This window comes from Nicotiana tabacum, chromosome 5 (assembly GCF_000715075.1).
Source record: "Nicotiana tabacum cultivar K326 chromosome 5, ASM71507v2, whole genome shotgun sequence".
NCBI lineage: Eukaryota > Viridiplantae > Streptophyta > Magnoliopsida > Solanales > Solanaceae > Nicotiana > Nicotiana tabacum.
The window spans coordinates 1,163,495-1,235,583 of record NC_134084.1 but is presented as its reverse complement, the minus strand read 5'-3'; the positions used below and the strand labels follow the sequence as shown (position 1 = coordinate 1,235,583).

The window sequence follows — 72,089 nt, the reverse complement described above, 5'->3', positions numbered from 1 at the left end:
ATGAATTCGTTAGATATAAAGCACGACTTGTGGCACAAGGGTTTTCCCAAAGGCCTGGAATTGATTATATGGAGACATATTCTCCTGTAGTGGATGCTATCACCTTCAGGTATCTCATAAATATGGCAGTACAAGAAAAACTTGATATGCATCTAATGGATGTTGTTACAACCTATTTGTATGGATCATTAGACAACGAAATTTTTATGAAAGTACCTGAGGGATTTAAAGTGCCAGAAGCATATAAAAATTTTCGAGAAACTTGTTCAATAAAGCTTCAGAAATCTTTATACGGATTGAAACAATCAGGACGTATGTGGTACAATCGCCTGAGTGAATACCTGTTGAAAGAAGGGTACAAGAATGATCCAATTTGTCCCTGTGTCTTTATAAAAAGGTCTGGATCTGAATTTGTTATAATCGCCGTGTATGTTGATGATTTAAATATCATTGGAACTCCTGGGGAGCTTCCAAAAACAGTAGACTGTTTGAAGAAAGAATTTGAAATGAAAGATCTTGGAAAGACAAAATTTTGTCTTGGTCTACAAATTGAGTATATGAAAGATGGAATATTTGTCCATCAATCGACATACACCGAAAAGATTTTAAAGCGATTCTATATGGATAAAGCACATCCATTGAGTACCGCGATGGTTGTGTGATCACTTGATATAAAGAAAGATCCATTCCGACCTCATGAAAATGATGAAGAGCTTTTTGGTGCCGAAGTACCATATCTTAGTGCAATTGGGGCATTAATATATCTTGCCAATAATTCCCGACCAGATATAGCTTTCTCAGTAAACTTATTAGCAAGATTTAGTACTTCACCAACACAAAGACACTGGAATGGTATTAAACATATATTCAGATACCTCCAAGGGACCATTGATATGGGTTTATTTTATTCAAATGAATTCAAGCCATCATTGATTGGTTATGCAGATGCAGGATATTTGTTTGATCCACACAAAGGTCGATCTCAGACAGGCTTTTTATTTACAAGTGGAGGTACAGCCATATCATGGCGTTCGACAAAACAAACTATGGTTGCTACTTCTTCAAATCATGCAAAGATAATAGCCATTCACGAAGCAAGTCGAGAATGCGTTTGGTTAAGATCTATAACTCAACACATTCAGCAAACATGTGGTCTTTCTTCGAAAGAGAATATTCCAACAATATTGTATGAAGACAATGTTGCATGCATAGCTCAATTGAAAGGAGGATATATCAAAGGAGATAGAACAAAACACATTTTACCGAAATTCTTTTTCACTCATGATCTTCAGAAGAATGGTGAAATAGATGTACAACAAGTTCGTTCAAGTGATAATTTGGCTGATCTGTTCACTAAGGCATTACCAACCTTAATATTTGAAAAGCTGATATATAAGATTGGAATGCGTCGTCTTCGAGACATTAATTAATTTTTCATCAGGGGGAGTAACTACACGCTGCACTCTTTTCCTTAACCAAGGTTTTGTCCCACTGGATTTTCCTGGTAAGGTTTTTAATGAGGCAGCAAGCAATGCATATTATAAATAACTATGTACATCCCAATATTTTTTTTGTAAGTTTTTAATGAGGCACATTATCTTACATGGACATCCAAGGGGGAGTGTTATGAATAGTTTGTACATTGGATACTACTTTGGATACTACATTGGATACTACATTGGATGCTACATTGGATGCCCATGTTGTGAATAACTTAAAGATTAAATTTCATATTTTATGTCAATCATCTTTACTTTTTATGCCTATAAAAGGCCATGTAATTGCAATGAAAAATTACACCTAAGTGAAAGAAGAAAACACTTCTCCATTCTCTCTATCTCTTCTTGTTTACATTTTACTGCATTGCTTTTATTTTATAACATAGAGGAAATTAAATTCCTACATTGTGTTGAGGTCCTACGGAAATACTTCCTTTAATTTACAAGTCTATATGCACTTGATGGCACTAATATCTTTATCGAGTACTCTAAGAACAATGACATGCACTTTAAATCCCAAATATTCTTTTAATTATTACAAAATCCAGATTTTTAGAATTCATCAAAAAAAAAAAAAAACTGAGACTCCTACTCCATATTAGTTATAAATAATGGACAAGCAAGCACACCTAAAGTATGTATTTGAATTCGAATATCAATTTATAATTGTTATAGTTAAATTATTTGTTTAGAATAACGGCAAAGTTGTTTTATATGATTTATAACCTATAGGTCACCAATTCGAGGTAGAGGCGAACTTAGGAAGGTCTCGGGTGTATTTTGCATTCAACTAAAATCTGGTTTGTATATAGGGTACAACTACTGTCACTACTTTGTAAAAATATATACATATATACGTTGAATTTTTACTGAACTTTTTGGGTGCTGGTGACCTCTCCATTTACAATATAGGTCTGCCTCTGATTCAAGCCATGGAACCAACTACTAACGCTTGCATCAGTAGGCTACCTGCATCATATTCCTATTAGGTGCATCTCTTTCCGGATCCTGCATGACTACGGAATACCTCATGCACCGAACTGCCCTTTTTATAATTAAATTATTTGATTGGTGTTAGTATAGAGTGCATATAAATATTTTTCATGACGATAATATTAATTAGTAATGGAATAGAAATAATCTGAATAATGAGCATAACATGGAAGTATACTTTGTGGCACCCATTAGACATTACTATAGAAAGCTCAAAATGAAGACAAAGTGCATATGTAATCAAATAGTGATATTTTGAATAGTAGCATATATAGCCGCTCAAACCTTCACTTATTCTATCTTTTACTACTGCCAACTACACACTATGGCAATGTACATATAATGAGAAAATGGACCAATTTATTGTCTAAAGGGAGTGAGATATGTATCTGTTTTAGTCAACTAGGAAATCAATTTTGCTTTTGCCATGTTCTGCTCCATTTTCAAGTGTACTTCAAAAACCAAAAGTTTAAAACAAAAATCAAGATTACATTTATTAAAAACGAGAAAAGGGTAACTTCCTCTGTCAAAATTAGAGTTATATATACATCAATAACATCACATGCATAAACAATCATGTTACCCTATGTTTTTCTCCCTCAATCCCAAATTATCTGTTGTTTTATGTTTTTGACATTCAACTTATATAAATTTTGAATTATAGAATGTATTTTTTATCATATTGATATGAAAAAGATTACAACTAATAATACTTTTCGTTAGTTTTTGAATATTTAAATTTTATCTAATTCAATTTAGATTTAAAGATTAGTTAAATTGATTCACGAAAAGGTACCCTTTTTGGGATGGGGGAGTATTAAATATAGCTTCAAAGATTAGTCAAGTTAAAAAGTTATGTGTTCATATCTACTATTTATTAAAGAAGTGAATTTTTAAATATAAATTTATACTCCACATTAAATGTATTGAATTCAGATAAACCAGCTAACCTAAAACAACATTTATCCATGTAGTCAAACCGTGTATAATGATGTCTATATATACCAAGTACCAACTATTCTTGAAAAAACAATCACTTATTGTAACAAACCCGATCGATCGTTTTGGAAATTAACATCTCGTTCGGTGGCTTAAGACCTCGAGCATCTTCGTATAATGTGTTATGAATTGCGTGTGTGGTTGACTTTGGGTTTCGGACAATTTTGGATCAATTTTGAAGAACAATTCTTGTTTTGGAAGCTTAAGTGAAAAGAGTTGACCGGAGATTTGACTTTTGTGTAGACTACTTCGGAATTGTATTTCGATGATTCCAATAGCTATGTATGGTGATTTCGGACTTAGATGTGCGTTCGGATTTGAATTTGGATGTCCGTAGGTTTATTTGAACCATTTTGGAAAAAATCGGAAAGTTGAAGTTTTGAAATATTCATAAGTTTGACCAAGAGCTGACTTTGATGATATCAGGTTCAGATTTCAATTCCGAAAATTGGAATAGATTTGTTATATCATTTATGACTTGTGTGCAAAATTTAAAGTCAATCGGAATTGATTTGATAGGTTTCGGCACGAGTTTTAGAAGTTGGAAAATTTAAAAATTCATAAGTTCGATTGGGGTGCGATTCGTGGTTTTTATGTTATGTTTCAGGATTTGAGGCCTTGAGTAGGTCTGTATTATGTTTTGGGACTTATTGGTATGTTCGTACGGGATCCCGGGGGGCTTGGGTGAGTTTCGGATCGCTTTAGGTTGTGTTGCGTTGCATTTGTTTTTTATGTTTCGACATCGTTTCTTCAAGATTAAATGGTACCACATTAAGCATATGAACCTAAAATTTAGTTTTTAATAATGGATTAGATCTGTATTGTAATTATGGATCCATAACAAAAAGAATTGTCAAATTTGAACATCTTATGAGAGAGTTATGCCCATTCCGTGTCGGGAAAGATTGTTGGTTTCTGGTGTAGTATCCAGGGCTCACAATGGTGAACATTTTATCATAATTGCGACTTTTGCACTGTTCAAGTTCAGAATTGCGATATTTTCCAGCCATGTTCTTGTTCGCAATTGCGAATCATGGATCGCAAATGCGACATCTGCAGCTTGTTTTCAGTTGTGTAATTCAGGTTTTGCTTTATTTTTGATATTTTAAACCCTAGGTCCGAGGGTGGGAGATGTTGAGAGAGAAATTTCATCTACAATCACTGGGTAAGTGCCCTTGTTCAATTTCTATGCATACTTCATGATTATATTTAAGTTTTAACATCAAAATAGAGAGAATCAAAGTGAAAATTTTAAAAAATTGTAAAATCTTTCAAAAATGAAAAATGAAGATTCGAAGGGCGATTGATATCGAAAATTGATAATTTTGGTATGGTTGGATTCGTATCGGAATGAGTGTTCGGATTTTGTGAATTTTTATCGGGTTCCGAGGTGAGGGCCTGGAGTTGACTTTTGGGTCGACTTTTTAGTGTAAAATTAAAAGTCGACGTTTTATTATCCAGAATTGTTTCCTATAGATTTTAGTTATTTTGGCTAGATTTGAGCCTTCCGAAGGCCGTTTCACACGAGAATGTCATTTTAGAGTGTCGGCCTAACTTCGTAATGGTAAGTATCTTGCCTAACCTTGTGTGGGGAAAACTACCCCTTAGGTTTGAGATGATTGTGCTGTTTGCATTATGTGAAAGCCGTGAACGCGAGGTGACGAGTGGGTACACAGCCTAGATGTGGTAATTGACCGGTTTCGGGCGTCTATATACTTCCCGTGCCTTTACTTGATATTTTGCATTCTTATGCTTTAGTTAGAGATGTTGCCTTCCTTATTATATTGGTACCTCTTAATTGTTAAGTTCCTTCTATGACTCTGTGCTTATCTACTACCTATCCTAATTGTTGCGATTGTACATCTTAGTTATCACGTGTCTTACTTGTCCTGTCATTTTTGTAAGTTTGCCGTATTCCTTTGACTTTTACATGATTCTTTTATTGTCGTGTACTCTTACCCTTGATTGTACAAATTCCTGTAAATTGAGTTATTGAATTGTTGTTGTTGATTTAAATTATTGTGGATCAGATTACACACCGCAACAGGTTGAATAAGGGAGAATTTAAATTGATACGATGTGATCGGGTTGCACACGCAACAGATGAAATATGGGTAGATTGATATGGTGAACTAAAGGCAAATTATGAAATTGACTCTGATTATATGGTGAGATTGGGTTGCGCACCATAATATATATTTACTTATTATTATTATTATTGATAATTATATGGTGGAATAAATATGGATAGTGTTGTACTGTGGGATCGGGTTGCGTGCCGCAACAGTTTATGTATTTTGTATTCCTTATTGTATTGTGTTTGCTTCGGTTCTTTCGTACGAGACTCTGAGAATTTGGTAGTTCTGGTTTTAATTGATTTTTTAGGATTGAGTTGTTTTTCATTAATTTTCTGCCTCGCCATCATTTCTTGTTTTCATTTCCTATTACTATTATTTTGGTGAATTTTATTTTAAAGATGAATTTATTACGTTGAGTCATTTTCTCATATCCTGTTGAGTTGTTAGTAACATAATGGTTTTAAATAAAATAATTAATAACATGTTTACCTTATGTGACTCTTAAGTTTGCACTCGTCATTTCATTCGGTACCTTACTATTTTAATAGTCGTTATGTTTCAGTTTAAGCGATTTCTCAACTTAATCTCCTTACCCTATTTGATGTTTCTACTTTACTTAATAAGAAATTGCTATTGTATTTTAATTTATTAAATTCTATATTTAAATCAGTAGCTTATCTGATGCCTTTTTTTTATTTGAAAATGTTATTCTCTTGACCCAAATATTTTCCAAATAGGCTCATTTTATCATTGATTTCCATTTTGGTTCAGAAACTGTAATTTTACTTTATTATATATGAACAGATCCCTTGAATATTATTTATAGCATTTGACACGGATACTATGTACCTGGTAGCATGTGGATTTTGTCATGCTAGGTGATATGAAAGAAATGTGGCCACGAGGTTCCATATGTGTTTAGAAGTTGTGATTTATGATCTGAGATTACGAGAAGTGGGATTATTGAAATTTGTGTATTAGGAATGATTTGATTGGTTGAGTTGTCATTGTTTTCCCTACTTGAATACATTCATACTTCATCTGTACACCGACTATGTTGTTTCTTAATTACTTGGTTCTTTCTCGTTGCTATTCGTGTTCCCATCATCTTCACTGTTGATTGTAATTTTAATTCTTTTTGTTATTGGTCTCACATTGATATTCCTTCCTTGTTAGCTTTTTGTCATATCTTGCACAGGTCTACATGTCCGGTAGGTATCTTGACTCAGCCTTGTCACTACTATACCGAGGTTAGGCTTGATACTTACTAGGTACCACTGTGATGTACTCATGCTACGTTTCTGCATATTCTTTTGCAGAACCAGGTACTTCTGATCGAGTTGGTTTTGAGCCTTATGTTGTAAGGTGATCAGGTCTAACCCTACACCATTACAGAGTGGCAAGAGTGGTCGGAGCAGCTTTTACCCGAGAAGGTCGGGATCGAATCCACAGGGAGCTACAACAATGTTTGGAGTTGGATTTCTATCTAATCTAGTAGTGCATAGTGCTCTTGATTACACTTCCAATCATATTTGATTATTTTTACTTCTAATTTTAGGCTAATGATATGCGAACTTAAGCTAAGTATGAATGCTTGTAAGGTTTTCTAGATGGTTAAAGAGGCACTAGGGAAGTGACTTTCCACTAGGTGAATACTTAACGGGGTCTAAAACCTAAGGCAAAGTTTTTATGTTTGGGATCGCGATATAGCCAATGCACGACACTACTCACTCTATACCTCTCGGTAGCTTGAGTAACTTTGCCCTAATTGACTTTTTCAAGAACAATTGGGTGTCAAAATTATGCAAGCAATATAGGCTCAAGTCAGGTACTACTATCTCTAGGTTTAACCCTTTAATTGGGGCTATCAATCTCTTAAATACGCCCCAATTCCTTGTTGACCTGATTTTCCTAGACTCAAACTCTCTTTCTCAAGAAGAGCCCAAGTCAAAAAGGCACAAATTAGTGTTTGCAACCACTAATTCAACATGAAAAATACAAATCAGGCCAAATATCAACCACCCATAAACATCTAAGCCTTAAAACAAGAGACCCATCAAATACTCACACTAGGGTTGAGCCACAACCCTAACTAATGGATTTAGCTACTAATAATAATAAGAAATCAGATATTTAGATGAAGTGTAACCCATAAAATATAATTACAAGCTAAGATTTGAAGATTCAATGTTAAACTAGCTACACAATTGCTCAAAATAGCTAAAAGCATCGTTCATGTGCTCAGCTACAGATAAGATACCTTAAAAATCTGAAAAAGAAGTATTTATACAAGGCCAAATTTTTTGGACAAAAATACCCCTGACGGAGGTACCGCGGCCGTGGTGAAGTTTTTTTGCTTCACATCTAAATCTCAAAATCTTGCCACCGCGGTACGCAGTAAATGGACCGCGGCCGCGGTGGCTTCACCACGGACCGCAACAAATGGACCGCGGACCGCGGTGTCTTGAATCATCCAAACTTCACATTTTCTTAAACCCTTCTCCGTGGACCGCAACAAATGGAATGCGGCCGCGATGAGGCTACTGCGACCGCGAAGAATCAACCGCGGACCGCATTGCTTGAACTTCCAAAATAGCATCCACTTTGATCTTTGCCACTGCGGACTGCAACAAATGCATTCCGGTCGCGGTGGGTCCATTGCTGCCATGGTGAATTTACTGTTGTCGCGGTGCTTTGACTTGTTCTTTGCACTTGTACAGGTTTCATAATTACTTGTAACAATTTTAATCCAAAACTCAAGCAAAAAGGAGTATAAAATATACTAGAATCCCTAGTTATCAACTCCCCCAAACTTAAGCTCTTGCTTGTCCTCAAGCAAACAAAGTAAGTCCCACCTCCTTAAGAATAAAACCAAGAAAATTCAGCTGACCTAAAGTGACCTCATCTAGCATCAATTGGGACTAACAATTGCCCTCAATTCAAATGAATCATTAACAACATTCAACCTTTTAAGCACCATAGTTTTAGTGCGACACAAAAGCATCAAGAGTTGACTCAACTCATCAAAGAAAATCTTTCTACTACTTTGATCATTGTGGAACCCAAACTTATACTCCTCACTCTTCCATAAGCAAAATCTCACTTTTTTATTGTAGCACTCAGAATGAGGATTGTGGAAAACACACTCATCTCTCTCAAAGAAAGGTCACAAGTCCGGCTCTAAGTACCATAAGCTTGCCCCTTATGTGAGTTACCACTAGTGTAAGCTTCACTCAACTCAAGATATTATAGGGCTTTTGTGGGGATACAATGAAGGATTTTGGTTTAGGGTAGGAAATATTTGGTCTAAGAAGGTTTCATCTTCCCTTAAGCACTTCATTTGCTTCATTTTGGCACACATTCTCTTGACTTTTTTGAGTCATTTACTTCTTTCTTAGGGGTTAGAGAGACACACTGTCACTCTTTCTTGTTCATTTCAAATCTTTTTCTCCTTTCTAAACTTTCCACACCTTTCATCTCTTTACTTTTATTGAATCCCTTCATTTCTTCTACATTGTGCATTCTTTTTGACTTTTTAATTTTCTTTGTTTTTCTTTCTGCCTTTCTTTTTTCTTCATTTTTGTACCTTTTACCAATTTGTTGTGTTCCTCGTATCTCCCCCCAAACTTATGTTTTTGCCTTGTGCTAAGGAAAGATCGGGTGCCAAGAGAGGGTCTTTTTAGAATGGGTAAAGGCTTGTATCATGGTCTTTGAAAGAAAAAGGGCTATGGCTCAAGGGGGTTGACCAGGGATATTATCATTGGTAGGATATGGATGTTTTCAAGATATCATTCGGATCAAGGAGATCCTATAATCACTTCTCAAGTCAAACTACACTTATAATTTTGCCTAGACAAACATTCAGGGAAAGTTCTAGACTCAATGGCATGTGACTTGGACTTTCAATTCAAATTCTCACCACACAACCTATAGGATTGCTAAAGAGACAGATTCGGGGCCGCACAATAACCTTATCTAAGATTTGAGCAACGCAAATGGTCCGGAAAAATCACTTGATGATTATTAGCCAACACAAGAGTCTCAAGGTCACAACTGACACCATCATATACACACTAATTTGTTTTTGACCATAAGATCAAAGGCAAATGTGTTAGGCCCAAGAGAAGCTTTGCTTGAGGCACCATTACTCACTAGATACTATTAACAAAAAAAAAACAAAAAGAAAACAGACTCAAACCCTTAAGAAGGTTGTCATGCCATCCATTATAGGGAAGAGCCACCCGATTCACACAAATTTCACCTTTGGAAAGAAATGTGGCATGAAGAAAACTAAAGGCTTATTGAACGCAAAACCCAAAATAAGAAGCTACGACCTGAAAAGAAGCTACTAAAATGAAGTAAGAAACTATGAAAGAAAATGCGGAAGGTAAATTAAATATGTATAATAGGGGGTTTAAACGAATATACATAAGAGGGAATGAATATATACATCAAAAAGTAACTTTATATACAAACCAAGGTTGAAAAATACGAAAAGCAAAATAAACTGGTAAAATTATGTACATACCAAAAGTGAAAAAGCATAACAAATGTTGATACCCAATTTTTTTCTATGTATTTTTTCATGAAAATACTTTCAAAATAGCATATATATGCATATATAAGTATGTACAAGTGTTTCAATAATTTTCCTAATTTCTAAAAGATTTTTAAACTGATTTATTGCTCATTTTAGCAGTACAAAAACCAATAATTATTCCTAAAATTATCATTTTTGTGAATAAATTACTTTATTATAATATTTATACCAAAATATAGCTAGTGTAATTTTTATACATTTTTGTACAAATTAATTTGGTATTTTAAAAGCTATATTGCATATAATTGCAATTTTAGCCTATTTTAAGATTAATAGCATTTTATAATTATGAAATTGGTTCCAATATTTTTAAATTAATATTTATATATCATTAATTGATTCAGTACCTTTACTTTATTTTCAGAAGTCATTTTCTATTTTTATAAAAAATAAAAAGGGAAAAGTGACTATTTAAAATCTGGCCCATTTTGTTTCAATTATAGCCAAAATTGGTTCCCCTAATTGATCCAATTTCAAACCCAATTTCGGACCAGCCCAATTCCATTTAACCCAACCGTTAACCCATTTAAAACTACCAGACCCAAACCCCTTTTAATCCAGGTCGTTGATCAATCTGATCAACGGCCACGATTTCCCCTTTCCTTTTTTAATCCGTCCACAACCCTAACCCTAACTCATTTCGTTCTATCATCCGCCTCTAAATACCCCCCCTCTCTCAAACTCTCTCGAAGATTCTTGAAACCCTAATCATCTCCTACTGTCTTCTACCTTCAGCTCACCTCCATGGCCTCTCAAGCCATGGATGGCTTAAACTAATCTCCCTCCGCTCTTAAACACTTGGTGTTCGAAGTTTTGAAGTTTGACCTCAATGATTTCTGTTCACATCCTTTCCGATTCAAGGTGTCACACCTCTTTTTTCACCTACACCCCGCAAAGGGGCGTAAAAGGGAGTTTTTTCAATTAAAGGACAATCGAAACGAGATTTTATTTAAAGATTCAGAGTCTCCATTTGGGAGATTTATGGTGTCCCAAGTCACCGGTTGAATCCCAAATCGAGGAAAAGATTGACTCTGTATTACAGTCCGCGAACCAGAAATCTGAGTAAGGAATTCTGTTAACCCGGGAGAAAGTGTTAGGCATTCCCGAGTTACGTGGTTCTAGCACGGTCGCTCAATTGTCATATTCAGCTTATTTATTTTGTTTTAATAAATTTTGAACCTATGTGCAAATTTTAACTGTTTACCGCTTTTATTATTATTATTATTATTTTTTAACGAGAATTGCAACGTCGTGAAAATACACCTCGAACCACGTCACATCAATGCAACTGTGGTTATTGACACATTTCAACTCTGTTGAGATTTAGATTTGGGTCAAATAAATGTGCACCCGAGTTTAAGAAAGTAAATTATTAAAGGCGCGCCTAAAACGACTAACGTATCATTATTTTTGGGTAGGGCCGTGAAATTTTGCTAAACGGCCCATCCCGAAGTCTAAGTAATTTTACCAACACGTATAGAGGGCCCCGGAGCTTGTGTATTTTTGTTTGTCGAGGCTCGTCTCATTCATTATTTTTAAAAGGAATTTGCAACGTCGTGGAAATGCATCTCGAACCACGTCACAATCAATGTACCTGTGATTAGCGACACATTTCGACTTCGTTGAGATTTGGATTTGGGTCACATAAATGTGCACCCGAGTTTAAGAGAGTAAATTATTTAAAGCACGCCGGAAGTGACTTGAACGTTATTATCTTTTGGGGAAGGCCGTGAAATTCGCTAAACAGCCCGTCCCTAAGTCTAAGTATTTTAAAAATAAATATTTATTGAGGGCCTTGCAATTTTGTATTTTTTTATTCGGCGAGGCTCATCTCATTTTTATTCAAGAATATCCTAAAGCGACTATGATTTTCTATTTATTGGTCTCTAAGACTAAAGATAAAATCCTAATCAATTAGCATTAAAACTTCGGGCTTCAAGTTCAAGTCCGGGTCCAAACAAAAGGAAACACCTTCTAGTTTGAACTCGCTACCTAACTTAAGATTTGCCGCCTGCCGTTGTAAATATTAACAAACCAGCTACCATTTCGATCCAGTTCAACTGTAGCTTTATCATATGAATTGGATTATTGGAGTTAACTATGTGGAATACAAAGCCATTTTTGAGCTCTTTTTACGATTTGTTGAAAAATGCATCAATGCTTAAAAACTGACATCAAGCTAACATTAATCACTAACATTTGAGAACTAATATTAGTTACTAACATTATTTACATTGCTATTTAAAATGATGTTATTTGCTCAAGTGAACTCGCAATTTCAGAATTAGACCTATTAAACCAACATGCTGATTTCCATAAACTATTTGAACCTGTTTTGTGACATAAACTATTTGAAACTATTTCATGACTACTGAAAAAAAAGAATTAAATACAGTATATTTCATAACTAGTAATCACCAACTCAAATTAATTATAATTGATATTCCATGTTTGTAGAAATAGGTTCGATCAGTCCAGTTTATGCATTTCAAAGTCATTCCAATACATACTATGAAATATCAAGTGAACTACTGCTTATACATCAAATTAAACACAAAGAAACAGTTATTTTCATAAATCCATTCCAACAACTCTTTACTTTCTTTCCTTTAAATTTGAGAGCTGTAGAACATGTACCTGGATAACAGAAATACAAGAAGATGAAGGAGCAGTCAGCAACAGTAATAACACAGCAACGCAGTGACAAAACAATCCAGTGACAGATTAAAAAGGAAGGAACCAGCAGAGTTCCAGCAACACCCAATGAAAACAGTAGCCAATAACCAATAACAAACTCAGGAAGAACCAATTGAAACCCCAGAAATACCAAACAGCAACACCAATGAAACAGCAACAGTACTAGTTCTGATATTCAGCAGTAAAAGAAAAGACTCACTTTTCAGTTTCTTAGCTTTCCGAACACTGAACCTTTTAGGATTAAAAACCAGCCTGTTTTTTTACTCTCAAATTACTGAACTTTTAAATGTTAAAAATCCAGCCTAGACTCTCTAAAAAAACTGAAAGAGAACTCGATCTTCTTTCTAAAAACCATCCCCTATTTATAACCCAAAATAGGTATGGGTAACATATTTTAATCAATCCTTTTTAAGCTTTTCATACCATTATGTTTTGTTCCCCACACTTGCATGCCTTGTTCCCCACACTTGCATGCCTTATTCCCCATTAGCAAATGTCTTGTTCCTCACTAGCAAATGTCTTGTTCTTCACTAGCAAATGTCTTGTTCCCAACTAGCAAATGTCTTATCCCCCAATATGTATTAAATAATGCCTTATTTTAATATTATTAGTGCTTAGTGGACAGAGCATTCAAATTAATCATTTTTAAAACTTTAAATCCTAAAATACCCCTGAAACTATTGAAATTACCATTCTACCCCATCAGCTATATCCAATCCTCCTAATCAATTAACCAAACTATAGCAGCTATAACCAATCTTAATTGAGAAATCCTAACAATTGACTAATTAAACACATGAAACTAACTCCCAATCAACAACATTAGGACAATTCAACAAGGCCAGATTCATATCAGAACAAACTTAACAGAACAATCAAGTATATCCAAATCACTAAACACAATCATCAATTGAACTCAAAACAGTAGGAAAGTCGTCAAAATGCATACACACATAATTTCAACGAATATGCAGTAGGATACTTCATGCGAAAACTTTATTAAAATGAACCCACATTAAAACGAAACCACAAATAGATCCGTGAATAACATAGATTCGAGGTAAGAGATATGACCTTTACTACTGCACTTTCTTGCTCCGTTACGCACAATGAAAACGAAACTCCAAAGAAAAAACAAAAAATCCGTGAACGAGCTACGACTGACCTTTATGCTAACGATCTGACGCCGAACAATGTTGAACTTCCGATGAAACACAGCTTTGTTCACAACACTGTTTCGATGCTTGACTAACAAACACGGACTCGGACGGAACCTCGACGCACTGCCTCGACGTACGACTGAGCACGACCTCGGATGGTTGGTCTTGTTTTGGACTGGAGGGTGGCTGGTCTCGTTTTGGACTAGAGGGTGGCTATGGAGAAGGTGAGGCAGGCTGTTTCAGGTGGTCGAACGAACTGATGGAGAAGGCTGGCTAGTGGTCATTGGTAGTAAGGCTGGCGTGAAGGGAGGTGGTCGTGGTGGGCGTGAGGCGGGATGTCGACGAGTGATGGAGTCGCCGGTGGTCGTTGGTTCGAAGAAGAAGGAGGGCAGCCATGGATGTCGAGGGAGCTTGGAGATGGCAGTGGGGTGGTCGTTGGTTCGAAGAAGAAGGAGGCCAGCCATGGAGGTCGAGGGAGCTTGGAGATGGCAGTGGGGGGGTCGTTGGTTCGAAGAAGAAGAAGAAAGAGGGCAGCCATGGAGGTCGAGGGAGCTTAGAGATGGCAGTGGGGGGTCGTTTAGAGAAGATGAAGAGGAGAGGGGGCGGGTGGTTTAGGGTTTGTTATTAGGGGTTGGAAATGAGAAATGAAATGAATAAAGAGGGGTAGTTGTTTGGGCATGGGGTAGACCGGGTCAAGGATGGGGTATGGGTTGGGTATCCGGGTTTCAATTTCAAAGGGGAAGAAATTGGGATGACGGACTTTAAATTGATTTGGCCCAAATATGACTTAACACTCTTTTCTTTTTCCTTTCATTTTCTTTTAATTCTTAAAACCACAATTCCTAAATTAAATTGTAAAACCAAGATTATTTTAAGAAGATATTAATTAACCCTTAACAATAATTAACACACAAGATCAAATATTAAAATAAAATCACACAATTAAACAATAAAACTGACAAAACTACCAAAATTTATTTTTTTGTGATTTTCATTCTTTAAAATAGGATATGGTTTAATTAATTCCAAAAATGCATAATCAAATCCTAAATATGGATGCAACATGTATTTTGGTATTTTTCAATTGATTAAAACAAGGTAAACATTCACAGACAAAAATAATTATCCAAAATGTCACGCAAAATTCTCAAAATTGTACCCAAAGGCAATTTGTTTTATTTTTCGATTTCTTTTGGAGTAGTTTTCGTGAAGCAAAAATCACGTGCTCACAGCTGCCCCTCTTTGTCCGAAAACACAAAGAGTTTTCGTGCAAAGATAAAGTGAGCGGATATGAGCGATTTTTTCCCGTTAGAATACGCCGTGTGAAGCATTTTTTGAAAAGATTTAACCGAACCTTTGCTTCACAGGTTTCCTACATATCCCTGGCTAAAAGGGAATCAGGTTAATGTAGTTCAGGAAGTTTTGGTAGCTGGGACTACCATGGGACTGCAATGTTACTATTGTTGCATGCTGTATTACTGCTTTCTGACCTCCTTATTACACCATTGCTAGAAAGAAAACAAAAGGCTAGACTAGACTAATGATTACAGAATCTTATTTATCTTTGACTTGCTCTTGCAGTCTTCTTTCAGATTTCTGAAATTGGATTCATGCTGGGGGTATTTTTGTTGTAACCCTCCGCATTACTGACTTCTGGCTTGATCTTGAAATGTATTCCTCTGTTCTGCAGGCGGGCTCCTGACTTCAACTTGAATGTGTACTCCTTTGTTCTACAGGCGGGCTCCTGACTCCAACTTGACTTTAAAAGATAATACGGCCTCCATTCTCCAGGCGGGCTCCTGACTTCAATGACTTCTTAAAAATATAACACCTCTATTCTCCAGGCGGGCTCCTGACTTCATCAACTTAAATTTTAACAACCTCCATTCTACAGGCGGGCTCCTGACTTCTTCGACTTAAAATTATAACAACCTCCGTTCTACAAGCGGACTCCTGACTTCTTTGACTTAAAATTATAACAACCTCCATTTTACAGGCGGGCTCCTAACTTCAACTACAACTCAGAATGTAATACCTCCATTCTCCAGGCAGGCTCCTGACTTCAACTACAACTCAAAAACATAGCACCTCCATTCTCCAGGCGGGTTCCTAACTCCTTTAACTTTAACTCCTAACTTCAACTATAATTTGAGATATAACACCTTCATTCTTCAGGCGGGATCCTGACTTCGACTGCAATTTAAAGATATAAAACCTCTATTCTCCAGGCGGGCTCCTAACTGCAATAACTTCTTAAAATATAACACCTCCATTCTCCAGGCGGGCTACTGACTTCAACAGCTTCTTAAAAATATAACACCTCTATTTTTCAGGCGGGCTCCTGACTTCGACTACAACTCAAAAAATATAACACCTCCATTTTTCAGGCGAGCTCCTGACTTCGACTACAACTTAAAAATATAACACCTCCATTCTCCAGGCGGGCTCCTGACTTCTGTTACGACTTAAAAGATAATAGCTCCATTCTTCAGGCGGGCTTCTGACTTCAACAACTTCTTAAAAATATAATACCTCTATTTTCCAGGCGGGCTCCTGATTTCAACTACTTCTTAAAAATAGAATACCTCCATTCTCCAGGCGGGCTCCTGACTCCTTCAACTTAAAATATGTCAACCTTCGTTCTACAGGCGGGCTCCTGACTCCTTTAACTTGAATCATCTTCTTTCAGAACTGCTTCCCTCAAAACTGGTGTTTCATTCCTCTAAAAATTGCTAGGGATAACACCGGTATTTTATTCAAAATATGTTATTTTCCTCCTTCAAAGACTACTTTCCTTAAAGCTAGTGCTTTCCTTCCTCCGAAAGCTACTTCCCTTAAGACTTGTTTGACCTTCTTCCGATGACTGCTGGGGATACCATTTTTCCCAAAACTTGTGTTATCTTGCTTCTTCCCCAAATGGGTACCGGACTTCCAGAAAATTTTCAAAATAAAAGAAAACTTTCTGCTCCAGTTTGACAATCTTTATTGTTATCATGACGTTTTTCATCATCTATAACATTTCCTATCCCTGCTTCAATCAAAGAAAAATTTTGTTAGTTTAAAACGTGGCGAATGGTCGTGCCACTCCTACTGGGGATGGTTTTTCCCCTTTCCCTTTCCCTGCTTTGCATTCTATTACAACACTTGCTGGGGATGATATTATTTGCTGGGGAAGGTTTTTCTTTTCTCTTCCTTCCCCACTATGTGTTGTCCGACCATCGCGGAACTTGGTAGATAATCTGTCGAAGTTGTTCCTGCATCTCGCAAATCTGTCGGGGATCCTCTTGGAATTTGATCCATAACTTTTCAACTGTTGTTTTTTCTGTTTTTCTCCAACTTCCCCTGGAAATTCGGTCCTCTTGGAATCTAGACCCATTCATCATTTGGTCTTGCGACAAACTTCTTTTCGCTTTGTCGCCTTATCTTTGGCCTGTCCTATCCACATTGTTTTTTTGCACCATCTTGGCAACTGGTAATAAGCTCTGAAAATCCTTTTCAAAAACAAACTGTTGGGGAGGTAAAGCCTTTAAACCAAGAAATGAAAAAGTGATCATTTCAAAAGATAGAAAAAGAAGAAGTCTTTCTGAACAAATATTGGGGAAAAGGAAAGAAAAGAACTTATCTGAATGATATAACCGATCCCAACGATCATGTCGTGCATTCCGGATTAATCAACCCAGTCTATTTGTATCAATCAATCTTTCAGACGGCCTCATCTTGCTGGGGATAAACATGCACTCAACTCTTTGCCAAATGTGGATCCTTTCCACCAATCTTGTCTTGTCACCTCATAGTGCCCTTCGAGGGGTTTTCACTAATAAGACTCTCTCATTTCTCTCAACTCCCGTTGCCTTATAGTGTCTGTGAAGGTTTTCACCGATAAGACTCTCTCGTTTTATCAGCTGCATTGCACTGTCGCATAAACAATGGATCCGCTGGGCTGGATGAGTAACCTTCTATCTAGCCTCTGTACCAATAGTAGAGTTTCTCTCAACTTACGTCGCCTTATGGTGCCTATGGAGGTTTTCACCGATAAGATTCTCTCATTTTATTTTATTTTTCCAGCTAGGGATTGGAGTGTTGCTGATATGACTCTCTTTGCTGGGGATTCTTCCGGCTATCAATTCATTTCCAGCTTATGATCCTCTTCTCTGCTGGGGATCAGAGTGTTATTCCTGACTTCTATTTGCATGACTTGGCACTTCTAGGAGGCTGATCAAGAGGTCTTTTTTGGACATCAATATGGGTTTTTTGTGTATGGCTAAATAAAAGGGGTATCAAGAGGGTTCAAAATCATTTTGATGGGTAAAACATTACAACTCTTGGAATCGAACTTTCTTCCCAAAATTAAAAACACAAACTTCTACCCCAGTTTTTCTTGCTTGGGGATTTTTATTTTTTGTTACACTATGACCGAGCCGTGAGGCGCCTACGTATCCTTTTTTGAGGAATCAGGTCAAACGTAGTTTCCAATTCCTTTGTTTTTCTTGTGACTTTTCTTTTTGTCTTTATTATCATTATTTTTCTCTTCTCTTTTTCTTTCATTTTCATTACTCATTCCAAAAGAGGGGTATGAAAGAAATAAATAAGGCTCAAAAGGGGAAGCAAAGGTTGAAGTGTTTGGATGGAAGAACAAATTACCTCTGTCATTTCAATCTCTGACACCATGCCAAATGCAAACAAACAACAATTACAATTAAAAGAAATCACACATAATATCTCTTAACTGCGTCAGAATTGATAGCCATGTCAAATTTCCCTTCGATATCTGTTAAACATAAAGCGCCATTGGACAACACTCTGGTTACAATGAATGGCCCTTGCCAATTCGAGGCAAACTTGCCCTTTGCCTCAGCCTGATATGGGAGGATGCATTTCAGCACTTGCTAGCCCACTTCAAACTTTCGGGGACGCACCTTTTTGTTGTATGCTCTTGACATTCTCTTTTGATATAACTGGCCATGACACACAACTGCCAATCTTTTTTCATCAATCAAGTTCAACTGCTCCAGATGAGTTTTGACCCACTCATCATCATCAATCTCAGCTTCAGCGACAATTCGAAGGGATGGGATTTTAACTTCCGGCAGTATTACTGCTTCAGTTCCATATACCAACAAATAAGGAGTTGCCTCTACTGAAGTACGGATAGTAGTGCGATAACCCAACAATGCAAATGGTAATTTTTCATTCCATTGCCTCAAACCTTCTACCATCTTCCGAAGTATCTTCTTTATGTTTTTGTTGGCTGCCTCAACTGCTCCATTCGCTTTGGGACGATACGGGGTGGAATTACGGTGTGTAATCTTGAACTGTTGACACGCTTCTTTCATCAGACTACTGTTAAGATTAGCACCATTGTCCGTGATGATCACCTTTGGGATTCCAAATCTACAGATGATATGGGAATGAACAAAATCCACCACTGCCTTCTTGGTTACCGACTTGAAAGTTTTAGCCTCAACCCATTTGGTGAAATAGTCGATGGTTACTAGAATGAACCTATGACCGTTGGAAGCTGCCGGCTCAATCGGTCCAATGACATCCATGCCCCATGCAACAAATGGCCATGGTGCTGACATTGTATGCAATTCTGTTGGCGGAGAATGAATCAAATCTCCGTGTATCTGACACTGATGGCATTTCCGCACGAAATTGATACAATCACGCTCCATAGTGAGCCAATAATACCCTGCTCGAAGAATCTTCTTCGCCAATACATATCGGCTCATATGTGGCCCACAAACTCCCGCATGTACCTCTGTCATCACTGTCGTGGCTTGACCAGCATCTATATATCTCAGCAATCCCAAATCTAGTGTTCTTTTGTGTAACACTCCTCCACTGAGGAAAAATCCATTTGCCAATCGCCGAATGGCTCTCTTTTGATCTCCGGTGGCCTGCTCTGGGTATATCCCCATCCTGAGGTATTCCTTGACATCATAAAACCATGGCTTGCCATCCATTTCTTCCTCTATCATGTTGCAATAAGCATACTGATCACGAACCTGGATATGCAACGGGTCAACGTGAATTTTGTCTGGGTGGTGCAACATCGATGCTAAAGTGGCCAAAGCATCGACAACCTCATTGTGGACTCTTGGGATGTGTCTAAACTCCACTGATCGAAATCGCTTGCTCAGATCGTGCAAACATTGTCGATATGGTATAAGCTTTAAATCTCGTGTTTCCCATTCACCCTGGATTTGATGCACCAGGAGGTCCGAGTCTCCCAAGACCAAGACGTCGTGGATATCCATGTCTGCAGCTAATCGTAAGCCCAAAATGCATGCCTCATATTCAGTCATGTTATTGGTACAATAGAAACGTAGCTGTGCCGTAACAGGATAATGATGTCCTGTTTCAGAAATAAATACCGCTCCTATTCCAACTCCTTTCGCATTTGCGGCTCCATCAAAAAAGAGCTTCCAACCTGGTTCCTTAGATAATTCCAATCATCTATATGCATCACTTCTTCATCAGGAAAATACGTCCTCAATGGCTCGTATTCTTCATCAACAGGATTCTCAGCCAAGTGATCGGCCAATGCTTGGGCTTTCATGGCCGTCCTCGTCACATATACGATGTTGAACTCCGTGAGTAATATTTGCAATTTCGCTAACCTCCCTGTGGGTATAGGCTTCTGGAAAATATACTTTAGTGGATCCAAGCGTGAAATGAGATAAGTAGTATATGATGACAGATAATGTTTAAACTTCTGTGCTACCCAAGTTAGGGCGCAACACGTCTTCTCAAGTTGAGTGTACTTAATCTCATAGACCGTAAACTTCTTACTGAGATAAAAGATGGTTTGTTCCTTCCTTCCTGTGATATTATGTTGCCCTAGTACACAACCAAATGAATTCTCCAGTACCGTTAGATAGAGAATCAACGGTCTTCCTGGTTCAGGTGGGACCAACACAAGTGGGTTTGATAGATACCCCTTGATTTGGTCGAAGGCTTCCTGACATTCTACCGTACATTCTACCGCAGCATCTTTCTTCAGTAGCCGAAAAATAGGTTCACAAGTCGCCGTGAGTTGAGCGATGAACCTGCTGATATAATTCAACCTTCCCAACAGACTCATTACTTCTGTTTTGTTCTTCGGCGGTGGCAATTCCTGGATGGATTTGATTTTTGACGGGTCCAACTCAATGTCTCGCCGACTGATGATGAATCCCAACAACTTTCCAGATGGAACACCAAATGCACATTTGGCCAGGTTGAGCTTAATGTCATACCTTCGAAGTCTTTGGAAAAACTTCCTTAGGTCTGCCACGTGGTCTTCCTGACGCTTAGATTTTATGATCACATCATCTACGTACACCTCAATCTCTTTGTGTATCGTGTAATGAAACACCAGTAGTCATTGCTCTCATGTACGTTTCCCCAGCATTCTTCAAACCAAATGGCATTACCCGGTAGCAATAAGTCCCCCACGGCGTAATGAAAGCCGTCTTTTCCGCATCTTCTTCATCCATCAGAATCTGATGATACCCAGCATAGCAATCCACAAAAGACCCGATCTCACGTCCGGCACAATTATCGATCAAGATATGGATGTTGGGTAATGGAAAGTTATCCTTTGGGCTTGCCCTATTCAGATTGCGGTAATCGACACACACCCTGATCTTCCCATCTTTCTTCGGCACTGACACCATATTAGCCAACCAATCAGGATATCGAGTGACCCGAATAACCTTTGCTTGCAGCTGCTTGGTTACTTCCTCTTTAATCTTCACACTCATGTCTATTTTGAACTTCCTCAATTTCTACTCGACGAGAGGGCATGCTGGGTTAATGGGCAATTTGTGAACCACTAAATCGGTGCTTAACCCCGGCATGTCATCATACGACCGTGCAAAAACATCTTTGAACTCAATAAGTGCTTTGATTAGTTCTTCCCTGATTTTCGGTACAATGTGGATGCTTATTTTAGTTTCCCTGATATCAACTGCATCCCCTAAGTTGATGGCTTCTGTGTCATTTAAGTTGGGCTTGGATTTCTCTTCAAACTGGCTTAACTCTCTGTTTATCTCTTCGAAGGCTTCATCCTCATCGTATTCCGATTCATCATCATAATCAACCTCTTGTACAATTAGTTTGGAATTAGATTGATTTTTTAGACTGGGTTGAAGATCTGTTGTGCATGCCATGTCATTAGAACCAATATAAAGAGAACTGTTTAGAAAGAGAAAAGAAGAAAACAAAATTAGAACAAAATAAGAAAAGAAAAGCTTTCACTTTATTAAAATACGGGATAACAGAGTTTCACACTTTGCCGAATACAAAACAAAACTGGATTACAACCCTGGAATAATCCAAAAACAAGAAAAAAAATCCAGAGCCTACTACCAAGACTCCCTCCGGGTAGGAAGAGGAGTAGCTGTCCAATTGTTGATATTTGCCCTAGGCCCCACAAACTGTACATCTAACCTACTGGACCCTTCTCCAGCTTCTATTATGTTGACATCAGCGAACATCCTTTCAAAGCCCTCATTCAAATCTCCATCTGGCCCAATCAGTGGTCCGAGAACTTTCAGGACCGACAACTTTCTGATACCTGCCCTGACAAATGATATGGATAGGCGCGGGATGGGCTTGGGAAGGACCTAGACTTTCTTCTTCAACTTTCGGGACCATCTCACATCTCCCACTATAGGCTTGAACCCCAACCCAAAGGTATTCAGATTTTTGGGCAAAGAAACCGGCTGAACAATATCCTGAAGATCAGCCCCTAAACCTTTGCCTGGCACAAACCCGTTCTTCAATATCTCCGAGGCTACCATGACAGTTGCAGCTACGATCCTAGGAAGTGGAAGGTCCTCGCCTTCAGAAATTTTATCCACTGAAACCGTATCAAAAACCTGGTAAACCCACGGTCCCTTATCATCATCAGTCTCTATGAAGGGCACGATGGCATCACTTACGGTGCTTGCATTGTCTTCCCCATGTACTATGATATCTTGCCTATCCCACTCGAATTTAACCATCTGATGTAATGTAGAAGGCACTACTTTGGCGGCGTGGATTCAGGGTCGCCCCAGCAGAAAATTATATAACACTGCCACATCTAACACTTGAAACTCCATGGTGAACTCGACTGGACCAATTGTCAATTCAAGTATGATGTCACCCACTGTGTCTGTACCACCACCATCAAACCCTCGAACATAGATGTTGTTCTTGTGAATCCTATAACCATCGACCTTCAGTTTGTTCAATGTGGCCAAAGGATAGATATTGGCACTGGACCCATTATCGATCAGTACTCAAGTGACTACCGAGTCTTCGCACTTCACAGTCAGATAAAGGGCTCTATTATGTTCTGTACCCTCCACAGGCAACTCGTCGTCTGAAAAAGTGACCCTTGACCTCGAAAATCTTGTTTGCTATTTTCTCCAGATGATTCACAGAGATCTTATCCGGAACATGGGCTTCGTTCAGAATTTTCATCAATACCCGACGATGCTCATCTGAATGGATCAACAACGATAACAATGAGATCTGTGCCGGGGTCTTCCTCAACTGCTCCACAATGGAGTAATCTTGCGCCTTCATTTTCTTTAAAAAATTCTTCCGCCTTTTCCTCGATAACTGGATTCTTTGTCACTACTGGATTGGCCCTTCTTAACTCTGCGGGGGCAAAACACCTTCCCGAACGAGTTAACCCTTGTGCCTTACATATTTTTTCCACAACTTCCTTCCCCTTATACATGACCATTACCTGACTGTAGCTCCATGGAACAGCTTTCTCGCTGATTATCGGCAGCTGCATTACTGGCCTGATAACAACTGGTCCTATGCATGCCCCCTTCACGGCTACTGGCTTGCTTGATATCCCTTACACCGTTACTTTGACCGGCTCTAGATACTTGACAATATCAGACGAACTCTTCCCTATCACCACCACTGGATTTCCTTCTACCCTTTCCGACTGTACTACCGCTTTTTCACTTATCAACTTTTCTTTCGGACTGGCACGGATCATCATTACCGTTTGTGAGGGCTTCTTGAGCTTCCCTCCTTCGTGCACTAGTTCGATCATGTGGGTTTCATGGTGTGCCGACAATGAGTTGTGATTGATGTTAGGTGCCTCTGGCTCCTGGACCTCGATCCTATTTGTGTCAATAAGATCTTGTACGACAGTCTTCAACTTCCAACACTTCTCAGTATCATGCCCGGGAGCCCCCGAACAATATTCACAGCTTACCGAGTGGTCCAGATTTTTGGGAAGGGGATTTGGCAATTTGGGCTCCACAGGACTCAATAGGCCTAACTGCCTCAATTTGTGGAACAGAGTAGTATAGGTTTCTCCCAGCGGAGTGAATTCTCTGCCTCTGCACCCTTTCATTCCTGAAAGTCTGATTCCCACGGAAACCTGGTCCCGAAGGATTCCTGTAGGCCCTTGGTGGTGGATATGTATTTTGTAGAGGTGGATATGTATTTTGGGGAGGTGGATATGTATTTTGTGGAGGTGGATATGTATTCTGGGGAGCCAGCGCACGCCATTGCGGGCGAGCCGGAGGCTGAGTGTAAGTTTGGGCATGATGGACAGAGAAATGTGGCTCTTGTGGTGGGTAGTAGGGTTGTGGAAGGCCGTATGGAATGTGTGGGTAATTTGAGTGATAGGGCCTAGGTTGGTAGTGGGGGGGGACCTCTGGATCTGGACCAAGTACCTACCTCTATTGTTGCGACCTCTTCTCTTTTCTTCTTCCCGAGTGCACTTCCCGTGCCGCTCTGAATGGCCTGAGTTGTTGCTTTGATTGCCGAATAGCTCAGGATTTTATTGGACTTAAGTCCCTCTTCAATCATACCACCCATTTTCACTACTTCGCTGAAAGATTTTCCAACTGACGTCACCAAGTGACCAAAGTAAGTTGGCTCTAGAGTCTGTAGAAAGTAGTCCACCATTTCCCCCTCTCTCATCGGAGGATCCACTCTTGCTGCATGTTCTCTCCACCGGAACCCAAATTCTCTAAAGCTCTCTCCCGGCTTCTTCTCAAGTTTCAGCAATGTGAGACGGTCAGGGACGATCTCAAGTTTATACTAGAAGTGACCTGTGAATGCTTGTGCTAGATCGTCCCAAGTGTACCACCTGCTCGGATCCTGTCTTGTGTACCATTCCAGTGCAGACCCACTTAGACTTTGACCAAAATAAGCAATTAGCAGCTCATCTTTACCACCTACTCCTCTCATCTTGCTACAAAAACCACGCAGATGTGCCATTGGATCACCGTGCCCCTCGTATAGATCAAACTTTGGCATATTGAACCCTGCCGACAATTGAATGTCGGGGAATGGGCATAGATCTTTGTAGGCCACACTGACTTGGTTGCCTAACCCATGGATATTCCTGAAGGACTGCTCCAGGCTTTTAAACTTTCGAAGCATTTCGTCTTGCTCTGGGCTCTTAGCCGGCTTTTTAGTCTCCACCGGGAGCTCGAAGTGAGTATTATAAGTATGAGGCTCGGGTGCTTTGAAGGTTGGTTTAGGGGGGTAATATTGGTTATCATGAGCCTGAAACAACGGCTCGCTGGATGATCTTTGCAGCGTGGCTGGTGGGGGTGCCACGAAAACAGGAACATTTGGTAGATGAGGGTTCTGATTGGGTTGTGAACCTTGGGGATCATAGGCATTTCTTCCCTGATAGTATTGGTGACTGGGGAAGCTTGTCGAAGGGCCGGGGGAGGGTATTCTGGCGTGTGTCCTAGTGGGAGAGTGGGAGTAATGGGAGGGCCAGGCGCTTTTTGTACCCTAGCTAAGGCCAACTGCATTTCTTTCATCTCCCGTCTCATCTTATCCATTTCCTCCTTTAGCATTGGATTCTCCGTCCTTTCATCCACGACACTTTGGTCTGAATAAGTCATGCTTTTTAGTACGGGCCCTTTGGATCTTGTTTGGTAATGGTAATCTGCCAGAACGTTCTAACAAACTAACTGGTTGAAATCTCTGGATAAACAACAAACTTGTTAGCGTTAGAGTTTAACACATATTGCAATTTTACGTTGGGGGATGCAATGTTCCTAGGCAGTTTAACCATTTCTAACATGTCTTTGCTTCGACTGCATGCGTCATTCCGGCTTACTTTGTTTGTGCCTCGTTTAAGTGTTGCCGAAACTTTCTTTATCTCTCTTTTTATTTCTTTCTTTTCCTTTCTTTTATTCACTTTTTCTTTAGTGGTGGTCGAATCTTATGTGGATTGCCTACGTATCGTATGCCTGTATGAATCAGACTGTGCGTAGTTCTGCCATATAAGTGAGAAAAGAAAAAAGATAATTTTTGGAAATTTTCGATTTTTTCATTAATAAACATTCTATTACAAACCAGATGCTTTTTGGAAAGGAAAATAACAGACTCGAAGCCAAACCAAGTACGAACACAATAACTACTGACATACTCTGATGCGAAATAAAGACAGACTCTAACAGACAACAGACTCTAAGAAAAAGAAAATGCAGATTCAAACTATGAACACATTAAAGTTTTAAATTTGGGTGCCCGCGGGGCGTCATTCAGCCTCGCCGCGGGTTTAGGTGTAAGGTTCCTTTCCAGCTGTTCCAATTCATACATGATTTGCTTTACAAATATCATCACCTCCGAGAAGAAGGTAGTGCGGGTCATGTTTTCACACTCCCGACATTTCCTGGTAATAGCACGAGCAATAGTCAGAATCTTGTTCCTGGTTTGGTCTTTCTCTAGGAGTAGGCATTCTATCTGATCCCCTCTAGCCTTCAAAACCCGAGAATCATGCAGATGTTGTTTCCGTAACTGCTGTATTTCATCTTCCATCGAGGCCATCAGATTGCAGCAGTGTTTACTCTTGGTTTCAAAAGCCTTGGCTTGTTTAGCCGCCTTGCTCTCTAGGGTGGTCACCTTCCTTTTTAGACTGACAATGGTCTTTTCATAATCTTTCCTCCCATATTGTAAGTATTGTGTGCACTCTTTTGCTCTCTTTACCCATTGTGCCCGGAGTTGTGCTATGGTATCCTCAGATTTCTTCAAATCATCCCGGTACTCAGCGATTTGCTTTTCCAACCCTTTTATTAACTGCTCATCCGACTGACTCCTTTGTCGTTTGTCAGCAGCTCTCTTCATTTGTCGGATTTGGGCTTTCATCGCCTCATATTCTTGGGCCAATTTGCTCTTTTCTCCCCGATCGGCATCAACTTGCAGACTATTTTCAAATTCCAGGTCTCCAATCTGTTGCCTCAGCTTGCCCATTTTTGCCCTGTAGATCTCTTCTTTAGCCAACCAACCCTACTGTTCTTGCGACGCCTGGACGAACTCCTGGAGATGAGGCCTTTTAGCCGGCCTTTCATGCTCAAGTTCTCTCGTGTACCAAGCAAGGTATCTTGGCTCCACTTCGCCTTTGGCCTGATCCTGCACGCAAGTATCTGCTTTTAAATATTACCATTTACTCCAGATTTAACGGATTCTTGCTTCAGGGAACTGTCCGTCGGGGATAATCTCAATTACTTGAGCACTAAGATCTTCCTCCTATGGCATTGTTTGGCATCTCCCGAGTTGTCTCAAAACCCGATATGGCATGTAAGGCTGAATGCTATTGAGCCCCATCAATAGAAAGTGGGTCCTAGCTGCCGGCATATGGATGACCTCGTCAACGGGCAACCATCCTAGTGTCCATTGTATTTGGCTGGCAGTGAGGGTCCGAAAGAATGATGTCCATGTCGTAACTCCCTCGGGTAGACTGACCCCCTTGATTCTTGTGTAGAACTCTTCTATGCAAGTTTTCTTCGAGGAACCATAACTCAAGAGCTAGGAACGGTGGCAGAGATGCTCAGTCATCCATATTTGTAGCAACAAGTTACACCCCTCGAAAAAGTTCCCTCTGGCTTTGCAGGCTGTGAGAGCTCGGAAGATATCAGATACTAGCATAGGCGTAAGAGTGCTTTCGTCTTGAATGAGCAAGGTACTGACTACCCCGGCTATTTTCAGATCAATGTTTCTGTCTTTCCTTGGAAATACCAAAAGGCCCAAAAAGGTTATCATAAAAGTCACTCGTCTATGCTCGTCCCACTTCTCACGGTTACTCTTGCTGCATGACTTGTTACCTGGGTTGTTGAATCCTCCGACATGACCGTATCTGTCGTATATGAAGCGCGGATTACAAAAACCTGCGGCTAAATCTGGGTTATGGACCGTCTTGGGTATCTTTAACGAATCTAAAAATCGATGCACAGTGACAGCTCTTGGAGCAACCAGGTATTCTTGCCTCAATAGAACTTCAGCATTTCCGATGTACCTGCTATTTCCTCCAAAGTCGGGGTGAGTTCAAAATCGGAGAAGTGGAAGACATTGTGTGCCGGGTCTCAGTAGGTGACCAAAACTCTTATGATATCCCCCCGAGGTTGGATTTCCAATAAACCCTTAAGACCTTTTAGATATTTCTTGACCTCATCTTGCCCTTCACCACCTAAATCATCCCACCATAGCCGCAACTTGAAAGGGATTTTAGTCACTATTGAAAAAGGTTCATTTTGCATCGTGCTCATCCTGCACATTTATTAAGGTGATTAAGAAATAAAATTTATTTTACTCAACAAATTGACTATTTTTAATTTTTCACAGCTTAAAAGGAAGATCCGGTTCCGCACACGACTTTTCAGCACTTCAGGAATAAAGATTTTAAAGCTAGGTGAGTCAACCGGTCAAAAATCCAAAAATGACTACAAGTGGCCGTTTATGCAAAGTCAGCCTTCCGGCGTCCCTTTCAGGAACATTCGGCTATTTTCGCCAAAAACGGCATCACCCGACTTATTTGTGTTGACAATTAAAATTTGACGTTTTTGGCTATTTTTGCAAAAGGGGAGGTTGGACCCGATGAGGGTTGCCTACGTATCCTGCACCCTATGAGAATCAAACTGGCGTAATTCGGGCAGATAAAACAAGATTCTTTTGAAAACAAGACTCTTTTCAATGGCAAATAAAACCATTTTCTCATAAACCAAACCCTTTTTTTCCTTTTTTTTTTGTTTATTTTTTCTCAAAAATTCGACAGAGTTTCGACGCTATTTGGACATTGATTTTTTTTCAAAACAGACGATTAACTACCTCTATCTCTCTTTTCTCAAAGTATTCAAAAACCGGTCAGCATGCAAGTCCGAAGCAAACAAATGCATAGGTAGCAAGTTGGATGCAATATGATGGTCTTTTGTCGTTTTGGTACACCTGTCCTAGACAGACCCAACCCCTGTGTTGAGCCTCAAAAGCCAAATGCACATGATGCAAAAAAAAGTTCCTACTAGGAATCCGGCATGAAACTGAGTTATTCTAGATTTGTAACCTGGGTATTTGTTCTAGACTGTGTACCCGAGCGTACAACTCGAGTCGAGAAGGGGGCTACGTACCGAGGACCCGCGAGATCGTCCGGCTTTGTAACTTGTCCGGCCTCTTTCTTATTTCAAGGTACGACACTAACAGAATAGGGAGTCTCAACCAGCAAGCACATCCCCGGAGGTAAGAAGAGAAGGGTTTCGGCACAGTTTATATACAGTTCAGATAATATCAAAGCGGTAAAAGCAGCATTTAGCACATTAGGCCCAAACATGTAAAAATCAGATAATAAACAAAGCCAAATATAACAATTTATCTAAGCTCGAATACTGAACCCTGAACCAGAGGTTCTGGGTTCGGTCCCCAGCAGAGTCGCCAGAGCTGTTACACCTCCTTTTTTACCTACACCCCGCAAAGGGGCGTAAAAGAGAGCTTTTCCAATTAAAGGACAATCGAAACGGGATTTTATTTAAAGATTCAGAGTCGCCACTTGGGAGATTTATAGTATCCCAAGTCACCGGTTGAATCTCGAATCGAGGAAAAGATTGACTCTGTATTACAGTCCGCGAACCAGAAATCCGAGTAAGCAATTCTGTTAACCCGAGAGAAGGTGTTAGGCATTCTCGAGTTCTGTGGTTCTAGCACGGTCGCTCAACTGTCATATTCGGCTTATTTATCTGGTTTTAATACATGTTGAACCTATGTGCAAATTTTAACTATTTACTGCTTTTATTATTATTATTTTTTAATGAGAATTGCAACGTCGTGAAAATACACCTCGAACCACGTCATATCAATGCACTTGTGGTTATTGACACATTTCAACTCTGTTGAGATTTAGATTTGGGTCACATAAATGTGTACCCGAGTTTAAGAAAGTAAATTATTAAAGACGCGCCTAAAACGACTAGCGTATCATTATTTTTGGGTAGGGTCGTGAAATTTTGCTAAACGGCCCATCCCGAAATCTAAGTAATTTTACCAACACGTATAGAGGGCCCCGCAGCTTGTGTATTTTTATTTGTCGAGGCTCGTCTCATTCATTATTTTTAAAAGGAATTTGCAACGTCATGGAAATGCATCTCGAACCACGTTACAATCAATGTACCCATGATTAGCGACACATTTCGACTTCGTTGAGATTTGAATTTGGGTCACATAAATGTGCACCCGAGTTTAAGAGAGTAAATTATTTAAAGTGCGCCGGAAGTGACTTGCGCGTTATTATCTTTTGGGGAAGGCCGTGAAATGCGCTAAACGGCCCGTCCCTAAGTCTAAGTATTTTAAAAACAAATATTTATTGAGGGCCCCGCAATTTTGTATTTTTTTATTCGCGAGGCTCATCTCATTTTTATTCAAGGATATCCTAAAGCGACTATGATTTTCTATTTATTGGTCTCTAAGAATAAATAAAAAATCCTAATCAATTAGCATTAAAAGTTCGGGCTTCAAGTTCAAGTCCGGGTCCAAACAAAAGGAAACACCTTCTAGTTTGAACCCGCTACCTAACTTAAGATCCGCCGCCTGCCGTTGTAAATATTAACAAACCAGCTACCATTTCGATCCAGTTCAACTTTAGCTTTATTATATGAATTGGATTATTGGAGTTAACTATGTGGAATATAAAGCCATTTTTGAGCTCTTTTTACGATTTGTTGAAAAATGCATCAATGCTTAAAAACTGACATCAAGCTAACATTAATCACTAACATTTGAGAACTAACATTAGTTACTAACATTATTTACATTGCTATTTAAAATGATGTTATTTGCTCAAGTGAACTCACAATTTTAGAATTAGACCTATTAAACCAACATGCTGATTTCCATAAACTATTTGAACCTGTTTTGTGACATAAACTATTTGAAACTATTTCACGACTACTGAAAAAAAAAGAATTAAATACAGTATATTTCATAACTAGTAATCACCAACTCAGATAAATTACAATTGATATTCCATGTTTGTAGAAATAGGTTCGATCAGTCCAGTTTATGTATTTCAAAGTCATTCCAATACATACTATTAAATATCAAGTGAACTACTGCTTATACATCAAATTAAACATAAAGAAACAGTTATTTTCAGAAATCCATTCCAACAACTCTTTACTTTATTTCCTTTAAATTTGAGAGTTGTAGAACATGTACCTGGATAACGAAAATACAAGAAGATGAAGGAGCAGTCAACAACAGTAATAACACAACAACGCAGTGACAGAACAACCTAGTGACAGATTAAAAAGGAAGGAACCATCAGAGTTCCAGCAACACCCAATGAAAACAGTAGCCAATAACCAATAGCAAACTCAGGAAGAACCAATTGAAACCCCAGAAATACCAAACAGCAACACCAATGAAACAGCAACAGTACTAGTTCTGATATTCAACAGTAAAAGAAAAGACTCACTTTTCAATTTCTTAGCTCTCCGAACACTGAACCTTTTAGGATTAAAAACCATCCTGTTTTTTTACTCTCAAATTACTGAACTTTTAAATGTTAAAAATCCAGCCTAGACTCTCTAAAAAAACTGAAAGAGAACCCGATCTCCTTCTAAAAACCAGGCCCTATTTATAACCCAAAAATAGGTATGGGCAACATATTTTAATCAATCCTTTTTAAGCTTTTCATACTATTATGTTTTGTTCCCCACACTTGCATGCCTTGTTCCCCACTACTTGCATGCCTTGTTCCCCACTAGCAAATGTCTTGTTCCCCACTATGTATTAAACAATGCCTTATTTTAATATTATTAGTGCTTAGTGGACAGAGCATTCAAATTAATCATTTTTAAAACTTTAAATCCCAAAATACCCCTGAAACTATTGAAATTACCATTCTACCCCATCAGCTATATCCAATCCTCCTAATTAATTAACCAAACTATAACAGCTATAACCAATCTTAATTGAGAAATCCTAACAATTGACTAATTAAACACATGAAACTAACTCCCAATCAACAACATTAGGACAATTCAACAAGGCCAGATTCATATCAGAACAAACTTAACAGAACAATCAAGTATATCCAAATCACTAAACACAATCATCAATTGAACTCAAAACAGTAGGAAAGTCATCAAAATGCATACACATATAATTTCAACGAATATGCAGTAGGATACTTCATGCGAAAACTTTATCAAAATGAACCCACATTAAAACGAAATCACAAATAGATCCGTGAATAGCATAGATTCGAGGTAAGAGATATGACCTTTACTACTGCACTTTCTTGCTCCGTTACGCACAGTGAAAACGAAACTCCAAAGAAAAAACAAAAAATCCGTGAACGAGCTACGACTGACCTTTATGCTAACGATCCGACGTCGAACAATGCTGAACTTTCGATGAAACACATCTTTGTTCAAAACACTGTTTCGATGCTTGACTAACAAACACGGACTCAGACGGAACCTCGACGTACTGCCTCAACGTACGACTGAGCACGACCTCGGATGGTTGGTCTCGTTTTGGACTGGAGGGTGGCTAGTCTTATTTTGGACTGGAGGGTGGCTATGGAGAAGGTGAGGCGGGCTGTTTCAGGTGGTCGAACGAACTGATGGAGAAGGATGGCTAGTGGTCATTGGTAGTAAGGCTGGCGTGAAGGGAGGTGGTCGTGGTGGGCGTGAGGTGGGCTGTCGACGAGTGATGGAGTCGCCGGTGGTCGTTGGTTCGAAGAAGAAGGAGGGCAGCCATGGATGTCGAGGGAGCTTGGAGATGGCAGTAGGGTGGTCGTTGGTTCGAAGAAGAAGAAGAAGGAGGAGGGCAGCCATGGAGGTCGAGGGAGCTTGGAGATGGAAGTGGGGGGGGGGGTCGTTGGTTCGAAGAAGAAGAAGAAGAAGAAGGGCAGCCATGGAGGTCGAGGGAGCTTGGAGATGGCAGTGGGGGGGTCGTTTGGAGAAGATGAAGAGGAGAGGGGGCGGGTGGTTTAGGGTTTGTTGTTAGGGGTTGGAGATAAGAAATGAAATGAAGAAAGGGGGTGGTTGTTTGGGCTATGAGGCAGACCGGGTCGGGGATGAGGTATGGGCTGGGTATCCGGGTTTCAATTTCAAAGGGGAAGAAAAATTATTTGGGATGATGGACTTTAAATTGATTTGGCCCAAATATGACTTAACACTCTTTTCTTTTTCCTTTCATTTTCTTTTAATTCCTAAAAACCAAAATTCCTAAATTAAATTGTAAAACCAAGATTATTTTAAGAAGATATTAATTTACCCTTAACAATAATTAACACACAAGATCAAATATTAAAATAAAATCACACAATTAAACAATAAAACTGACAAAACTACCAAAATTCATAATTTTTGTGATTTTCATTCTTTAAAATAGGACATGGTTTAATTAATTCCAAAAATGCATAATCAAATCATAAATATGCATGCAACATGTATTTTGGTATTTTTCAATTGATTAAAACAAGGTAAACATTCACAGACAAAAATAATTATCCAAAATGTCACGCAAAATTCTCAAAATTGTACCCAAAGGCAATTTGTTTTATTTTTCGATTTCTTTTGGAGTAGTTTTCGTGAAGCAAAAATCACGTGCTCACACAAGGTTCAATGGCCTCTCCGGTCTTGCTCTGACATATCCAAGCATTATGAGCCTATTTCTGACTTATCCGACTCAGATCGGACCTTTTCCAAGCCTTTCTCGCTTTAGGGTTCCTCTGAAACCCTAACTATTCGAGGTTTTCTCTGATTGTTTCCTTAAATCTGTTCTATATCTGTGCTCTACTTGTGTTTTTAAACTTTTTTCCTAATTTTTCTTTCGAAAATTACTTCTTCCGATTTAGGGTTTTTCTGAAAAGCTTAAAATGTTTCTCTGACTTTTCTTCTTCTTTTCTTTGTGTGTATTTGTCTATACTATGTTCTTATGTTTTCTTTTCTACCACGCACTGTAGACATGTGATTTTTTACCCTCCCCAATATTTTTATATTTTAGCATGTAAATATTTAATTTAGGCCTAATATAGTTATTTCAACACATTTTGACTCTTTTACTTTATTTTATTACAAGAAAAATGAAAATTACAAAATATTTTAGATTATTTATTTTTCATAAATTTTTTATGAAAAAAAAATAATATAAAGAATAGTACCTTATTTTTATCTTTATATAATTTCGAAAACACAAAAAATAGTTTCATGTTTAGTTTAATTAATTAGGATTAGCTTTGACATTTATTTCAAACCATAAAAATATAAAAAAAAATATATTGCATCTACATTTAGGATTTTATTTTACATTTTTAGATTAATTAAGTAAGTTGTTGTTTGACAAAAATAGAAAAATCATAAAAAAATAGTCATGTTGCATGTTACTCTTTAATTTCGAATTTTGGCAATTTTTTTTTAATTTGGTATTTAATTAGTTGTAATAATTATTAGGGTTAATTAATTTTTTAGGGTAATTTGGGTAGTCTAGCTTAGGGGAAGTGTTTACCTAACTTAGGAAGTTTCTATAATGGTAGGGTTTAGGAAATGCAATAGCTAAATTAAAAGGCACTAAGTTAAGTGGATACAATTAATATGAAGAAATGATTTGTAGTGGGGAGGAGCGCAGCATTACAAAGAGAAGAAAAAACGGAGCTGCTGAAAAAAGAGAAAAAAAACGCAGCAGTTGCTGCCCATCTTCTTCTTCAAAAATAACCTCAAAACAGCTTCATCTTCTTCATTCAATAACCACGAAAACCAGCTGAAACTTCATCCATTAAAACACTCCAAGATCAGCTCCCCACAGTTCCCGAAATCACCCACAAAGCAGCTAAAAAACAGCAACAAACCCGCCAAAAATCAGCGCAAAAAAGGCTGCCAAAACCGCCCAAAATCCAACTGAAAATCAGTCCGGAATGGCTTCATTCTCCACCTAAAAATACAGCAATAAAATACCCATCAAACCACTCTAAAAGCTGTTGATTTCACCCAGCAAAACACGCACAAGGTTCTTGAAATTGGAGGAGATCGAGTGAAGGTGCCAGCGAGTTTCAGTCGAGGTTCAAGGTTCGCTGGGGATTTTTCTTGCTATTTTCATTCCTTTGTACAGAAAGAGGTTAGATTCTCCAATATAAAATATCCAATTCTTTTCTTCAAAGGCGTAACTTCATTTTTGTTTATTTGTCAAACAGTTGTTTCTTTTATCAACTTTGTTGGTGCATTATTACTTTATTTACCATGAGTATTTGCTTTAGAATTATTTTTGTTACTAGTATGTTTATTTAAACAAGTGAACTTAATATAGAGTGAGATGCAAAAACAGAGCATAATAATTATATTGTTGAACATAAAGCTCAGATTCGTGTTTTCCTTTCTAATTTTCTAGTATTGATTTTAATTATTATTAATTATATTTTTCATGAAAGTTGAGAACAAGAAACACTAAAAATAATAGTTACGCTGGTCTAATAAATGGGCCAAATGTCCAAATCCAGAAGGCCCGTTCTTTAAATAAAGTTGACCAAGTTTTTGGCGACTAACAGATAGTCCCCAAAATCAAAATGCACATGATGCAAGCAAGCGCTCCTACTAGGGATCCGACATGAGGTTATGCTATACTAGGTTTGAAACCTGAATTTATTGTTCTAGACCTGGCTTACCCGAGCGGACAACTCGAGCCGAAGCGGGGGCAACGTACCGGGAGCACGAAAGTCTACCCGGTCTAGTTACTTGACCCAACCTCGTTTTACTTGGTATGACTTCTAACAGAAAAGTGGGCCACGCGCACGTGTGCACCATAAATTCAGAAGACTCAGAAAGAAGAAGGATTTTGTAACAGTTTATATATACAGTTCAAATAATATCAAAGCGGTAAAAAGCAACATTTAGCACATTAAGCCCAAACATGTGAATAAACCAGATAATAAATAAAGCCAAATATAACAATTATTCTAAGCTCAAATTCTTGAACCCTAAACCAGAGATTCTGGGTTCTTGTCCCCAGCAGAGTCGTCAGAGCTGTCACACCTCCTTTTTCACCTACACCCGCGTAAAGGGATGTATAAGGGAGTTTCTTCCAACTTAAAGTGACAATTAAAACGTGATTAATTTATTAAAAATTCAGAGTCGCCACTTAAGATAATTTATGGTGTCCTAAGTCATCGATTTAAATCCCGAATTGAGGTTAGTCTACCAGGAGCCAATTTTAGAGAGGTTATAGTAGCCCAATCTGTTAGTCGTGGAGAAATAATCCACAAAATCAAAAAAGAACCATTTGATCTGTATGTGACATTGGATAATATATTGTACTATCTAAAATAGTTGAGTCTTAACCATGATGTCATACACATTTAAATTTATGCCTTTAAATGAGCTGCAAATATTCTTTTTTGGGTTTGTGACCTTGTAGGGGTGGAACATATGATTCAGTATATAGAGATTTGATTTTTTTCCTTTTCATATGATTGCTCCTTTTTTTTTTCTGCAGTTGAGATGTCAGATAATATAATGGCTTATTGAAGAGCTTGCAAGGAACTGTATGGAAGTATTCTCGGTTCATCCAAGGGTCTTTATCACGACCCTAAACCCAAACTCAGTCGTAGTTACGCGGTCATGTTTAAATACATTGAGAAACGAAAATAATATTTAAATATGAAATTTTTATATTTCTATACACTATATGAAACTATATTATCCTCTCTGCTCAAAGTTTACTATAATTACATTTTATATACCCAATTATCATTTATGTACATTTTAAGGGAATTAATGATAATAATTAGTGTACTAAAATTACTCTAATGTATCTTCCACTCCCCCACTCCCTCCACGTTTCTCTCTCCACATCCCACCCCTTCCCCACGTATCTTGCACAAGAGAGCAATAAGTCCACCATTGACAACCATTAAAAAGTTTTGAAGCTTTGAATCAATTTAATGCTATGAAACTTAAAGCTTTGAAGTTCATTAACGGATGGTTCGAAGATCAATTAACAAAAATATTTATTAGTTGTTCAAAATTTTGTAAGTTCACTGCAATATTTTGCACAATCTAGCTTGTCACCTACATATTCGATGTCAGAGAAAAGTTTAGCTTTTTCTTTTGTTTGTTTCCCTTTAATTCGAATTTGGATTTTCGAAAAATATTATTTGTTTGAATTGGGTTGATGCTTTTTTACTTCAATACCACACAAGAGGAAGTGATTTGTGCGGTGACCAATTTTTCGCTTAAGCTGTTTATGGAAGGACCTGGTTCTTCTAAGTGTTTCTTAACCTACTATTGCAGAAATAGTAAATGAGAAAAGTAATTACGTGGAAAACACCTGGCTCAAAAGGTAAAAAAACCACGACCTACTTTCCAGTAGGATTTTTCCAAACTCTCCACTAAAATCACTTAGCCAAAAATTGCATTTACAAAAACTCTTTTGTAAACCTAGGACTAACTCTAATCCCGTTGTAGCACACAACCTCAACTGTTGCGACAACTTCAAGTTAACTCTAACTTGAAAGCTCTGAGTACCTATTACAATTGCCTCTAGAAAAAGCTAAAAGGTACAATATAAAACCACCTACTACAATTGAACTAGAATAAAAGACAGACACTTGGAACTGGTTCAAGTAGCTTCAGGTTTGCACAGTTGAATCACACACGAATTGCTTGCAAAATTGCCTTGCTATTTTGCTCTCAATTCACGTTTAACTTCTGCTTTTATGTGTTACCTGTAATAGAGAACAACACCGATATTTATAGAGTTAGTAAATAGAGATTGACTAGAATTATGATGTTACTCTTTTTTGGTGGAAGAGTTCTAGTTGATCTCAACTTCTAACTCCTTCCCTTTCTTAACCTGTGTTCTCTTTGAGCAAGGAGTTCTTCTCCTTATCCAATATGCAACCTTTTCAATCAGGATCAGGAGATATTGCTTCTAGAAAGTTAGGTTTATCTCCTTCACGTGCATCTCACATGCTTAAGTCTATTCGTATCTGTGCTCCACTGGGATGGACCTGGTTTATGTCTGCGTTCCTTTGTCAGTCTTCAAAACTAACCTTTACTTGGGTCAACATGGGTGTTGTTGCAAAGAATTGAGATTCTCTCTACGTCTCTCTCTATCTCTCAATCCCTAATTTCAGTAATGTAAAACAAAGGAAAAGAGAGCAGCAATTCCACCATTGACAGCCATTAAAAAGCTTTGAATTCGAATTTGAATTTTCAAAAATCATTATTAGTTTGGATTGGGCGTTGTTGCAAACAATTGGGAATATAGTTTGGAGTTTATATCTCAATTTTGAGGGTGTTTTGGTGAAGATTAGACTTGATTTTAGCTGATATTCAGATTGAAACTCGAAGAAGAAGAAGAAGAAGGAGAATATGGTTTGGAGTTTATATCTCAATTTTGAGAGGTTTTGGTGAAGATTAGACTTGGTTTTGCTTGAATTTCGGATTGAAACTCGAAGAAGAAGAAGACATTACATACATTATATTGCAGAAATTATAAAAATTGTATTATGTTGTTTATTTATTTTTCTTTTATTCATTTAACTATTGTATGAAAGTTGAACAACATTGTATAAAAATTATATCTAAGTTGTATGATATTGTAGTTGTATATAACTGAGTAGAAATAATGTATGAAAATTGTAGATAAGTTGTATAAAATTTATTTTTACTATGTATAAATCAGATACAAAATATACAAACGACATATTGTATAAATTTGTATAATATTTGTATTTAAGTTGTACGTTATTGTAGTTTTATTTAATTGGGTAGAAATAATGTATGAAAATTGTAGATAAGTTGTATAATATATAATTAGTTGTATGAATTTTATTTTTACTATGTATAAATCAGATACAAAATATACAAAAGACGTATTGCATAAAACTTGTATTTAAGTTGTATGATATTGTAGTTGTATTTAACTGTGTAGAAATAATGTATAAAAATTGTAGATAAATTATAGATTAGTTCGTTTGAATCCTAACAATATGCTCAGCTTGTAAGCAAACAAAATAGTATATACTCTTTAATTTTAGATTTTGTATATACATATTTTTCCTCTAATCCCAAATTCAATGTCAATCGTTTTGTTCAAAATTTATCCCGTGGAGGAAAGTCTTTCGAATAATGGACCCATATCAAAATTTTGTTAACAGTGATGGAATTGATTTTTGTTTAAGTTTAGGAAATTCCCAAGTCCTTTTCTTTAGCAAAGGTACAAAAGCAGGTACGTTAGTGACATAAAAAAGAGGGCACTAATAGTAAATAATATGCTACTATTCGTTAAATTTACATCAATTAATTATAGTGATAGGAAACCAAAACAAGATATTCAATACGATAAACTGTCAAAATAGAAATTAGGGCAAAATTTAGAGATGCTTGTAGAAGAAAATAAAGTAACACAAAAAAAAAAGCAATGTTTTAAAGAAAAGACGAGTTAGCGGTGAGGATGAAAGCACATGTTGGCTAGGAGAAAAAAAAGGAAAAGAGTGTAACTAAATCCCTTAATTTAAGGCACAAATAATGAATTAGGGCCTTTTAAGGTGGATTATATATATTTTGTAAATAAAATTTATTTATGCCGGGTAATTAACTAAACATGAACATTAAAGATAATAAAGATTCAAATAATGTATATGAATAAAAAAATCTCTAAAGATCAATCTCTTATGGTTGGTGTTGGGCTTTAGATATCCTCCTGAGTATCCACCATCTACTGGGCTGGACCATGTGAAACCCCATTTTATTGGATCCTCTTAATATAATTGGCCCAAGAGAAACTATGCAATAAAAGTAGGAAAAATACCTATGTCCATTTATAAATAGTTTATTATTAAAATTTGTTAATTCATAAAATATTATTAATATTTGTCACATATTATTAATATTAGCCAATTAGCTATTTGTAGCAAAAAAATATCAAATTTTTGCTTTTCTTGAGTGAGTGTTATTAGAATAGATTGTGTATATCTTAAGCAGCTTAAATCTAAGTTTTGAGATGATTTGGTGAAGTTTTGAGGTGGTTTGAATTAAAAATTCGAACTAGAAGATGAACATGACAAAAAATGATATGTGTATCACACTGTGTATCACTTGTATCACATATGTATCATAATTATATCAAATGTGTATCACATGTATATACATGTATATCTGTGTGAAAGATACAAACGTGATACATGTTTGATACATGTGTCGCAGAAGAATTTTTTGAACTCGATTTTAACTACGAATTTGATTCCAAATCAGTCTAAATCACCTCCAATCTTCCTCAAATTTTGCATATTGACTCATCTATATATTTTCGATGAATCTCAACCATACCCATTGAAAAAGGTCTTTTTTCGCTTAGATTTTTGGAATCTCGTATATATATATATATATATATATATATATATATATATATATATATATATATATATATATATATTTGTATTTCATCACCTTATTTGCTATCTCATCCATGAAATTTTTTTCTGTCTTACATTTGATGTTGCTAATCACGCTTAAAAATATGGAAGGAGATCTTTGCGTGTGATTCTTGGAGAGAAAGAACCTTATTGGATTTTCAATTTTTATATGTGTTTGGCTAGTTTTGAAAAGTTTATGATAAATAGCTAGAGATTGGTAAGTTGAGACTTATTTGAATATTTATGTAAGATTCCCATAAAGGTAGGATCCAAAGTAGAGGTGTTAATCGGGCCGACCCGCTAACAACCCGGTTCAACCCGGATCAGCCCGGTCCAGCCCGTTACTGTGCATATGTGTGCGGGTTGGGACGGGTTGGACGGGGGGCGGGCTAGTAACGTTAAGTTTTCGCCAAACGGGTACCCGAACCCGCCACAACCGGTTAAGCCCTTAACGGGCCGCAGCCCGCGACAAGTTAAAAATAATATTAAAAAAATGAAAGCCCGACCCGCCCGAACCCGCTAGGCCCGAACCCGTACGGGTCCTATAGAACCCGAAAAATCCTAGCCCGCCACCAGCCCGTTAACTTCAACCCGGTAACAACCCGCCCGTAACCCTAACGGGCTGACCATTTTTGTGTCCAGCCCGTCCCAGCCCGCCCGATAAACACCTATAATCCAAAGCCCGCATTAAAGCAGCTAAAGAAGTCCAAAAGTACCAGCAGAAGTGAAATCGGAGGCAAAATAGTCAACTTCAGATTCTTCTTAACGTCATGTACAAAGAAGAAGAAGAAGAAGAAGAAGAATTAACGTAAAAAGTCGCCTATCCAATCGTTAAACTAAAAATAGTCGACGAATATATATATATATATATATATATATATATATATATATATATATATATATATATTGAATAAAAAATAAAAAAATAAATCCGATATCATTAAAGTATAATAGAGCCCAAGAAAAAGGAAGGAAACCAAAAATCTTTTTATTTGAGATACCATTTTACTCAAATGAGTAAATTTCACTTAACCTTCTTTATCTTTCGAATTTCACATTCATCTTCCCAGGAAATGGAAAACTCTTTTGAGTTAACAATTTTGATTGATTTTTCGAAATTATGAAATATTCAAAAAATATGTGTATGTGATGTTTGGCTAAAATTTCATATTTTTGCATGTAATTTGCCTTGCATTATGCCTCGATTTCGTTAATTTTGGTGTGAATATTTCTGACTCAAGCTTAATAATGTTATTTATATGTGTATGAGTAAATTAGAAGTGATTTGGGGAGTTTGCATGCAAATTGACGTCAAAAAAGGAAGAATTTGGAAGAAGTATAAGTTTGGTGTCCAGGTTGGTGCCAGACACCAACAAAAATGCCAAAGACAGAAGACCAAAAAGTTTGTTGTCCTGGTTGGTGCTAGGCGCCAAGCGAGACGCCAAAGGGCAGATTTTGTCCTAATTCCTCTGGGACTTGGGGATTTCAACCCTAAATGTCCCAACATGTATAAAAGGGGTTCTAAACCTATTTTTTGAGGAGTGGGACATATTTTGGACGAAGAAGGGGACATACTTTGGAGCAAGGGATAGCACGGAGCCGCCGTGGAGGCCAGAATTCATCAGATTCCATCTTTCTTCCATCAAACTTAGTAATCTTTACGTTTTTTCATTGATTTGTTGTTTTGCTACCATGTCTATGTGGAGCTAAACTTCGCATTCTAGGGTTGTGGTTTCCTTGAATATTGAGGTTTATTAATTACATTACTGTTAACACAAATTATCATCTTTGGTTGTTTCTCTAATTTGTGCATAATTGCTTAATTATTTGGCCAGCAGTTGAGTTCTATTACTATATATGCTATGCTTGGGAAAGGCGTGTTTAGATTAGAGTAGAATTAGAGAGAGCTTGTTTCTTAACCCGTGGGTCGAGGAAAGATTTCGCGGCTAGGATAGGAATATACCTAACCGTCTTCCTTTGTTAAAAACCGTATTATATTCGTTCATGATAGATTCAAGACCATATGAATATTTATGGATAGACGGATAGTATTGTGGGAATATGTATCAACTATATACTACTCTCTCTATATATATATACACACACTACTTTTTACTCTAATTCAATATGACACATGGAAAGACAATAGAGATGCTGCCTTAGATCCTCATCGACCGAGGCGGAGCGAGCATTTCAACTTTATGAGTTCTAATTTTTAGAACGACAATTTTAAGAACTACTAACTGAGTTCTAAATTTAATATTATATATATTTAGTAATTTTCTTAACATAAATATATTGTTTGATCAAAAGTTATTGGGTTCGACCGAACCCGCACTCAGGCTTCTACCTCCGCCCCTGCTCATCGAGCAACTCCATAAATAGTCCTTGGCAATGACAATCGCTAATAATCTTGATGCTTCGTAAGTAGAAGCTCTTTTACTATTGACGTCGTGGTAAGATGGATATGATACCTCTACCCTTAACTAGAAGTTTTCCGTTCGAGCCTTAAGAATGGAAAATATTTTAGTAGAGAGCGCTTCTTCCCTTAATGAGCTTACACGATTAGGATCCAAATTAGTCGAGGTGCTAATAGGAGTATCGGACACGTTTGGAAAACAAAAAATAAATAAAAAGCTTTTCTAGAGGAAGAAGTGAGAATCAAGAAAACCAAATTTAATTTGGATATTTTGACAAATGAGAAACGAGGGGTTACACTATTTACTTGCGTATTTGCAAACATAACCTGTACTATTATTGGCCCTCTTTTTCATAACAAACAGAATAGATCAACAAAAAATTGCATGTGGAATCACATATTATGTCTAGATTCGATCTACATTTATCTCTTTAAGCAACTCGTTAGATTTCTTGAAAGTTTAATTAGGAAATAGTGGAGGCAAGTGAACAGTTAGGGATACTCTTTGGTCAATTTAGTGAGGATTTTAATCTAAGTGTTAGGTTATTTATTTCAACAACCAACTTTAAATACATAGGCGTGTGGATTTGGAGCAAATCAAGAGAATTTACTTGCCTCATTATTTTCTCTGGCTAGCCACCAGCACAAGCATATCATGACTTATTATTAGACCACATGGATTTAGCTTTTGCAATCAGTATTCCAATTACAAAATTAGAAAGAAAAAAAGAAAACTATACTCAAAACTTATGGATTTGTCTTATTGTTGGCTAAGCTAAATCAAAGGAGTAAACTTTTAGGTCTCGTTTGGTACGAGGATAAGGAATAATTAATTTTGGGATTAAATTTAAAAAGACTTTATCCCATATTTGGTTGGGAGAAAATTACAGTATAATTAATCTCAGGGTTAGTTATCCCTGGATTGTAGTATTTTTTTTTATCCCTATGAAAAGGTGGAATAACTAATCCCGGGATAACTTCTTTCCAACCAAACTACCCCTTAATACGGCGTGATATTGTTTGTTGTAGGCTAAACTCGCAAGGTTTTCGGTAAAAGGCTTCATTCAATTAAGAGTATCATTCCTTATATGTAGTTTCCCAATCTTATCAACTATTAATAGGGTGTTTTTATATGCACACTCTGTGGGGTCCAACCCCTTAATTTAAGGAAGTTATTTTCTTCCTTTCTTCTTCATTTTCAAAGTTGGCAGAAGCAGGCAACCCACGTTTCTCATTTTTCTGTCAAAAATCACAGGCTGCAGAAGTTGAAAGGTCAAGGTTGGTAGGCATATTTTGCCTACAAAATGAGAGCTTCGGCTCTCATTCTATCATCACAATCTCAGAGGAAAATATATCTGAGAGCTAGAAAGAAAGAGTGAGGTTTCACAGACAGGATATAAGAAAATAGTCTGTGAAGAAAATAGAGAGTTTGAGCGATATTGTAGTGAGGTGAAATATCAAAAGAGGGTTATTTCTTTTGAATATTGTAGTGGTCTTTGTAGTATTTTTACTCGGGACTACAAAGTGTAAATTCCTTACTATAGTGATATCAGTTGCTCCTCTCGGGGTCGTGGTTTTTCCCTTATTCAGAAGGGTTTTCCACGTAAAAATCTTGGTGTCATTGTTACTTTTTTATTCTTGTTAATTACCATATCTCGGTGCTACATTATTATTCCGCTTTTATTACCGTGAATATTATTTTGGTAGGGGGTTTATTCCCAACAACTGGTATTAGAGCACAGGTTCTGCTCATTCACTGAAATACTATTCACTGTCGGTAGTACTATACTTGGTGAAAAATAAAAATGTCTGGAGTAAAGTACGAGGTAGCAAAATTCAATGGAGATAACTGTTTCTCAACATGGCAAAGAAGGATGAGAGATCTGCTCATCCAACAAGGATTACACAAGGTTCTAGATGTTGATTCCAAAAAGCCTGATACCATGAAAGCTGAGGATTGGGCTGACTTGGATGAAAGAGTTGCTAGTGCAATCAGGTTGCACTTATCAGATGATGTGGTAAATAACATCATTGAAGAAGACACTCCACGTGGAATTTGGACAAGGTTGGAAAACCTATACATGTCCAAAACGCTGGCAAATAAATTGTACCTGAAGAAGCAGTTATACGCCCTGCACATGAGTGAAGGTACAAATTTTTTGTCACATTTAAATGTGTTTAACGGACTAATCACACAGCTTGCCAATCTCGAAGTGAAAATCGAGGAAGAAGATAAAGCCATCTTGCTATTGAACTCGTTGCCATCTTCGTACGATAATTTGACAACAACCATCTTGCACGGTAAGACTACTATTGAGTTGAAAGATGTCACATCGGCTCTTCTACTCAATGAGAAGATGAGAAAGAAGCCTGAAAATCAAGGACAGGCTCTCATCACAGAAGGTAGAGGCAGGAGTTATCAAAGGAGTTCGAACAACTATGGTAGATCCGGAGCTCATGGGAAGTCAAAGAACCGATCCAAATCAAAAGCCAGAAATTGCTACAACTGTAATCAACCAAATCCAAGGAAGGGCAAAAGTGAAACCAGTGGCCAGAAGAATGACGACAACACAGCCGCCATGGTGAAAAATAATGGTAATGTTGTCCTCTTTATAAATGAGGAAGAGGAATGCATGCACCTGTCAGGTCCAGAGTCGGAATGGGTGGTTGACACAACGACATCTTACCATGCCACACCGGTAAGAGATCTTTTTTGCAGATATGTAGCAGGTGATTTAGACACAGTGAGAATGGGTAACACAAGTTACTCAAAGATTGTGGGGATTGGTGATATTTGTATCAACACAAATGTCGGATGCACATTGGTTCTAAAGGATGTGCGGCATGTACCTGATTTGCGGATGAACTTGATCTCGGGAATTGCTTTAGACCGAGATGGATACGAGAACTATTTTGCGAATCAAAAGTGGAGACTCACTAAGGGACCATTGGTGATTGCAAAGGGAGTTGCTCGTGGCACGTTGTACAGGACAAATGCAGAAATATGCCAAGGTGAATTGAACGCAGTACAAGATGAGATTTCTGCAGATTTGTGGCACAAAAGAATGGGTCATATGAGCGAAAAGGGATTGCAGATTCTTGCCAAGAAATCACTCATTTCTTATGCCAAAGGTACTACGGTAAAAGCTTGTGACTACTGTTTATTTGGTAAGCAGCATAGAGTCTTATTTCAGACATTGTCTGAAAGAAAATTGAATATACTTGATTTAGTATATTCTGATGTTTGCGGCCCAATGGAAATTGAATCAATGGGCGGTAACAAATATTTTGTTACTTTTATTGACGATGCTTCACGAAAAGTATGGGTTTATATTTTGAAAACCAAAGATCAGGTGTTTCAAGTTTTCCAGAAGTTTCATGCTCTAGTAGAAAGGGAGACGGGTCGAAAGCTAAAGCGTCTCCGAAGTGACAATGGAGGTGAGTACACTTCAAGGGAATTTGAAGAGTATTGTTCAAGTCATGGGATCAGACATGAAAAGACAGTTCCTGGAACCCTACAACACAATGGCGTAGCCGAGAGGATGAACCGCACCATTGTGGAGAAGGTGAGAAACATGCTCAGAATGGCTAAACTGCCTAAGTCATTCTGGGGTGAAGCAGTTCAGACAGCCTGTTACCTGATCAATAGGAGTCCATCAATTCCGTTGGCATTTGAAATCCCAGAGAGAGTTTGGACCAACAAGGAGGTGTCCTACTCGCATCTGAATGTGTTCGGTTGCAGAGCTTTTGCACATGTACCAAAAGAGCAGAGAACAAAGCTGGATGATAAATCTATTCCCTTCATATTTATCGGATATGGAGATAAAGAGTTCGGGTATAGACTGTGGGATCCTGTAAAGAAGAAGGTCATCAGAAGCAGAGATGTAATCTTCCGAGAAAGTGAAGCTGGAACTGCTGTTGATATGTCAGAAAAGACGAAGAATGGTATAATTCCTAACCTTGTTACTATTCCTTCTACTTCTAACAATCCCACAAGTGCAGAAAGTACGACCGACGAGGTTGCCAAGCAGGGGGAGCAACCTGGTGAGGTTATTGAGCAGGGGGAGCAACTTGATGAAGGTGTCGAGGAAGTGGAGCACCCCACTCAGGGAGAAGAACAACCTCAACCTCTGATGAGATCAGAGAGGCCAAGGGTAGAGTCATGCAGGTACCCTTCTACAGAATATGTCCTCATCAGTGATGAGGAGGAGCCAGTTAGTCTTAAGGAGGTGCTGTCCCATCCAGAAAAGAACTAGTAGATGAAAGCTATGCAAGAAGAGATGGAATCTCTACAGAAAAATGGCACATACAAGCTGGTTGAACTTCCAAAGGGTAAAAGACCACTCTAATGCAAATGGGTCTTTAAACTCAAGAAAGATGGAAATGGCAAGCTGGTCAGATACAAAGCTCGATTGGTGGTTAAAGGCTTCGAACAAAAGAAAGGTATTGATTTTGACGAAATTTTCTCACATGTTGTCAAAATGACTTCTATTCGAACAATTTTGAGCTTAGCAGCTAGCCTAGATCTTGAAGTGGAGCAGTTGGATGTGAAAACTGCATTTCTTCATGGAGATTTATATGGAGCAGCCAGAAAGATTTGAAGTAGCTGGAAAAAAACACATGGTGTGCAAATTGAATAAGAGTCTTTATGGATTGAAGCAGGCACCAAGGCAGTGGTACATGAAGTTTGACTCATTCATGAAAAGTCAAACATACCTAAAGACCTATTCTGATCCATGTGTATACTTCAAAAGATTTTCTGAGAATAACTTTATTATATTGTTATTGTATGTGGATGACATGTTAATTGTAGGAAAAGACAAGGGGTTGATAGCAAAATTGAAAGGAGATCTGTCCAAGTCATTTGATATGAAGGACTTGGGCCCAGCACAACAAATTCTAGGGATAAAGATAGTTCGAGAGAGAACAAGTAGAAAGTTGTGGCTATCTCAGGAGAAGTACATTGAACGTGTACTAGAACGCTTCAACATGAAGAATGCTAAGCCAGTTAGCACACCTCTTGCTGGTCATCTAAAGTTGAGTAAGAAGATGTGTCCTACAACAGTGGAGGAGAAAGGGAACATGGCTAAAGTTCCTTATTCTTCAGCAGTCAGAAGCTTAATGTATGCAATGATATGCACTAGACCTGATATTGCTCACGCAGTTGGTGTTGTCAGCAGGTTTCTTGAAAATCCTGGAAAGGAACATTGGGAAACAGTCACGTGGATACTCAGGTACCTGAGAAGTACCACGGGAGATTGTTTGTGCTTTGGAGGATCTGATCCAATCTTGAAAGGCTATACAGATGCTGATATGGCAGGTGACATTGACAACAGAAAATTCACTACTGGATATTTGTTTACATTTTCAGGGGGAGCTATATCATGGCAGTCTAAGTTGCAGAAGTGTGTTTGCACTTTCAACAACTGAAGCAGAGTACATTGCCGCTACAGAAACTAGCAAGGAGATGATATGGCTCAAACGGTTCCTTCAAGAGCTTGGATTGCATCAGAAGGAGTATGTCGTCTATTGTGACAGTCAAAGTGCAATAGACCTTAGCAAGAACTCTATGTACCATGCAAGGACCAAACACATAGATGTGAGATATCATTGGATTCGTGAGCAGGTGGAGAACGAATCTTTACAGGTCAAAAAGATTCATACAAGTGAGAATCCTTCCGATATGCTGACCAAAGTGGTACCAAGAGACAAGTTTGAGCTATGCAAAGAACTTGTCCGCATACACTCAAACTAGAAACTGCGAAGTTACCTCCTTCGGGTGAATGGGATTGGAGGGGGAGATTTGTGGGGTCCAACCCCTTAATTTAAGGAAGTTGTTTTCTTCCTTTCTTCTTCATTTTCAAAGTTGGCAGAAGCAGGCAACCCACGTTTCTCATTTTTCTGTCAAAAATGACAGGCTGCAGAAGTTGAAAGGTCAAGGTTGGTAGGCATATTTAGCCTATAAAATGAGAGCTTCGGCTCTCATTCTATTATCACAATCTCAGAGGAAAATATATCTGAGAGCTAGAAAGAAAGAGTGAGGTTTCACAGACAGGATATAAGAAAATAGTCTGTGAAGAAAATAGAGAGTGTGAGCGATATTGTAGTGAGGTAAAATATCAAAAGAGGGTTATTTCTTTTGAGTATTGTAGTGGTCTTTGTAGTATTTTTACTCGGGACTACAAAGTATAAATTCCTTACTATAGTGATATCAGTTGCTCCTCTCGGGGTCGTGGTTTTTCCTTATTCAGAAGGGTTTTCCACGTAAAAATCCTGGTGTCATTGTTACTCGTTTATTCTTGTTAATTACCGTATCTCGGTGCTACATTATTATTCCGCTTTTATTACCGTAAATATTATTTTGATAGGGTGTTTATTCCCAACACACTCAACAATCTCTCCCTCAAACTAATTAAGATTCACATGGCTCATCGCCTAAATCCACGGGTCAATTTGAGATTTATTGTATGCCAATGAACATTTATAACCACCGAAACCCAAAACTAGCTTCTTCTGTGTAGGTGCGTGTCCAAGCTACCTTTGGCATGATGATAAAGGCAGTAAATTGAGTTCCACGCCATCACTTTGATGTCTCCATACTATCTCATCAAACTATTGGCTTTGCTAGCATTTTGCTGGGCTAAACCAGCCCAAAAACACTATTAATATAATTTGATATTGTCCGTTTTGAGCCAAGTCCATATGATTTTCACCAAAAAGCCTCCCACCATTATACAAAAAAATGAGATGAAATACAAGTAGACATAAACATTTCCGTTGCTTCTTATTGCTCTTATGCAATTACTAATAGGAAGAGATGAGAAACACTTTCACATCCCATTACAAAGCTGTGGTGATCCACTGATATACTAATTAATACTTGAATTATCTGGGTTTTTCAATCTAATCAAGAAAAAAAAGGATAAAAAGAAATAAAAACTAGTCCAATAAAGCTTTCATTATATCCAAATTTGCTTCATTGGACTTGGTAAAAAAATAAAAATGACATTGTTTATCTAGGATCTTGAATCAAACACTTGAGAAATTCAAGTTGTAGAATTATTTCTCCAAATTTCTTCAAGTTCCCGAGCAAATACCTGCTGCCTGCCAACAACAATAGTGATGTGATCTTTATTCTCAACTACCTTAACACGAGCACGAGGAATTCTAGATTGTACGTTGTAGCTGCATTCGACAGGGATAAGTTCATCATCTCTACCGTGGAAAACCATGACTTCGCATTTTAGACGATTTTTCACCATGTCTAAATAACCTTCAATTTTTCCAGCAGTGCCACAAATTATGTTGTGTAATGTATGCCATGCTGCGTTGTGTGTATGACAGCAGAATCCTTCTACTAAGTATGTTTTGATCCTGTAGTTAAAATCATTTTGATAATAAGTAAACAAGAAAGTAATGCCAAAAAAGGAAAAAAGGAGATTGCTTAAGGTTTTAAAAAAAAATTAATAGGAGAAAGTTGATTAAGCTTGGTTTCTGTCAATAAATATAGATGACATAAGAAGGAATATGAGTTTTATCTACTTATGTATAAAAATACTTACACAATCAGTTATTTTTAAGGTAATTACCGTAATTTTTTATTAATTTGGTAAATTTGTAGATATGGTAACTAAACCTACTTAGGTATTGAGCCGGATTAGCAAATATATACGAACACTAACAAGAGTTGTGGTAGAGTGGTAAGTAATCCTTCATTCTTAACCAGATATCTTGAAGTCAAGTCCTAGGTATGAAATCGCCGTTGTTAAAGAGCGTTTTATTCTTAATATGGGATTTTTCGGCGTGAATTCGAATTTAATCGGGTTAAATATAAGTACTGGACAACGGGTGTAAAACAAAAGAGCAAATACATACAAACAATTTTATGTTGTCATTGTACTTTCACCCTCCTCATGTTATTATTGGGGTCAACGGTCAAGAACTGACTTGGCTGACAATGCATAGACTGATCAATGACTGAGAGATGAGAATAAATAATAAAACGCTAAGCCAACCAAGCAAAAATCTACCACTAAATCTTAAAGAGGACGGTTGTGCTTTACCCTAATCTTAAATAATCGTCAAGGAAATGACATGAATGAAATAATTAAATTTTGACCAAGAAGAAAGCAGTGGACATGCCCAAAAAGGAGGAAAAGAAAAGGTTGGAATAGTAGATGCAGTTGGTGGGCGTTGATTGAGATTTTTATGCGTTGTTTGTCTGCACGTAATTTAATGTCAAGACCTATGTAGGGTACCTTTCCTCGCGATATGAGTTTATGGGTTCTAAAATTCTAGGATAATAAATGTTAGTAATTGAATTTTTGTACATATTTAAAGAATTTTGTAATACAAATATAAATCTTGGATTGCAATTACTAGGTTTGATCGAACTCGTAACTAATATTCTAGTTCTGCCCTGCTTTTTGTCCGAGTCGTAGTAACTTCAATCTTTTGATAAATATTGGGTCATTGTATGACTTTAAGAATATATCATTAAAAATAAAATGAAAATCTTAAGGTTAGAAAATTTTAAAATATAAAAAAGATGTCATGATAACCAAATATGAAAAATGGCTTGTACTAGTAGTACATTCAAATGCTAAATTCCTTTTGTGGTCAAGAAACCATATAATCTCAAAATGTGGGACATAAACAACACATGAAATTGTTCTCTTTTCTCGACCTCCCCCGCTCCACTTGTTGTACATAATTGGCATCATAATTTAGAATTTAATTTATATGCAGACAAATGTGAATACTTTTAACACTACTCGTGCAATGCAACATGTTGTAACACCTAGTCTGTTTTATTTTCATGTAATTAGTTCTCACTTACTATGTAGAGGCGAATTCATAATTTGAAGTTTATAAGTTTTTATCATAATATCAAATTAATATCCAATAATAACTGAGTTCACAGTTAGAAATTTATAAATATTTAGTGGACTTCTTAACAGAAATACAACGTTTACGCAAAAGTTACTGGGTTCCCGAAACGTATATATAATGCTCTAGATCCACCAATGTTACTATGAACAACAACAACAGTAACAACAAACTCAGTAGTTTTCCATAAATGGGGTATAGGGAGGGTAAGATGTACACAGCCTTACCTCTACCTCTGGAAAGGCAGAGTGGATGTTTCCGATAGACTCTCGACTAATGTTACTATGAACAATTACTTATATTTATCTTTTAGGTTATTTATTGTTGTCTATCGGTGTATCTGATCTTTCGGAAACAACCTCTCTACTCTCTCGGGGTAGGGGTAAGGTCTGCGTACAAACTAACCTCCCCAGACCTCACTAGTGGGATTTCACTGGATCGTTGTTGTTGTTGTTGTTGTATCGGTGTATCTGAGTTAAAACTATTTTATTATTATTTGATGGAAAATAGAGGAGAAGTTGACCATTATGACCCCATTAAAATGCATGAACTATTCAAAGAATTGGAATCCTAATTTAAGATAGTTTAGACAATCAAACCTAATTAAATTAGAGATGAGACAACACGACCATATATAGTTAGCACAAAAGGACAATTTAGTGTGGGTAGGAAATATTTTGAAGGAACATAACGCACCTGTTTCTGGTGAGGAATTTGGTGAGAAAATCCCACAAACGATGGTTTTTGCAGATAAGAAGGCAAATGGTTCGGCTTACGTGCTCATACCAACAAGCTATGGATGCTCCAAATGCAATCGGTGGCCATACTCGTCTTGGCGCTATTCTTCTCATCATATATTGCGTAGCTTGTTCTCCCTTTGGTGTTGGAAAATATGGCTGTCATTTTGTACATTTATGTCATTAAACAAAAACAAAAAAAGATGACCTCAATTAATAAAGTCATACATCAACTTTTTTATAACACTTAATTCAGATAAAAAGGTCAAATTTGCTATATACTACAGTCAAACCTCTCAATAACCAGTGACGAAGCTAGGAATTTTATCTAAGGTGTTCAAACTTAAAAAAGTAAAAAAAAAAAAATTCAATAAAGGGTATTCAATATATGTCATGTACTTCTAAAATTCAATATTTTACCGATACATATAGTATAATTTTTCTACGGAGGATGATCAGTTGATCACCCTTCTGGCTATATAGCTTCGCCCCTGTCTATAACAGTCTCGTTTGTTTCGAAATTTTTTGGCTGTGTAAAGTGATGTTATAGAAAATATATATTATAACGTAACATAAAAGATTAGTTCCAAAAAAAAAACGTGGCCGTTATAGTAAAATGTTGTTATAAAGATTGATATTTATAGAGAGGTTTGACTGTATCCTAAATTGAATAACTTTGCATTCTATTAAACTTTTGATCTAATACTACCCTGCCGTTAGGAAAAACTCTCAATTTTATTCCTAACGGATCGGAGCTCCAACATTTAGTGTTAAATTTTGACATTTTTTCTAGAAATATTTTGGACATGTAAAGTCCACCCAATATACATTGGAGCACCGCTAATGGCACATATAAATACGAGATGATTTGCCAACGACACAAGTATGAATAGATTAAAAGTATAACTAGAATAAAATTGAGCAATTTCGAATAGTATAACAACAAAATTAGACCATTTTCATTAATTAATCCTTTTGAAGATTGGTGGCAACTTACCGGTGCAAGTAAAGTGAGGGATTTAACTAAGCCAGGATGCTTAACAGCAAGTGCTAGCGCCAAAATGCAGCCCAAGGAATGTGCCACAATGTGGAAAGATTTCACTGTGTATGGCTCTAACACTGATTTTTCAATCATGTCAAGATGCTCTCTTAAGGTGTAAAGTGAATCATTTGGCTTTGGACTTCTTCCAAATCCCAGCAAATCCACCGCAAATAGGCGATATTTTGATTTTGTTGCCTTTGTAAAGTTAGGGAATAGAGTCTCTGTCCAAAATGCTGATGATGATATGAACCCATGAATGAAGATCACATTCTCTTGCACGTTCTCTGTGTTTTATTAATCACACCGATAGAAGGCATTAATATAAGAAGAAACAAAATAATATTACGTCTCCTCCAAAATAAATCTTTTGTCTCTGAGCCGAGTGTCTCCCGGAAATAGCCTCTCTACCCCTCTGGGGTAAGGGTAAGGTCTGCGTACACTCTACTTTCCCCGAACCCCACAAATGAGATTCTACTGGGTTGATAAGTGTCGTTTAAGGTTTTAGTATACATAACATTAGTCATAATTAAGGGTCATTTGACTAAATTACCCGTTATATCTCATCATATTACCTTTTTTCTATACTCAGACTTTTTAGAAGTTGACACTTATTTTGGATCGGAGGAAAAAGAGAGGAGAGTTTACTTGTCATACCTTTGGCACCATCAACATGGACAAAAAGTGTATCTTTGCAAGAAGAGGACCAAGAATTACAAGTTTTACAATCACAATCCGACCATCTTGGAATTGGATGATATTGTTGGCCACCAATTTTGCCTTGCAACATTTCCACAATGGTGGAATTAACAGTGAAAGTTGACATTCGGGTTCCCTTTTTCACTGTGGCATTTTCCAATTTGAGCCGCTTGAGTTCATTCACTGTGGATTTTGACACTTCAGAAACCAAAGAAGGCCGAGTGTAGAGTGTGTCTGATATTTCTTCTAGCTGCAATTTGTTGCGGCTAGAAGAAGTACTGAGACACACAATCTTGGATTCTCCTTGCTCGGAGACCAAGATTGTACCACTACTCGTCACAGCTGACGAGCAGTAGCACGGTTTCCACTCTGCTTCAACGATGAAATCGATTACTTTGTAAGTGTAACAAAGTAGAAAATCAAGAATGTCAAGAACTGAGAAAACAATGAAACTGATTGCTTCATTCAAAATTCTGCCTGTCATTATAAATATTGACTTGGCCTTGTCCATTGTTGACATATTAGTTTGTGTAAAGACTGAAATGGGGGCGTCAAGATTCACAAGGATTGTGTTTTTACGCTGCTTTGGTATGTCACAAAGATTATGCTAGGCACTCGTTAGCTTGACGAAAGCTCCGAGTGCCATTAGATCATGAAAAAAAAGAAGTTAAGGGCACAATAATATTTTTACCCAAGAATCTCACAATCCCATAAAAGAAAAGGTAAGGTGTTGAAAGATTATAAGCAAAAGGGACATGAAAAATGGAACATATACACAAAATGATGACACAATGTTGTTGGATTAAATTGATTGAGGAATGCGTGTGGGGTTGAGTTCTTCTCTGTTCAAAATTTGGTGGGAGGAGAAAAAAGATAGATAAATATAGACACGTAACGGCTGGTAACAGATCAGTGGAACTTTATTGATACATTAAAAACATTTGCTGGACTAAGAAAACAAGTTTGGTGGTGGTTGAACCTCTGAGTAAACAATACTTATAATGTTACTCAACCCTTTGTTTTACTCCATATATATAGTCTCACACTCCTTGTATACTTTACTAGTAACACTTCATTTTCGCTTGCAACCCCTTAAGTTTTGGTTAAATAAAATTGTGGTCCCTATATATATAAAAGAAATGCAACCGCTAAGCCGGTATAACAACATCCTTAGATCAATTAATGCTTAAAAACTATAGAAATTTCGAAGGAGACCTTTGGAGCAACAATAAAGTCGTCTCATAGGTTATATGTTCGAACTGTGAAATCAGCCATTAATGCTTGCATTACGGTAGACGGTATACATCATACCTTCTTGGGGTACGCCCCTTCCCCGTATTATGTCGAGGAAGAGGCAAATCCGAAAATAAAGAAGATAAAGAACACCAAATTTTAACGTGGAAAACCCTTCAAATCGAAGGTAAAAACCACGGGATCACAAAGATCCAAAAAGCTTCACTATAACAATAAGAGGGTTACAAAAGTTCTCCAAATTGGCTACACAACAAGTGCCAAATACGGAGCAACAAGAGCAACAAGAGCAACGACAGATCAAATGAAGAAAGAGGAGAAGTCACAAAACTGGAGCTACTATTAGGGGCTCGAAATCAGATGTTACTGGCCTCAAAATCCGATCTCCACCATTCAAATCAAATACCAAGATATTACGAACACTCGGTCAAAATTCCAGCGTGCATAAATATGGGATACTTCGTACAACTGGCTGTCCTTTTTCAAGGATAGAAATTCATTTAGCAGTAACTTCTATTTATTGTGTGTGTATATATATACACAAACTTTTATACTGAGAAGAATTTAGGTTCTGTGTACCGACAATGTATAAATTTTTTACTTCATTAGGTTAAATTAATTTACAATAGCAAATAATTTTTATAAGAAGTGTGGTTGTAAAAATTATTGATATTCTCGGTATTTATAACTTAAATCCTACTTGGAAATACATGTAGGAATCTTGTTAGTTAGATAGAATAGCAAAGCATTTCTAGAAAAGTTCATTCGCATAGCTGTAATGAATATTAACTTATGAGCTTAGTTTACTCATCTAAGTACTCATATTTTATATAAGGGAACACTAAATCGCCATTAAATATGTATTTTAGTATAAACTATAAATATTGTTACAAAACAATATATATATATATATATATATATATATATATATATATATATATATTAATCGAGACATCTTTATTCAAATGTAGTTTCCTCCAAACCAATGCCTTATGAATCTTCTTGCATTTAATAAAATATTTTTCTCCATCTTTTTTTCTTGGAAAAAGTGGGGAGAGGGCGGAAACATTTACGAAAAAGAAAAAATATATTAGAACGCCTACTTTGGATGCAGAGGCGGATCCAACTTTTTAACAGCGGGTTCATCTTAATATTCAATTCTTTCGATGTAATGTATAAATTTATATATAAATATTCACTAAAATTGTAATATACTCCCGTCGTTTTAATTTATGCGAATTCATTTGACAGGCATGAAGTTTAATAAAAGAGAGAAGATTTTAGAATTTGTGTAAAATGATGAACATATATTTTTTGTGGCTATAAATCATCCCATAAATGTAAATTGGTTCCAAATAAGGAAAGGGATCATTAAATTGGTTCCAAATTGTCGCTAGTGTGTGATAAATAGGTCATCTAGTGTTTTAAACCTTAATTCTATATTTCGAAGCCTCCAATAGCTCCTTTTAGCCTTCCTCGATTTGCATGCGCAGTCCGTGTCGGAAGGCTTTTATGTGAAAATTGATAAAATGTAAAATGTTGCCTTAAAAATCCATTTGAGGTGACTTCGGTCAATACTTTGAGCAAACGGACCTGGATCCGTGTTTTGACGGTCCCAATGGATCTGTATCGTGATTTGTGACTTGGGCGTATGCCCGGAATCGAATTCGGAGGTCCCTTGCTCGAGTTATCGCAGTTTGTCGAAAATTTGTAGTTTAGAGGTTTAAGGAATTTAAAGATTTAACCAAAGTTTGACTTTATTGCTATCGGGTCTAGATTTTGGTTCCGGAGCTTGGTATATGTTCACTACTGTATTTACAACTTATATGCAAAATTTGGTGAAAAACAGAGTTGTTTTGACGTGATTCAGACGACGGTTATTAAAATAGAAATTCTTAAGTTTCATTTGATTTGATGTTTGATTCGTAGTTCTAGGTGTATTTTATTTTTTTGATCGCGCAAGTAAGTTCATATGAGGTTTTTGGACTTGTGTGCATATTTGGTTTGAAGCCCCGAAGGCTCGGATGAGTTTCGGATAGGCTACAGAATGATGTTGAACTTAGGATCATAGCTGGTGCTCTATTGTTTCTAGTGTAAGCCTCAGACCTCGCAATTGCCAGGTCTGGCTTCGTATTTGTGATATGGCAAACTTCTTGTCAGGTTCCCATTTGCGAACTTTTTCCTCGCATTTGCTAAGAATAGCTAGGCACCAATAATTTGCAATTGCGAGCAATTACTTTAGCAGTTGCGAAATGGGGCTGGGGGAGTAGTGTTCGCATTTGCAATCAAAATGATCTTAATTACGAGGAGTTCAAGTTCGCAATTGCGAACAAACCATCGCAATTGTGATGGTGGCAGAGATGGGGGCCTTCGCAATTGCGAAGGATTTCTCGCATTTGCAGGGTTCGCAAGAGTCGCAATAGTCGCAATTGCTACATCTGTGCTTGGACTTAAGATGGGAAAAACGAGATTTTAGTTCATTCTTTCAAATTTTCAAACCTAGAAACCTTAGATGCGATATTTTCAAGAGCTCTTCTTCCCCAATTCGTTGGTAAGTGATTCTAACTTGCTTTCTTTCAATTATCCGTTACATTTCATAATATTTCAACCTAAAATCTAGGATTTTCATGGTAGAAATTGGGGATTTGGGTAAAATTAAGAATTTTTATAAAATTGGAATTTAGACCTCACATTAAGGTCGGATTTTGAAACAAATTAAATAACCGGGCTGAGGGGTGAATGGGTAATTAGGCTTTGGTCCGAATTTCGATTTAGACCAAGCGAGTCCGGGAGTTGATCTTTGTTGACCTTTTCAATAATGACGTAAATTGAACCTATTTCATTCGTGGGTAGTTCCTAAGGCTTATTTTGAATAGTTTGGTTGATAATTTGCTAGATTTGGTTGGTTTGGGGGCTTGTTCGAAAGGCAAATCCGTGGTTGAGCTTTGAGTCAATTTTGGAGCAAGGTAAGTGTCATGGCTAACCTTGACTTGAGGGATTAAGACTTGTTTGCCTATTTGCTAACAAGTCGGTTGCTCTGATGGTAAGAAACCTCCACTTTCAACCAAGAGGTTGTGAGTTCGAGTAACCCAAGAGCAAGGTGGGAGTTCTTGGAGGGAAGAATGCCGAGGGTCTATTGGAAGTAGCCTCTCCACCCCAAGGTAGGGGTAAGGTCTGCGTACACACTACCCTTCCCAGAACCCACTAGTGAAATTATACTAGGTTGTTGTTGTTGTTGTTGCCTATTTGCTAAATATTTAAATATTGGGTATAACGTATATGTGAGGTGACGAGTACTTATGCGTTGTTTTTAGATTAAAGCATGCATGTGAGACCTGTTTCTTGTAATTTCTTTCTTTCTTTGATTATGATATCCATGCTTAGACTAGTTTATTACTTCTTGGAACTATATTAGGTGAATTTTTCCCTAGAATATATTGGTTCATTTGCAACTAATACTGATACCGAAAAAGACGACGACAACAACAACAATAACAACATACCCAGTATTATCTCATACTGTGGGATCTGGGGAGGGTAGTGTGTACGCAGACCTTTCCCCTACCTTATGAGGATAGAGAGGCTGTTTCCAATAGACCCTCGGCTCAGAAAAGCATAAGCACCACATTAATAAAAATATAGACAAGAAGGGACAATACCAAAAAGCCATATAAAAGCAGAATAAAAACAACAAGACAGCAAGGTGATCAACAATGAAAGAAAACAACGGTTAGTCATAAAATCCTACTACCAACCGAAAGCAAAACTACGTGCCAATACTACTGTTATGAACACTCTAGACTACCTCCTCTACTACCCTAATCCTCGACCTCCATACCTTCTTATCAAGGGTCATGTCCACGGTCAGCTGAAGCTATGCCATGTCTTATCTAATCACCTTTCCCCACTTGTTCTTTGGCCTACCTCTATCTCTCCGTCGGCCCTCCAATATTGTCAATCTCTCACACCTTTTCACCTAGGCGTTTGTGCTCCTCCTCCTCAAATGACCAAACCACATAAGCAGTGCTTCCCGCATCTTGTCCTCAATAGGGGCCACACCCACCTTGTCGCGAATAACCTCATTTATGATCCTATCTAACCTGGTGTGCCCGCACATCCATCTCAGCATCTTCATCTCTTCTACCTTCATCTTCTGGACATGAGCGATCTTTACTGGCCAACACTCAGCCCCATACAACATCGTTGGTCTGACCATCAATTTGTAGAACTTACCCTTAAGTTTCGGTAGCACCTTCTTGTCACACAAAACACTGGAAGCGAGTCTTCGTTTCATCCATCACGCCCCAATGCGATGTGCGACATCTTCATCAATCTCCCCACCCTTGAATAATAGACCCAAGGTACTTAAAATTCCCTCTCCTAGGGATGACCTGCGAGTCCAGCCTCACCTCCCCTTTCCCTCCCTGAGTTTTGCCACTGAACTTACACTCCAAGTATTCTGTCTTGGTCCTGTTCAACTTGAAACCTTTAGATTCTAGGGTCTGCCTCCAAACCACTAATTGCGCGTTCACACCATCTCGCGTCTCATCAATCAATATAATATCATCTGCAAATAGCATGCACCATGGCAACTCCCTTTGGATATGGCGCGTTAGTACGTCCATCACCAGAGCAAACAAAAACGGGCTGAGTGACGACCCCTAATGCAACCCCATCATAACCGAAAATTGGTCCGAGTCCCCACCCACCGTCCTCACTCGGGTCTTTGCTCCATCATATATATTCTTAATCAACCTAACGTAGGCAACAAGTACACCTGTGGCCTCCAAAGATCTCCACAAAACTTCCATCGGAACTTTATCGTACGCATTTTCTAAGTCGATGAACACCATATGCAAGTCCTTCTTTCTCTCCCTATACTGCTCTATCAATTTCCTAACAAGGTGGTTGGCTTCTGTAGTTAAACGCCCCGACATAAACCTAAACTGGTTCTCAAAAATAGTCACACTTCTCCTCACCCTTAGCTCTACCGAAAAAAAAAAAGAAAAAAAGGCTAATTAGTTGGATTAGAAAATATGTAAGGATGCAAGCAGTTCCAAATCATTTTTTGCAGAAAATACAATAAGTTAAAATTATGGAAAAGTGGTTTCGTAACACCAGAAAGGAATTTAATGCCTCGCATGATTTGGCTAAACAGGTATGTACAAGAGTTTGGTTAGCAATTTAAAATACTAAAAGGCTAAAATTGTCACTTACAGCTTGTTTGGATGGTTGTTACCCATTGTATCGTATCGTATTGTTACTTTAAATATAATATTTGTTTTGATTGTTACTTAAATTTATTGTATCGTATCGTTAAATCCATTGTTACATGACGACGAAATGTGCCACTTTATGTAACGACCGATTTAGTGTGGTCGCGTCGTTACCTTGTCTTTTTCTCTCAATCTCACCCTTTATTATTATTAAATTATTTTATTTATCATTTACTCTACTTTTTTATGTAGTAATTTTACCTTGTATCATAATTTTTCTTTATAATATACAAGTTTATTCTTGTGTGATATCATGAAACGATGACAAACGACACAATCTATCCAAACATTGTATTTATCAAACGGTATAGTACAATACAATACAGTACGATACGATACATTATGAAACAATACGTAACAACCATCCAAACAAGCTGTTAAAATAGTAAAGATTCTTGCCAAGTGATAAGTAAATTAATTAAGAGCTTATGATATAATTTGCCGAATTTATTTCTCTCACATCACTGAAGAGTTAGTGAAACCATAATTAATGCCAGAAAAGAAATTCAAAGGCATGAAATCCTCCAAACCTCTTTGCATTTAATGCTAATTTTCCCTGCCACATGAGTTGCCATCACCTACAAACTGCAAAGCTAAGCCAACCCTCACCGGTCAGTGCACCGACCCCCCTCCTTATAAATGTAGCTTTATATGATCTTCTCCATTTTGTTGACTTGATCAAAATATTTCATGTTGGGACCAACCGGCTAGATATTCTTAACATGACGTGATATTGTTTGTTTTAGTTTATTATAATGATTCGATCGGTCGTTTTGTGTAATTGTGCCCCGCTACCCATTTTATTGCTTCACATATGTGAGTTTATACTTTTATGACTTACGGGGTTGGTTAGTTTCGTTCCGGGAAGCTTTCGGGTTGATTTGGACCCTTAATTCTAGAATTAGAAGTTGAAATTTGAAAATGTTCACCAAACTTTGACTTTTGTGAAAACGACTCCGGAACTGTGTTTTTAAGACTCCGATAGCTTCGTATCGTGATTTTGAACTTGGGCGTATGCCTAGAATTGATTTTGGAAGTCTGTAGGTTGATTTGTGTTGATTTGCCGAAATTCGACAATTTTAAGTTGAAAAGTTTGACCGTAGGTTGACTTTTAGCTATCGAGCTCGGAATTTGATTTTGGGACTTGGAATAGGTCCGTTATGGAATTTAGAACTTGTCTGCAAAATTCGGCATCGTTCAAAGTTGATTTTATAGGATTCAGACGCTTCGTTGAAATTTTAGAAGTTCTTGAAATCTCTTTGAAAATCATGCGTTTTAGAGCTCAATTCATAGTTTTAAATGTTATTTTTGTATTTTGATCGCGCGAGCGAGTTTGTATAATGTTTTTAGACTTGTGTGAATATTTGGTTTAGAGCCCCAACGGCTCGGGCGAGTTTAAGACGCTTAATGAAGTGTTGATAGGATTGAAGTTTGCTGGGTTTTTTTTTTCTGCATGCCTCTAATCTTGCATTTGCGAGATTTTAGTTCGCATTTGCAAAGTCATGCCAAGTATGCTATGCGAACCCAGTGTTCGCCTTTGCGAACCCAATGTTCATATTTGCAAACTCTTCTGGGATGGGCTAGGATATATGCTACCTCTTCACAAATTAAAAATCAATATATCTTTTACTCCCTATTTGTGGTTCTACTAACTCTAATATATATAATGGACAATTTGGGTCAATAGTGAAAAATCTCAAATAATTGAGGCTTGTTATGAATAGTTTGTACATTGGATACTACTTTGGATACTACATTGAATGCTACATTGGATGCACATGTTATGAATAACTTAAAGATTAAATTTCCTATTTTATGTCCATCATCTTTACTTTTTATGCCTATAAAAGGCCATGTAATTGCAATGAAAAATTACACCAAAGTGAAAGAAGAAAACACTTCTCCATTCTCTCTATCTCTTCTTGTTTACATTTTACTGCATTGCTTTTATTTTATAACACGTTATCAGCACGAAGCTCTAATTTTATTCTTAACTCCCGCTAAGTTGAACCATATTTTATTAAGGTATGTATCATTATAATCATCTTATTTATGGCAGTACATATCGTATGCTCACTGTTTGCAGATTACTTGTGCGCTTGGGCATCTTAAATAGTTTAAGTACATTACAGTGATTAAATAACTATGTCCTTCCGTGCTCAACTCTTAGAGGACCTCAAAGTCATCAAACTAGCTGTGCACTAATGTGATGGACTCCCTGGATCAAAACATATCTTTAAGGCATTTTGAAGAACTGTGAGAAATGAATTGATAAGCAATAATTTTTTAATTACTTTATATTTATTGGAACATATAAATAATGTTAGTCACGTTCAATTCTATTAACACATATATATCAATAATATAAAGTGAAATGAAACAAGTATGTAATTTCTACTTTATGGCAAGAATAAAATGAAATAGTAGATTGTTAACATGATATAGCTCTATTTTCATTTCTTTTACCTTAATCGTTTTGTTTTCATTAATTGTTTATTATTATAATTATTTCTCTAACTTATTCATCTTTTATGATAGTTTTCACTATGTCAAATTTATCAAAACTTGAATTTGTGGCACTTGACATCACTGGGAGGAACTATTTATCATGGGTTCTTGATGCTGAAATTCACCTTGACGCTAAAGGTATTGGAAATACTATTATACAAGGAAATGAAGCATCAAATCAGGATAAAACGAAGGCCATGATTTTCCTTCGTCAACATCTACATGAAAGGGTTAAAAATTGAATATTTAACCGTAAAAGATCCACTTGAATTATGGATTAATTTGAAGGATCGATATGGCCACCTAAAACTTACGGTATTACCGAAAGCTCGGTATGAGTGGATACATTTAAGGTTGCAAAACTTTAAAACCGTAAGTGAGTATAATTCTGCTATCTTTAAAGTAAGTTCTCTATTAAAATTATGTGGAGACACTATCATAGATGAGAACTTATTGGAAAAAATATTTTCTACTTTTCACGCTTCAAATGTGGTGCTACAACAACAATACCGTGAAAAAGGTTTTAAGAAATATTCTGAGTTAATCACATGCCTACTTGTGGCTGAGCAGAATAATACTCTATTAATGAAAAATCATGAAGCTCGTCACATCGGGTCAGTTCCATTTTCGGAAGTGAATGCTGTAGCAACATATGATAAGTTTGAAAGAAAACAAAATAATTACCGTGGTCGTGGACATGGTCGTAAACGTGGACGTGGCAGGGGGTGAAACAATTATCGTCATTATGGTGAAAATAAATTGGAGAACAATAAAGGTTCTCAAAGTAATCATTCAAAAGGTAAAACTAGTATGTGTCACCGATGTGGTAAAGGTAAAACTAGTATGTGTCACCGATGTGGTATGAGAGGTCATTGGGCACGAATTTGTCGTACGCCAGAACATTTTGTCAAACTTTATCAAGCCTCCCTCAAGAAAAAAGAAAATAATGTGGAGGCACACTTGACCTTTCAAAATAATGATGATGAAGCAGGCCCTCAAATAAATATGATTCTAAGGCACATCTTGCATATAAAGATGATGATTTTGAAGGCCTAACAAATATTACTCATTTAGAAGTTGGAGACTTCTTTGAGGATATTGACTGAAGAACTAATCATCTTACTGGGGAATGAAGCTATACAACAACAACAACAACAACAACGACCCAATATAATCCCACAAGTGGGGTCTGGGGAGGGTAATATGTACGCAGACCTTACCCCTACCCCGAAGGGTAGAGAGGCTGTTTCCAGGAGACCCTCGACTTAAAAAAAACAATATGAGACGATATATTAGTACCATAAAAATGCGTAATAAAAATAAAAACAATAACAACAACAATATATAAGAGATATGAAATATGAAATACAAGATACAAAATACGAAATACGAAATAGGTGGCTGGTATAAGTACAACTAGAGGGAAAGCCCTGCATCAATAGACGACCAATGACATTCCTAGTCTAACTCCTAATTGGATAGTCTCCCTATATTGTGCTGTAGAAATATTCACACTCTCCCCTAACCTACAACCTTAATGCTCGACCTCCATAATTCCCTATCAAGGGCCATGTCGTCAGTAATCCTAAGTCGCTCCTGTCTGATCACCTCTCCCCAATACTTCTTAGGTCTTCCTCTACCTCTCCGCGTGCCCACTACAGCCAGTCGCTCACACCTCCTCACCGGTGCATCAGTGCTCCTCCTCTGAATGAAGCTATAAAAGTTGTTATTTTTATGTTTGCAACTAGTTTGTTTTTCTTGAGTGTGTTTTCCTAATGCATCATGTGTTGCTAGTTTCTACATTCCTAATGTATTTCTTAATGTTTTTTTTTCTGCTTATCTTTCATATTTCTTATGATATATTATTTTTTTTTTATGAAGAATATGAAAATTCCCCAGTCTTCAGTTGGACTCAAGATTAATAAAAATGATATATGTCTTCTGGATAGTGCTACAACATACACTATTTTAAAAGATAAGAGATATTTCTCTTATTTGGTAATGAAAGAAGCGAATGTTAATACAATATCCGGTAGTACAAGGTTAGTTGAAGGTTATGGAAGAGCCAATTTATTACTACCAGGAGGAACAAATTTGGCTATTGATGAAGCACTATATTGTTGTGAATCTCAAAGAAACTTATTAAGTTTCAAAGATATTCGCCAAAATAGCTATCATATTGAGACTACAAATGATGAAAAAATTGAATATCTTTATATTACTACAATAATGTCCAGTAAGAAATATGTGCTTGAAATGTTACCTGCTCTTTCCTCCGGCTTATACTACACAAGTATTAGCATGATTGAAACACATGCCGTAGTAAACGAGAAGTTTACTAATCAAGATAATTTTATTATTTGGCATGACCGGTTGGGCCATCCTGGTTCTAATATGATGCGTAAAATAATTGAGAATTCACATGGACATGCAATGAAAAATCAGAAGATTCTTCAATTTAAGGAATTCTCTTGTGCTGCGTGTTCTCAAGGAAAATTAATTATTAGACCATCAACTATTAAAGTTAGGATGGAATCCCCTGCATTTCTGGAACGTATACAGGGTGATATATGTGGGCCCATTTACCCTCCATGTGGACCATTCAAATATTATATAGTTTTGGTAGATGCATCTACAAGATGGTCACATGTGTGCTTACTATCAACTCGCAATATGGCATTTGCGAGATTGTTGACTCAAATAATAAAGCTAAGAGTACAATTTCTAGATTATGCAATTAAGATAATTCGTCTTGATAATGCCGGTGAATTTACATCCCAAGCCTTTAATGATTATTGTATTTCAACTAGGATAACAATTGAGCATCCGGTTGCTCATGTTCATACACAAAATGGTCTAGCAGAATCATTGATCAAACGCCTCCAATTAATTGCTAGACCAATGCTTATGAGAACAAAACTTCTCATTTCAGTACGGGGTCATGCTATTTTGCACGCAGCAACACTTGTGCGGATAAGGCCCACAAGTTATCATAAAGTCTCCCCATTGCAATTGGCTTTTGGTCAGGAGCCAAATATTTCCCATCTTAGGATCTTTGGTTGTGCGATATATGTTTCAATTGCTCCACCACAATGCACAAAGATGGGTCCTCAAAGAAGGTTGGGGATATAGGTTGGATATGAATCTCCTTCTATTATAAAATATCTAGAGCCGATGACTGGAGATTTATTTACGGCAAGATTTTCTGATTGCCATTTTAATGAATCAGTATATCCAACATTAGGGGGAGAAAATAAGCAGCTGAAAAAGAAGATAGATTGGAATGCATTATCACTGTCTCATTTAGATCCTCGAACAAATCAATGTGAACAAGAGGTTCAAAAGATTATTCATTTATAAAATATTGCAAATCAATTGTCAGATGCATTCACTAACCTACCAAGGGTGACTAAGTCACATATTCCAGCTGCTAATGCTCCAATTCGAGTTGATATCCCGACAGAACAATTAATTAAAGCAAATGAGTCTAAGCCATGCTTGAAACGTGGTAGACCAATCGGTTCTAAAGATAAAAATCCTCGAAGAAGAAAAGGAGCAAGTGATCAAAGTGAACATAACACAGAGGTAGTGGCTCAAGAAGAGCCCCAAGACGTAACAAATGTAAGACCTTAGGGGAGGTCCAGGTACCTAAAAATAATGAAAATGAAGAGATATTAATAAGTTACGTCTCAACCGGGAAAAGATGGAACCGAAATAATATTGTTATCGATAATATTTTTGCTTATAATGTTGCTGTTGAAATAATGCAACAAGATGAGGATCTTGAACCAAAATCTGTCAATGAATGTAGACAGAGAAATGATTGGCCAAAATGGAAAGACGCTATCCAGGCAGAGTTAACTTCACTTGGAAAACGTAAAGTCTTTGGACCCATAGTTCGAACACCTGAAGGCATAAAGCCGGTAGGGTATAAATGGGTTTTTGTGCGAAAACGATATGATAAAAATGAAGTCGTTAGATATAAAGCACGACTTGTGGCACAAGGGTTTTCCCAAAGGCCTAGAATTGATTATATGGAGACATATTCTCCTGTAGTGGATGCTATCACCTTCAGGTATCTCATAAATATGGCAGTACAAGAAAAACTTGATATGCATCTAATGGATGTTGTTACAGCCTATTTGTATGGATCATTAGACAACGAAATTTTTATGAAAGTACCTGAGGAATTTAAAGTGCCAGAAGCATATAAAAGTTTTCGAGAAACTTGTTCAATAAAGCTTCAGAAATCTTTATACGGATTGAAATAATCAGGTCGTATGTGGTACAATCGCCTGAGTGAATACCTGTTGAAAGAAGGGTACAAGAATGATCCAATTTGTCCTTGTGTCTTTATAAAAAGGTCTGGATCTGAATTTGTTATAATCACCGTGTATGTTGATGAATTAAATATCATTGGAACTCCTGGGGAGCTTCCAAAAACAGTAGACTGTTTGAAGAAAGAATTTGAAATGAAAGATCTTGGAAAGACAAAATTTTGTCTTGGTCTACAAATTGAGTATATGAAAGATGGGATATTTGTCCATCAATCGACATACACCGAAAAGATTTTAAAGCGATTCTATATGGATAAAGCACATCCATTGAGTACCCCGATGGTTGTGAGATCACTTGATATAAAGAAAGATCCATTCCGACCTCATGAAAATGATGAAGAGCTTCTTGGTGCCGAAGTACCATATCTTAGTGCAATTGGAGCATTAATGTATCTTGCCAATAATTTTCGACCAGATATAGCTTTCTCAGTAAGCTTATTGGCAAGATTTAGTACTTTGCCAACACAAAGACACTGGAATGGTATTAAACATATATTTAGATACATCCAAGGGACCATTGATATGAGTTTATTTTATTCAAATGAATCCAAGCCATCATTGATTGGTTATGCAGATGCAGGATATTTGTCTGATCCACACAAAGGTCGATCTCAGACAGGCTATTTATTTACAAGTGGAGGTACAACCATATCATGGCGTTCGACAAAACAAACTATGGTTGCTACTTCTTCAAATCATGCAGAGATAATAGCCATTCACGAAGCAAGTCGAGAATGCGTTTGGTTAAGATCTATAACTCAACACATTCAGCAAACATGTGGTCTTTCTTCGAAAGAGAATATTCCAACAATATTGTATGAAGACAATGCTGCATGCATAGCTCAATTGAAAGGAGGATATATCAAAGGAGATAGAACAAAACACATTTCACCGAAATTCTTTTTCACTCATGATCTTCAGAAGAATGGTGAAATAGATGTACAACAAGTTTGTTCAAGTGATAATTTGGCTGATCTGTTCACTAAGGCATTACCAACCTCAATATTTGAAAAGCTGATATATAAGATTGGAATGCGTCGTCTTCGAGACATTAAGTGATTTTTCATCAGGGGGAGTAACTACACGCTGCACTCTTTTCCTTAACCAAGGTTTTGTCCCACTGGATTTTCCTGGTAAGGTTTTTAATGAGGCAACAAACAATGCATATTATAAATAACTATGTACATCGCAATATTTTTTTTTAAGTTTTTAATGAGGCACATTATATTACATGGACATCCAAGGGGGAGTGTTATGAATAGTTTGTACATTGGATACTACTTTGGATACTACATTGGATACTACATTGGATGCTACATTGGATGCCCATGTTGTGAATAACTTAAAGATTAAATTTCCTATTTTATGTCCATCATCTTTACTTTTTATGCCTATAAAAGGCCATGTAATTGCAATGAAAAATTACACCAAAGTGAAAGAAGAAAACACTTCTCAATTCTCTCTATCTCTTCTTGTTTACATTTTATTGCATTGCTTTTATTTTATAACAAGGCTTATATTTTCTTCCTGTCCTAAAATTTTCATAAAATTAAATAGAGAAACAAATTATGGAAACTTGTAATTGGACATGACGGCACTTGCTATATTGGTATGAAAATTTATGGACAAAATACGTTCTTTCGCTGCTTTTAGCTCCTTTTGGGCGCCCATAAGTGAGAAGTCTGATTGCCCTTACTCCTGCTCAGAGTTAGCCAACTGGATCTCACCAAATTCAACATTCATTACCAATTAACTCCATCCTTTATTAATGGCAGGTAGCTAGACAACTTGTTTGGCTCCTGAAAGTGACTTTACACTCTGACAATAGTGTAAATATATTTTATTCTATCAAAGTAATTGGAAAGTTTTGTTCAAAACTCTTGCCTTCAGGGCGGATGCATCTTTCGACAAGCTGTCACGTAATACCACTTCGTCAGAATTTTTATCAAATAAATAAATGATATATAGAACAAAAATATCGAGCATAAATATAAAAAATGACACCACTTTTTTTTTAATAGTGATTTATTCATTCATTTATTTCTCTATATTTTGACACTGCTTATCAAAAATTCTGCGTACGCCCCTATCTGCCTTATACCATGCATAAGATCTTGAAGTACTTACCATAAGAAAATTGAAAAAGAAGATATGACTCAAGCTATACGTTGCATGGGTTGGGCTGTTTTCCCTTTCAAGCGGTACGTGAGCTAGCTTCAGATTTTCTAACAACGCTTTCTTTTTACGACTTCACCCCAATGACTTGCTCACCCTTATGTCCTCGACATCTCCCTCCTTGCAATTAAGATAACGATTTCAGGCATGGTCAACTCACATAGCTAGTGTGATGGGCAATGCACATAAGGCCAGGGTTGAAATTTGTACCGTCAACATCCATCGGGTTTCAGTACTAGAAATTAGGTGATTTTCGTCCCCAATTTCCAACCGAAATCAGTCGGAAATTGATAATTTCTGACTAAATTCCGATCGTTTTTAATTGGATGGAAAACTAATGGTCGCAAACGTAGACCTACCGCAATTGGTCAAAAATTACCGACCGAAATCGGTCGGAAAATTCAATGTGTTGACTGCCAGTCAAACTTTATTTTCCGACCGAAATCGGTCGGAAATTTGAAAATTTAAAAATAATTATTTGTAAATTATTAATTTATTTAAAAAATAAATATAAATTCATAATTTCCGACCGAAATTGGTCGGAAAATATTTTTTTTTAAAATTTTAGTTTTCCGATCGATTTCGGTCGAAATATTTAAAAAATAATAATATTATTTAATGAAATAATTATTTATAAATTATTAATTTATTTTAAAAATAAATATAAATTCATAATTTCCGACCGAATTCGGTTGGAAATCTGGGTAAAAAATGGGCAAAAATGACTGTTTTTAAGCTACACCACCTTCCAATTTTAACCAATATACATCCTATAATGGCAACTTACATTGCTGCCATTCAACCATGAAAACCCAACAAAATAACAACAACTAATAACCACCACCAACAACAATTAACCAACAACTAATAACCACAACAACTAATAACCACAACAACTACTAAAGTGTTCAATAACAAAATAACAATATAATCATCATTCAAATAACCAACAACAAAATATTGACAAGTTCACAACTTTGTTTAACAATACACAACATTCAATGTGTTTTTTATGTAGCATCATCTCCATCTTCGATCCTAGGACTTTCATCGCCGACAGGTGGGGAAGGAGAAGGTGACCGGGGAATGAGAAAAGCACCACAAGCAAGAAGATTGGCCAGCTGACCTTGAAGGAGATCAAATTGTTTGTCCCTCCTTTCTAGCTGACCTTGAAGGGTATCAAATCTCTTCTTTTCTCTAGCCTTGGTCTCTTCAAGCTCTGCTGTCAGCTTTGCGATCTTCTCTTCCATAGACGACATAGCCAAGCTATCAACCGTCTCGCCTTGGGCGGAAGTCCCTATACCTTTCAATCCATCCCTGTAGCGCCGAAACGATTTATCTGAAAGGCGTATGCTATCAGTGATTATCTTTGTAACCCAATTATTAGGAATAAACCTGCAACATTGCAATTACATTAAATAAAGAAGAGTAACAATTATAATTCAGCAAAAATAAAGAAGTAATAAATAAATCTTACCCATTGCCCTCATGCCTGATGATCATCCTGAGAAACTCATCGATGCGTACAACCTCTTTAATCTAGGAATAAGAGGTAAGTAATGCATCGACTTCACAGCAGCCTTCTTCCCACTGGAAAGCTGCTTAAAACGAGGTTTTTCACAAAATTTGCAACTTTCTAAATCTGCATCACCCTTATAATACAATATGCAACCATCTTCACAACAATCAATTCTCAGTCCTAACTTAGAAACTAATCTTTTAGCCTTATAGAAATCTTCAGGTATGTTGAAATCTGGGTCAACTAATTCACTTATAAGGCCAATGAAAGAATCCATTCATGCTTGAGAAATATTGGTATCTGATTTGATACTTAATAATTTAACCACAACAGACAACTGAGAGTGCATACTCCCTTGTTTTAGTGGACGACTAGCAGCCTCTAACTGTCCATAAAAATATTTTGCGTCTTCATTAGGAGGTTGTTCAACACTTTCGTGGGTTTCAAAATCGAAGTGCATCCCTAGAGGCATCCTTGTTTTAATCGAGCCTACCATTACTTAAGGATACTACTAATGTAGTTCTACTTAAGTTATTATTAATTCATAAGCTAATCAATCAT

At 37.2% G+C, this 72,089-nt stretch overlaps 1 protein-coding gene and 1 long non-coding RNA gene across 2 annotated transcripts; one reads left to right on the top strand and one right to left on the bottom strand.

Annotated features, from left to right (window-relative positions):
• The first annotated feature begins 34,761 nt into the window (after positions 1-34,761).
• LOC107776987 (uncharacterized) lies at positions 34,762-36,938 on the top strand. The gene is made up of 2 exons (XR_001646114.2): positions 34,762-35,383; positions 36,755-36,938. It is a non-coding gene; the product is annotated as an uncharacterized LOC107776987 (long non-coding RNA).
• Positions 36,939-49,857: 12,919 nt separating this feature from the next.
• LOC107765840 (putative lysophospholipase BODYGUARD 3) lies at positions 49,858-55,484 on the bottom strand. Its single transcript, XM_016584541.2, has 4 exons — positions 54,421-55,484; positions 53,722-54,050; positions 52,684-52,883; positions 49,858-50,472 (listed from the first exon to the last, which is right to left on the bottom strand). Exons 1-4 carry the CDS (start codon positions 54,980-54,982, stop codon positions 50,145-50,147), a joined length of 1,419 nt encoding a protein of 472 aa, XP_016440027.1. The 5' UTR covers positions 54,983-55,484; the 3' UTR covers positions 49,858-50,144.
• Between the last annotated feature and the right edge of the window lie 16,605 nt (positions 55,485-72,089).

Excerpts from the sequence above, each read along its gene's own strand:
- LOC107765840 (XM_016584541.2), bottom strand. The coding sequence starts at position 54,982 with ATGTCAACAATGGACAAGGCCAAGTCAATATTTATAATGACAGGCAGA. Across the intron at positions 54,051-54,420 it reads CCATGTTGATGGTGCCAAAG|AGAACGTGCAAGAGAATGTG; the intron begins GTATGACAAGTA and ends AATAAAACACAG. Across the intron at positions 50,473-52,683 it reads AAATTCCTCACCAGAAACAG|GATCAAAACATACTTAGTAG; the intron begins GTGCGTTATGTT and ends TTTTAACTACAG.